Source organism: Staurois parvus, unplaced genomic scaffold, assembly GCF_062004578.1.
Source record: "Staurois parvus isolate SC_StPar_1 unplaced genomic scaffold, SC_StPar_1.0 ptg000294l, whole genome shotgun sequence".
NCBI lineage: Eukaryota > Metazoa > Chordata > Amphibia > Anura > Ranidae > Staurois > Staurois parvus.
The window spans coordinates 3312106-3384194 of record NW_028318090.1 but is presented as its reverse complement, the minus strand read 5'-3'; the positions used below and the strand labels follow the sequence as shown (position 1 = coordinate 3384194).

The window sequence follows — 72089 nt, the reverse complement described above, 5'->3', positions numbered from 1 at the left end:
AACTGTGTTTTTACTTTCTTGATAAATAAAAGTGCAGGGCAACCCTGCTTTGGACTGCTCCTTGGTGTCCCTGTCTTGTGAATGGTTTACCAATGCTGATCATTACTATATATACACTAAATTGACAAAAGTATAAGGACACTTGCCTTTACACGCACATGAACTTCAATGGCATCCCAGTCTTAGTCCGTAGGGTTCAATATTGAGTTGAACCGCCCTTTGCAGCTATAACAGCTTTAAATCGTTTGGGAAGGCTGTCCACAAGGTTTAGGAGTGTGTCTATGGGAATGTTTGACCATTCTTCCAGAAGCAAATTTGTGAGGTGAGGCACTGATGTCGGACGAGAAGGCCTGGCTTGCAGTCTCCACTCTTTCCAAAAGTGTTCAATCGGGCTGAGGTCAGGACTCTGTGAAGGCCAGTCAAGTTCCTCCACTCCAAACTCACTCATCCATGTCTTTATCAACCTTCCGTTGTGCACTGGTGTGGAGGCATGTTGGAACAGGAAGGGACCATCCCCAAACTGTTCCTACAAAGTTGGGAGCATGAAATTGTCCAAAATGTCTTGGTATGCTGACGCCTTAAGAGTTCCCTTCACTGGAACTAAGGGGCCAAGTCCAACCCCTGAAAATCAACCCCACACCATAATCCCCTCTCCCCAAAACTTTACACTTGGCACAATGCAATCAGGCAAGTACCGTTCTCCTGGCAACCCTGGCACGTCCATCGGATTGCCAGACAGAGAAGCGTGATTCATCACGCAAGAGAACACGTCTCCACTGCTCTAGAGTCCAGTGGTGGCATGCTTTACAGCACTGCATCCGACACTTTGCATTGCACTTGGTGCTGTAAGGCTTGGATGCAGCTGCTCGATCATGGAAACCCATTCCATGAATGTCTCTACGCTCTGTTGTTGTGCTAATCTGAAGGACACAAGAAGTTTGGAGGTCTCTAGCTATTGACTCTGCAGACAGCTGGCGACTCCTGTGCACTTTGCACTTCAGCATGCTCTGACCCCGCTCTGTCATTTTATGTGGCCTACCACTTCATTGCTGAGTTGCTGTTCCCAGTTGCTTCCAGTTTGTTATAATACCACTAACAGTTCACCATGGAATATTCAGTAGCAAGGAAATTTCATGGATGGACTTATTGCATAGGTGGCAACCTATCACGGTACCACGCTTGATTTCACTGAGCTCCTGAGACCGACCCATTCTTTCACAAATGTTTGTAGAAGCAGTCTGCTTGCCTAGGTGCTTGATTTTATATACCTGTGGCCATGGAGGTGATTGGAACACCTAAATCCAATTATTTGGAGGGGTGTCCCAATACTTTTGGCAACATAGTGTATATATTGAAAGGTGAACACCAAAACCACATCACTACAGGGGCGGACTGACCTTTTTGAAATTCAGGCACTGCCCGAGGTCTGGGGTCAGTAGGGGGCCCCATGAGATGCCCCTGGTACCTTTTTCATAGGCTTTTTTGAGTTTGGGCAAGGACACAGGGGCCCCATAATCCCCTATTGCCCGGGGGGCCCCATGAGTTCTCAGTCCACCCCTGTATCACTATTTACCTTTCAAGACTGCCTTATCTTTTGGATCAGATATATATATATATTTACTATATATAGTAGTATGGAAAGCCATCACTCTTTCTCTACACATAAACCAATAACCCTTTTACTGCCACCAATGTAGATTGTACGTTGGTGGCTTTGGGGGGTTTTAAATCTGACTGTTGGCTGTCAGACAGAAGTAATCCGGTGGCTGTGCAGACGTGGAATCTCCTACACACACCCAGGTAATACCCCACTTGTGCAATCAACTGTGATGTTTCCCAGGCTTTGCATGCCCATTGGTGGACCTGGGACCAGCATGGAAGGGATAGAAATTAGTGAACGCCTATTCGCTGATCTCCCTTTCCTGTTACTGACCCAGAAGCAACACATAAAACCTCACTTCCAGGTCCCAATGACATACTGGCTGGGGAAGTAGCTAATGGAATATGATCTGCATTCCATTAGCTTCATTAGACAGGTGAGCAGAAGTCTTTTGAACCCTTGATGTCTCAATAAAGGGAATCTGTCGTAAAAAATGCCTCCCATAGGGGAATTTTTTTTCCCTATGTGATGAAAAAAAAGAAAGTGTAAAAAATTTAAGTTCTTAAAATATCTTCCCCCCAAAAAATAATTTAAGCCTCCATCCCCCATATACATGAATGTTAAAATGTAAATGCATGCATCAATTGTGCCTACATGCGAAAATGTCAATTGTGATACACATATTACATGATTGTGATACACAAGCCGGAGTGAGAGCAATAATTCCAGGCTTATTATTCATGGTTAACTCTAAACTGAGGACCTGTAGAGACTTTTAAAGCATTACCTATTTTAAGGTACGACATGTTGAGTATTTATTTACTCAGTACAACCTCCTCTTTTATATTTTTTTTTAAATGGGTAATTTATTGAATTTATGTGCCCTAAAATTAACTTTAGTTTATTTTTTACTGAAATGTTGTATTTTACAAAATATTGCTGTAATATTGTGTGACATAAATAATTGGAACGACCACTATTCTATTCTCTAGGGTGTCTGCTTTCAGAAAATATATTGAATAAAATATAATGTTTGGGAGTTTTATTTAATCTTCAGGCCTAAAATGTTTTTTTTTTAAACGTGTGCAAAAAACGCCAAAACATCTCTGACAGTGAAGGAGATAATACATGATAAAGAGTTCCTAGAATCACTATGGGTTATCTAAACAGACAGCACACAGACACTACTTGCCTTTGTCTGAATGAAAGCACAAAATGAGCTGCCCCACAGGGGATGAGTCACTCTTTTCATTTATAGTGATATATTTCAGCTTGAGCTATTGAGCTCTGTAATTAACAAACCTTTTCCACAGGTGGTAAGGAGACAGATGAAAACATATGTAGCACTACACTCGTGAGGACTGTTGTGTTGTGGGTATCCCTAAGCTTCCCTTTGCACAGCCAAACAACAGGTATTTTTCACACAGACTTGCATCCAAAGACAGTGACCAGTCCATGAACTTAGTTTTGTTGTTTTATTAGGAGAATTCAACTTGGATAGGGAAATAGGGATTATGGGATGCCCAATTTGACTTGAAACAATGGAAAGGGCACACTTCTCTCCTATGTACAACTACAAAGCAGATCCTGGACTGTTTTTCTTCCTGAAAGCTGTCAGACATTGCAGATCAGTAGCAGCTGCCACTTACGGGCGAGGAACTAGCAGCTCCTCAAATATCACTTTACTCCTCGTAGCTACATGCAGAGACGTCTTCTCTCCCCCTTACAAAGCTGCTCCCAGCTCCACGGCTTACAAGCGCTACCAGCACTCCTGGGTTTTTGGAAGATCTCCAGAGACAAGGATAAAGGATTGAGCTCAATGCTGTCCTTGGAAAGCTTACTATGTTTGGCAGTGTTTCCCCTTGTGGATCCCAAAGTGTGCTGCTGTACTCACACTGTCCTCTTTGCTCCCTACTGCTTCAGGCCTTGATCCCATTCACGCCTCTCCACTGAATGTATCCTTCTGAGCCAGTCCAGCCTAGAGGCTTTCCCCCCTTCCCCCCCCCCCAACCTAGGGAGCTCCTCCTAGACACCAACATTTTCCTCAGCACTCCATCTTCCACCCGACTCCCCTGTCAGCCTGACTCTTCCATATTTATAGGCCAGTCCACCACTCTACCAGGGCCTCCAAACCTGGGACTGGCCAGACCCCCCCCCCCCATGAATATGCAGATTAGGCCTCCACCCCTTTCTTCTTACCAACTTCCGGAAGGTTCTATGGTCCTCCAGAGTCAGGAGGAGGCGATGATAGAGCCACAACCTCCTAAGTCATCCGGCTGACCTGCAATAAGCCAACCTTAATCACATGAATCAACTACCATGAGTCATAACAATGATTTTGCCTATAACATACTACACTATTCTAGTAGTGTACTAGAGGGTGCTACACATGCAAGAAGGAACTCACAGCTCTATCTGCTGGCTAGATAAAAGAAAACATACATTTCATATATTATACTTTATATTTATTCACAAAAAGGAAATAAGTGTACATGTTTATTTTTGTTGTCCTGACTATTAACCACTTGCCTTCCTGAGGATTTACCCCCCTTCCTTACCAGGCCTCTTTTTGCTACTCGGCGCTGCACTAATTCAACTGATAATTGCAATGCTGCACCCTAACTAAATTTACGTCCTTTTTTTCACACAAATAGAGCTTTCTTTCAGTGGTATTTGATCACCTGTGCACTTTTTATTTTTCACGCTATAAACAAAAAAAGACCGAAAATTTTGAATAAAAACAATATTTTTTACTTTCAGCTATAAAAAATATATAGTAAACTCAAAGTTAGTTATAAATTCAGGCCAAAATGTATTCTGCTACAAAAAATCCCAATAAGTGTATATTGATTGCTTTGTGTGAAAGTTATAGCGTCTACAAACTATGGTATAGATCAGGGGTGGGCAAACTTTTTGACTTGAGGGCCGCAATGGGTTCATATATTGGACCTGGGGGCCGGACAAGCTGCTGGCCGGCCCAGCCACTACCATGCCATCCATAGTAAGTATAGTAATATTCCCCCATAGTAAGCATAGTAATTAATCCCCCATATAGTAATTCATCCCCCATAGTAATTCATCCCCCATAGTAATTCATCCCCCATATAGTAATTCATCCCCCATAGTAATTCATCCCCCATATAGTAATTAATCCCCCATATAGTAATTCATCCCCCATAGTAATTCATCCCCCATAGTAATTCATCCCCCATATAGTAATTCATCCCCCATAGTAATTCATCCCCCATATAGTAATTCATCCCCCATAGTAATTCATCCCCCATATAGTAATTCATCCCCCATAGTAATTCATCCCCCATAGTAATTCATCCCCCATATAGTAATTCATCCCCCATAGTAATTCATCCCCCATATAGTAATTCATCCCCCCTATAGTAATTAATCCCCCATAGTAATTCATCCCCCATAGTAATTCATCCCCCATATAGTAATTCATCCCCCCTATAGTAATTCATCCCCCCTATAGTAATTCATTCCCCATATTGTGTCAATTCACTTACCTTTGCTCCGCGCGTTCCTCTCGCCGTGTTCCCGCGCCGTTCCGGTCTTCAGGGCGGACTGTGAGAGGAGTTCGTCACGCTGCCCCGCCTACATCCTGACAGCCAATGTTTGCCACGCTCCACGGGCCGGATTAAAAACACAATATATTGGCCAATTATTTGGTAAAATATAAAAGATAATGGTATGCCGAGTAAATAGATACCAAACATGACATGCTTTAAAAGTGAGCATACCCCGTGCAATGGCGACAAACTGCCTTTAAAAGCTACCATTTTAGATTTACAGAGGAGGTCTAGTGTTAGAATTACTGCCCTTGATCTGACGTTCACGGCGATACCTCACATGCATGGTGTAACCGCTGTTTAAATATCGGCACAGGGTCAACGCTTGTGCACACAGGTGTACGTACATGGGAGGAGCAAGTTTTTTATTTTTTTTTAAGTTATTTTGATTTTTTTAATTATTTTTACACTGTAACTTTCATTTTTTTGTTTGATCACTTTTCATGCTATCACAGGGAATGCAAATATCCCCTATAACTTCAATGGGCATTGTCATATATTCTTTTTTGAGAAATCTGGGGTCTATCAGGCTCTAGATATCTCCTCAGCCCTTACATTATCTAATCAAACCAAAATCGGTGTGATCAGATGCTTTCCCAATTTACAAATGGCGCTGTTTATATCCTGCGAAACTGAAGTGATGAAATGCTTGTAGTTTCCGAATTCTTAGACTATAGAGATGATTGGCACCACTCTGATCTCCAATCAGCTCTATGGTCAGCTGGCAGAAACACCGGCTGCATTCTCAGGTGCCCGAGAACGCCATGGAAGGCAGTGGGGGAGGGGGTCATCATCTCCCGCTGCTTGTAAAAGCAATCCTGCAGCTAATTAGCCACTAGGATTGCTTTTACATGAAAGCTAATCACCGGCTGAGAAAAACAATACCAGGATGATGCCTGCAGCTGTAGGCATCATCCTGGTATAACCATTCAAAGTCCAGTGATGTACCAGTATGTCGCTGGTCCTTGTTGGGGGTATATACTATGTTCTTTTTTTTTTGTATGCAGCCTGTGGGCTGAATGAAAAAAAGAGAAGAAATCTCTGCCAGAAAAAGTATGTGGTATGCCCACCATTAGAATATACCGCCCTGCATCCACCCACTTCAAATGGTGGGCACACATTATGTCACACTTTGCCACATGCGCCAGTTCCAAGATTGTACAAATGTCTAAATAGTGGCACGCTTGAATAAAAATTGTTCACATTTAAGTGGTACCCCATATGGAAAAAGGATGACACCAAGTCCCAAACTATCTTGCCACTGCTCCCCATGTAGTCTGGGCACCACGTGACTATCTTTTCCCTCATAAATCCGAAACTTATAAGTATCGCCTGTTGTCCTCTCACAGGTTTTCTACATCTTGACCCCATATCTGGCACGCTTGCTGGGGAGAAACTGTTTGAATGCAAGGCGGGACTCATCAACAAATTTTTGGTTAAGGGGATTTACGAGGGGCTGAATTTTTTGGAGCCAATCAAATTCAGGATGACAGAGTATATTGTCGTTGAAATGCATAAAACACATTATGCTCTCATATCTTGGTGGTTGCGGGACAATACTTGTGCTCACAACCGCATCGGCTTGTGCTGCACTTATGGGACTCACCACATCACCAAGTCATACTGCAGTGCTGGTATTATTATTATTATACAGGATTTATGGCGCCAACTGTTTGCTCAGCGCTACAATATAACAGGAGACAATACAGAACAATACAGTTCAATACAAGAGGGTTAGGAGGGCCTGATCCTGGGAGCTTACAATCTAAGAGATATGTGAAAGACCAAGAATTACTAGGCCACTAGTACTCGCCAGTTCACCAAAAGGTAGCGTGGCACTAGTACTGGCACTCTGCTGCATATGAGAGTTATCAAAATTTACTGACAAGTGCTAACAGAGATCAGGCCGATTCTGCCAACACTGCGGTTTTGTGTGCAATGTATTAAGTGACAGTGACTTACTGACACTGCACTTGCTGGGGGAGAAGGGGGGTAAGCATAGGGGCTAAACGCAGGTGCTGGCAGGTGCCGGGGCTGATCCCGCTAACGCTGCATTTTTGGGGATACTGTACTAATGTGAACGCTGGTATAGTGCTGATCTGATCAAAGATATTGATCCGTTCAGACACTATACTAGCAATAGAGGTTTATTGTGCATGAGCGTGCTCCTGGAGTGTTTTACCAAGGTTATAGCTGAAAAGATCAGCCTTAACCCCAGTACCATTTTGTACAGCAGATGGCAGGCTTTCACATGAAAGCAGTCCTAGTGGCTCTTGAGCCGCTGGATCACTTTTCATAGCAGCGGAAGCGGATGTCCCTCCCTCCAGCAGCTCGCCGGTGTTTCTCGGGCTTACAGATAACACCGGCCAGCCGGAGAAATGATCCGATTGCGAGGCCTCTTCAAGATGGCAGCAATGAAAGACTCTATGGTCTTTGATTACCTCTATCATGACGTCATGACATCACATCCGGTTGTTGGTGGAAGAAAACACATTGTTTTCTATTTTAAAGCAAAAATTAAAAATTACATTTTTTTTTATCTTTTGCTTTTAAAAGTAAATAGGAGGTTTGGGGATCTTTTTCACCCTAAATCGCTTCTTAAAGAGAATCTGTCATGTATATTACAATGATGTTTACATTCCTTGTCATAGGAATAAAAGTGATTTTCAAAAAATTAAAGGGACAGCGTAAAAGAAAAAAAAAAAATTGAAGCGCTCCTATCCCACTTTGCTCGCTCACACAAGCAAATGCATAAATAAATCGCACACACAAATGTATACGATGTTCGCAGCACACATGTGAGGTATTGCCATGAATGTTAAAGCAAGAGCAATAATTCTAGTGCTAGACCTCCTCTGTAACTCTAAAGAGGCAACCTGTAAAAAGTTTTAAAGAGTCACCTACAGAGATTTTTAAGTACCATAGTTTGTTGCCATTTCTCAAGCGTGCGCAAGTTTAAAGTATCTATTTACTTGCTGTAACATCCTCTTTCATATTTTTTTTTTATTAAATTGGCGTAACTCTTGTATTTTGTTTTTTAATTCACTAAAGTGTATTGTTTTCCAAAAAAAATTGTGTCTGAAAACCCGCTGCGCAAATACCATGTGACATAAAAAAATCCAACGATCGCCTTTGCTAAAAAAAATTTATAATGTTTGGGGGTTCTAAGTAATTTTCTAGCAAAATATCCCAATTTAAACATGTAAACAAAACATCCCAGAAAATACTTGGTCTTAAAGTGATTTGGTCTTCAGCGGTGGATGCGACCTCCTCACTTCTAGAGGATAACACAAGGAAAAAGAGAGAATAAGCTGAGCACACTAAATGCAAATCCCGTTTTATGTGCGTTCATTCAGAACTAGAGTGATACCATAAAACATAGTCATCCAAACAGCCTTTCTGCTGTCTAAATAGCTTTCTCATTGAAACTGGCAGCCTTTATTCCCTGCTAGCTGCTTCCACTTCATACACATGGCATCGCCTTCCCGGAGCAGCGCACACAGCATTGACATTCACAGGTTCAGTACACACAGCTCATGTGAACCCCTACTGTCCTGGCCAAGCCTGGCCAAGTACACAACTGTGAGTAGAGCCAAGCCTGTGCTACCTCCTCTCCAACTGCGTCATCTACAAACACAGCCAGCAGTGCCAAGAAAAAAAAAAGCTTGTCCTTACAAACTGGGATCTGGAAAGTTATTTTCAGCAGACAAAAAAAACGATGGAGGTTATTTACTAAAACTGCACATTGCAAAATATGGTGCAACTCTGCAGAGAAATCAATCAGCTTCCAGGTATTATTGTCAAAGCTGAACTGAACAAGCTGAAGTTAGAAGCTGATTGGCTACCCTGAACAGCTGCACCAGATGTGTGAACATCTGCCTCTATCGCATTTTGCCCCCCAGGATTGGCCAGGTTATTCTATCCAACTTGGCCAGTAGGTAACTATCATACACATACAGTGTAAGGCTGCGTTCACATATACATTGGAGAAGGGGTGGACTGACAACTCATGGGGCCCCCAGGCAATAGGGGATCATGGGGCCCCTGTGTCCTTGCCCAAACTCAAAAAAGCCTATGAAAAAGGTACCAGGGGCATCTCATGGGGCCCCCTACCGACCCCGGGCCCTCGGGCAGTGCCCGACTTTCAAAATGGTGAGCCCGCCCCTGCATTGGAGGGAATTTACTAAAACTGGAGCACACAGACTCTTGTGCAGCTGTGCATGGTAGCCAATCACCTTCCAACTTCAGCTTGCTCAATTAGGCTTTATCAATAAAACCTGGAAGCTGATTGGCTACTGTGCACAGCTGCACCAGATTCTGAGTGCTCCAGTTTTAGCAAATCTCCCCCTATGTATTTGAATGTCTCTCTGAAAAGGTAACAGCATGATATGTAAGTAAATAAGGAGGGTAGTATATACAGAGTTGAAGAACACAAACTAACAGGAGGAATGTTTAAAAGTAAAGTTAGAAACAGAGGTAGATACTTGGAACAGACTTCCATTAGAGGCGGTTATTCAACAATAAGGGGCAGTTTACATGTGAATGTAGTCTGTATTCTTTGTGATTCCTGTGCCATTCAATGCTGTGCGGTTTTCAGTGCACTCATTTGAATGGGCTGATATCACACAGGATCGCAACAAAAGTAGTGCATGCACTACTTTTCAAAATGCACTGCAACCGGATCACATGGCACTGCAGTATCATGCAACCTGGTGCAGGCAAATGCACTGTGTTTGCAATCTGCATTTAGGATGTTGTTAGGAATTCACTGACACTCGAAGCTGAGCGCACGCCAAGTGTGTTTTGAATGCAGTGCAGGACACGCACATGGAACACAGGTTTCCCGCACAGCGTTCTAGTGTGAATTTAAAGTGTACTTCCATTTTTGCAGCCGATTAGGATAACACCTACCCTAAAGCGGAAATTCACCCAATAGGGAAAGTTACGCTTTTTTTCCTCCTCTCCCCCTCCTCTGCCATATTTGGCAAATTATTTTTTGGGGGGGACAGGTACCTAGTTTTCAGAGGTACCCACACACACTTCCTTTGGAATTGCCTAGGCAATTTCTCTGGAAGTTCTTATCCACCCAGCCCCCCCACCTGCAACCTTCTCATGTGTTGCATGTTACAGGCCCCAGAAGGCTGCATGTCCATTCACAAGGTGCAGTGCGGGTCATGCATGAGCAGTGGGGAGCTGGCTGTGAAGCCACAAGGAGTCACAGTCGGCTTCCACAGTTAAAGTGATTTTAAAAGGTTTTGTTTGTAAAATAACAAACATGTCTATATTTGTCTGCTTTGTGTAGTGGCTTTTGCACAGAGCTGCCTGGATCCTCCTCTTCTTCGGTCCTCCGCAGGCTCTTCTGGCTCCTCCTGCCTGTCAGGTGCCCCCACAGCAAGCAAATTGCTATGGGGGCACCCACTGCTCTGTGTGTCCATTCACACATGGAGCAGTGGCTTGGACTCGCCCCCTCTCTCTCATTGGCTTACTGGCTGTGATTGACAGCAGCAGGAGCCAATGGCTCCTGCTTGCTGTCTCAGCCATTGTGGAGGCAGAGACCTGGGACAGCCGAGGCTGTCGTGCACATCGCTGGATTGCGATGGGGCTAAGATAAGTATTGAGGGGGCTGGGGGCACTACTGCACACAGGAGGTGTTTTACCTTCATGCAAAGAATGCATGAAACAAAAAAACCTTCAGCCTTTACAACCACTTTTAGGATGCTGACACCAGGGACCTGAACTCCGGTGAAGAACCGGTCCAGAAAAAGGAGTTGACATTGCTCACAGGGCACCCCAAAAAAAGATGTTCATGGCTGCTCTGTGCAACACCATCGAACAGTGCAAGTGAGTATAACATGTTTACTATTTTAATTTCTTAAAAATTGCCTTTACACAGCCTTAAAAATCAAGGGCTTCAGTAGTACAGTACATTGTATGTTTCATGTACCTTAAAAAATACCCCTTTAACCCTTAATTGGACATTTCCAGCTATTTAAAACTATAGAAGCTGCCTATAGAATCCTTTATACTGTATAGCTCTGATCCAAAGATACATCTAGAAAGGTGAGAAATATTTTACGTATGCTGTGTGAATGGGAACACATAGTAAGTATATAGGAAGGGTCTCAAATTTGACTGCAAAACTGAAAATACTATACAGTATAACCACTTGAACACCCACTATAGTACATACGCATTACGAGCTTCAAGTCGTTGTACCAGAATGATGTCTGCAGCTCCCACCCAATCCCCCTCTCCTAGCACAAATCCCCCCACCTAGCACAACCCCTCCCATCCATTCTCCTAGCACAAATACCCCTAATCCTCTCTCCTAGCAAAACCCCTCCCCACCAATCCCTTCTCCTAGCGCAAATTCCCCCCCCCCAATCCCCCCTCCCAGTACAAATTCCCCACCAATCCCCCCTCCAAACACAAATCCCCCCCTCTAATCCCCACTTCTAACACAAATCCCTCCAATCCCCTCTCCTAGCACAAATCCCTTGCACAACCCCCCCAATGCCTTCTTCTAGAACAAATTATCCAAATCCTCCCTCCTAGCAGAACCCCACCCCCCCCACCCCACCCACAATCCCTTGAGCTAGCACAAATTGCCCCCCAATCCCACCTCCTAGGAGAAATTCCCTAATAATCCCCTCTCCTAGCACAAATCCCCCCCTATTCCCCCTCCCAGCACAAATCCCGCTCCCAACACCTCTCTCCTCTTATCCCAGCCATGAGTGCAGGGATGAAGAAACACACTCAGTGGCCAGGCACAGTGTCCATGGAAAGACCGTCCTGGAGGGGGGTAACAACTGAAGTCTGTGTGGGTATAGTCCACCCCAGAACCCTCCCATCATATCTGGTCATGCCAGAGAGTAGGGAAAACAGCAGCCGTGGCTGTGCCCTAGGTGACAGTGCGTCCTAGGTGGCTGCCTAGTTTGCCTAGTGGTGGCACTGGCCCTGGCTGCATGTGTATCAGGCTTTATATAATCATAATTTTTTTTCTCTTTTGATTTGCTGCCACTTTGACCTGTTACTGATCTATAGAAACACTCGTTACAAGCATCCTTCACTCTCCGGTGTACAGAGAAAATCTTGAGTTCTTGTTGCTGGTGACAATTGCATCCCTCTTCTTTGCTCCAATCCTAACAAACTGGTGACAGGGATTCAAAGTCTCATCTAATGAGACTACTGTGCAGGTAATTGAAATACAAAAAAACATGAAACTCAATAAATGCATCTTTTAGCTAAAATAATATTTTTTACAGGTGTGATACGAAAGACTGAAGTGGCCTGATTATGCTTTCTTCTTGATATGTTTTATCACTAGCACAACACTCTTGAATAAAGCATAGAAATATCGAGGATAGGAAAAGTGATGGTAAACCGAGGGGTATAATGTGGAGGAATTCCTCCTTGTCTCTTATGAGAGGTCTAAATGGATTTCCAATGTCATCTAAGGGCACGTGAAGATGACATTTGCAGACTCTTGGAGTAAACACAGATTGAGAAGATCATTTGAGGTAGATCCTCATAGGGTTTGCTTTATAAAAAAATGGCTCTTCTGATCAAAATGGCAAAGGTTTGCTGTATTAAAAAATGGCTCTTCTGATTAAATGGCGAATGTCTCTTTGTCGGGGTTATAAAAACAGCGGGGTGGATTTACTAAAGGGAAATAGACTGTGCACTTTGCAACTGCAATTGCACTCTTTTTTTCTTAGTAAATGTCAATGTGGTAAAAATCCACTTTGTAAATAACAGCCAATCAGGTGCAAAGAAAATTAAAAAAAAAAGCATTTTTCCTTGCACATGATTGAATGATGAAAACCATTAAATGTACCACATTTACTAAGCACAGGGACAGCTATGACATCACTGCTGATATATGACCACTGCCCAGATTTGGGCAATGACTGACCAAAAATGACCATAGCCATATTTAGTCATTGAGGTCACCATTATTCAGCATTATCCCCACCCTTTCCCCTATATAGCTGACAACAGCTTAGGAAGCTGTCATTCGGTCATAGTCTTGTGCACCATTTTTTTGTCAAGTTGGCAGGTGGCAGACATCGCGATAAGTGATGAATTTACAATGAGAAACACTTCTTTTTTCATTTTTTAAATAGAGAACATGTCAAACATTTGGATGTCTTTATTTCAAGATTACACTTTTTTAGTGAATGAGTAGGGGTACAATGTACCCCATACTCCTTCATGTGGGAGGGCAGTATCTGGGGGCCCCTTTACTTCTAAAGTGGGCTTCCAGATTTCAGTAAGTCCCCTGCTTGAAGACTCCCACAATCACCATCAACATGGGGACAAGGTGCTTCGCCTGGGGAGGTCTCCCCTTTGCAAGACGCACTCCCATGTTGAGGGTATGTTGCCTGGTATGGTCCAGGAAGGGGTGTACGATTGTCAATCCCCCCTTTTTCTTGGCCAGCCAGGCTGAATGTTTGGATTAAGCATCTGGAATGGTTTTTAGGTTGAATTCACACTTTTTTTTTCATAAAGTCCATACCAGACCCTATGCATTTTGGGGGGGACTGTATGCTCATTTCTTTTTTATTTCAATCTTGCTGACGCTTCATTTTTTGCTCCTTAAAAAACATTTTTTAATAAAAATGGGTGCAATGGAATGCCATTTGCCAGCAATTTTAAAAATGTTTTTACTTTATAAATGTCAGTGCTACTGCAGTACTTTCTGACCATCGCATAGACGCGCCCCTTCACAGACTGGATTAGAGCATTCCCCCTAGGAATGTTACTTGAAAGAATTGGGCATTTTCTAATGTTTCACTTTCAGCATTTAAAAAAACAACTGTTCCTGGCCAAATGGAATTTAAATAAAAATATTCCCCAAGGCAATGTCCTAAGCTTTTTTTACCACCCCCTTGCCTATTTGCTGAGAAAATTGGAATTTTGAATTTGACAGATTCAGCTCCCATTGATTTCAGTAGAGTGTGGGTTCAGTATCTGAACTTCTTTGAAGTTCACTGAACACTTTCCAAACCTAATAGATGACAGAAAACCCTTCCTTTATGGTATGGAGATGATGAGAGAGGGAAGTGCTGTCTAGGTCCAGTGAGGAAGAGTTTATTTATTGCAGGTATTTTTATAGTGCCAGATAATTTACTCAACCCTTTACCTATATATTGTATGTACACAATATATCACATCAGTCCCTGCCCTCAAAGAGCTTACAATCGAAGGTGCTATCTACTGAGCCACTATGCAGGACAATCGATTTTAGTGTTCTAATCGTAAACAGGAATTATGGAGCCTACTGGACTGCTTGCAGGATCAACTGGTAATCTCTTCATGTACAGCTTTTTAACCCACTTACAACAGCAATATGCATATATATGGTGACAGGGTGCATGGGCTTTAACATTCAGCCATTAACAAGTTGCTGTATGTGGAGCGTGTCACTGACAGCTCACCGTCAACTACCCACAATAGGGAATCGATAGGACCAGCTCCCTTTGATGTCAGGTCCTGATGATCAGGAGCCACTCCTAACAGTCTTAGATGTCATAGTCCATTTAATGCACCATGTTAGGAAAATGAGCATGTATTGCAGAGATGTACTGCATGGTTGTTTATTTCTGTCATAGACTTTAGATATCTGTGCATTCTTCCTTATGTTTACAAAGTGTGAAAAACTACATAAACAATTCTTTCAGTTCTTTACCTTTATGTATTTGCCTTTGCACTACCAACTAACCACACACCAAAGAAGGATGTATAAAACTGACTGGCTGCTATAAACAATAACGCCACGTTAGTCACACAGGCTTCTGATGGAGGCTACAAGGAGCCATTTAAATGCACAATACACAGGCATGGTCCACTTTAGCCATCATCAGCAATCACTCCTTGAGAATTGCCTTGTACCCATTGCTGAAATACTGGTAGGTGGGAAGTGGCTGCAAAGAGGCTGTAGGAGATCAATATCACTGAGATTATTATTATTATTATTATACAGGATTTATATAGTACCAACAGTTTGCTCAGCACTTTACAATATAACAGGAGACAATACAGCAACAATACAGTTCAATACAAGAGGGTTAGGAGGGCACTGCTCCTTGGAGCTTCCAAACTAAGAATCTCTCTCTCTCTCTCTCTCTCTCTCTCTCTCTCTATCTATCTATCTGTCTATGTATCTATCTATCTATCTATCTATCTATCTATCTATCTATCTATCTATCTCTATCTGTCTGTCTGTCTGTCTGTCTGTCTATCTATCTATCTATCTATCTATCTACTATCTATCTATCTATCTATCTATCTATCTATCTATCTATCTATCTACTATCTATCTATCTATCTATCTATCTATCTATCTATCTATCTCTGTCTGTCTATCTATCTACTATCTATCTATCTATCTATCTATCTATCTATCTATCTATCTATCTATGTCTGTCTGTCTGTCTGTCTGTCTGTCTGTCTGTCTGTCTGTCTATCTATCTATCTATCTATCTATCTATCTATCTATCTATCTATCTCTGTCTGTCTGTCTATCTATCTATCTATCTATCTATCTATCTATCTATGTCTGTCTGTCTGTCTATCTATCTATCTGTCTATCTATCTATCTGTTTATCTGTCTATCATCAGAGTTACAGGAATAAACCATCAACACTTCTGTCCATCTGTCATCAGCCATTCTGTCTGTGTATTACTTTTTAGTCTACTCAGTCTATCAGTTATCTATCTATCTATCAACCAGTTATCTATCTATTTATCTATCTATCTATCGATCTGTGTCTCTGTCTAAGATGCAACAAACCATGAAAAAAGTGCAAAAAAGTTCTTCAGTCTAGGTCCATACCTATGCAGGTTGCGTTTGAGGAATTTATGCATTGCATTTTGCATTTTGTGCACTTGCACACGTTTTTGCTGCATTTTTGCTGCAAATTTTGATCCTTTTTGCGGTACTTTTTAACATTTTTCTTGTTGCTAGGCAGATTTTAATTCGCAAAACACATCAAAAATGCATCAAAAACACGGCACAAACGCATCAAAAACATAGCAAAAATGCAATACATGCTGTTCTGCACAGCTCCCATTGAAGTCTATAGAACAAAAAATGCAAAGTTTTGCATTAAAAAATGTCCCAGACCCTTTCCAAAAAACACACCCAGTGAAAACGCACAGGTGTGAACATGTCCCATAGGAAATAATATTAAATGGACTGTACTGCATTTCTGCAAAATGTAAAATGCTGCAGAAAACGCTTAGGTGTGAACCTAGGGTCATGGAGGATTTACTAAAACTGGTGCAAAAAAAATCTGGTGCAGCTGTGCATAATAGCCAATCAGCTTCTAACGTCAGCCTGTTCAATTAAGCTTTGGCAATAAAACCTGGAAGCTGATTGGTTTCTATGCAGAGCTGCACTCTCCAGTCATGATAAATAACCCCAATGTTTAAAAAAAAATTGCAGTTTTTTTGCGCTATGTGCTTTAGCAAACAGTATTCATTCATTTAGGATTTACATCAATTTTAAAGCTACATTTTGTAGAAGAGTAGAATGCTCCCTTGAAGTGGGGCTGTCCCTGCACTGCAAGAATAAAATGTTAATTTATGTCTAGGGTGTTGCCAAATGCACCCAATCCCAATTCTGACCGGTCACAACAGCCTCTTCTCCTCTATAGTTCACCGGTCACAGATCCTCTGATGTCATCACGCCCAATGCAAGACTGAGTGAAGGTCCACTGTCGGGAGCGTAGGGTTGTAGAGGACAGTGCCAGCTACTGGAGGAACGAGGAATTGGGGGAGTAAAACTGCTGTTCCTGGTCCCCTAGACCTAAATGAGCATTTAACCCTTGCAATGCCATTTTTACTTTCCCCAGGGTTTTAAGGTGTCATACAAATAATCCCTTCAATATGTTTTTTTTTTTTTGGGAACCACACCAAAGAAGCAGTAAGCATTATCTATGCATTTCTAATGAGCAGGACCCTCTGTTTCCTCTTGTACCAAATTGTATTGTAATTGTAATGTCAATCTTCATAAAGTGCTGCACAAACTGTTGGTGCTACATAGATCCTGTATAATAATAAGAAGAATATTTTCACTAAAAAAACAAACAAACAATGGGGAAGATTTACTAAAACTGGAGCACACAGAATCTGGTGTAGCTGTGCATATTACCCAATCAGCTTCTAGGTTTCATTTTCAAAGCTTAATTGAACAAACTGAAGTTAGAAGCTGATTGGTTACTATGCACAATTGCACCATTTTCTGTGTGCACCAGTTTTAGTAAATCTCCCCCCAATGTGAACACAGCCTGACACCTCGTGTGCCTGATATTTATCTACTGTCCAAGTTGGAAAAAAATAGCCTGGCCAAACCTGGGGGCAAAATGCAATAAAGGCAGATGTTCAGACATCTGCCCCTTTATGACTAGTTTAGGGATAGAATAATCTATACTCTTCCTATGGAACTACAAGTCACATGAGGCCATGCAACCACTTCCATATAAGCAGTGCACACAAACAAACCATAAAAACAGATCCAATTTACATAGATTTTTTTTTTTAATGAATGGAGGTTTTGACATGAACTCAGCTGCTTTGTTCGCAGTGAACCAACGATTCCAAAGACAGCACAGAGCCCAGCAGCCAGGGAGCGTGTCTGAATTAACATAATTGGCTCATTTCCAATGTGAACACAAGAGGTCGCTGTTGTGACCCAATCCTGAAAATATTGTCTAAATTGTTAATCGCTGCTTGATTTATTCCTCAACCACCACAATATCAAGAGGGGGAAAAGAATCAAATACACACATACTCAGGACAAGTCACACACATATGCAGGGAGTCACGGCACTATGGCCGGATACCATCAATCCTCCCTAGTAAGATATCATCGATATATGTTTATTAACAGACTTTCAATATAAATTGGAAATTATCATAGCTAATAAAAATATTTACAGTGATGGCAATGTGACATCATTGCAGGGTGACATATACATATCATCATAAAATCATTTATTGTAGCAATTCAACTATTATATATTAGTTAAAAGTATATTATATATTATTATGTATGTAGTAATGAAACAAAAAATTATATATATATATATATATATATATATATATATATATATATATATATATATATATATATATATGTAACTAAATATATATATGTGTGTGTGTGTGTTATTTTTAATAGCTCACCTATTTAATCACTAATGGTGTGGTGGTTTTATGATATTTGGCTCTAAAAATCTAATAATTAAATATCATATAATATTATATATATATATATATATATATATATATATATATATATAAATATATATATATATATATATATATATTTACACACACATAGTCAGTATTATATTTGACTGGCTCTAAAAATTCAGTAGCTATAATATATAAAGTGTTTGTGATGTATTATTATATTATTATCATAATGATCATATATTAGAGCCAAATATAGTACAAACAACCACATCATTCAGACACACATATATATATATATGATGAATCATATTATATAGAATTTTCAGAGCCAAATAATGCAGACCCTTAGTGACTATTTGCAGAACAAATAGGTAAACTATTCATAACATCCCATAACATTTAACATCTTACATTCTGGGTTTGTCTGTAGTATTAGGAGTTTCCAAATGCAGTGACTGATACACTGTTTCAATGTTCATTAGATACAATGTTGCAATACATTCCTCATACAATGTATCAATCACACTTTCCTGGAGCCCCCAGTTTAGAACAGAGTGTGGTCTCGCCTGGAACCTGTAGACACCTTGATGTATTTAGTTCTTTTTTTATGATTTGAATTCTTCTCTCTGAGCCATAATGGTCCGTGAAAGCCTTGAGCAAACAAACGTCAGAGGTCAACTCCATTGTCTATGGAGTCTATGGGACAAGAGACGGAAGCTATTCATGGCCTAAACTCACAATGACTGTCACTGAGGACAGGCACTAAAACTCAGGGGCTCAATTCCAAGAACTAGATTTTCCAGAGCAGCATACTCCATGTCTGACTTTGCTGACAAGGTTCAATGAATTCTGCCTTATAGTAGTATGTGTTCCTGGGGACAACTGCTCCACTTTTATTCTGGTATTGGTATATCAAAATGTAAAGACTCAAGGATTGATAGAACTCCAAGGAAGAGTACAGAGACAGAGCAGTAACAGTCAATGGTAGAAGCTTATTTACTAAAGGAGTTGACAATCTTCACACAATACATTCAGCTATCCAATCATGTGAAAAATGCATTGTCCACTTGTTTCCCCTGCACACAATTGGGCAATAGAAGAGAATATTCACACACTTTCTATTCACACATTTTCAACTCCATTGGAAAGTTATATATATATATATATATATATATATATATATATATATATATATATATATTCAAATATCAAATATTTGGAGCATACTGATACTGCTCTGTACATTTTAAGCAAAGTTTGCATCATATTTATCATCTTCTGCCTTGCAGTTCTATTTCTTTCTTTCTTTCTTTCTTTCTTTCTTTCTTTCTTTCTTTCTTTCTTTCTTTCTTTCTTTTATCTATCTATCTATCTATCTATCTATCTATCTATCTATTTCTATCAGCTATTGCATCTATCTATTTCTATCATCTATTGCCTTGCAGTTTTATATCTATCTTTCTATTTATCTATCTAATCTATCTATCTATCTATCTATCTATCTATCTATCTATCTGCCTTGTACTTATCTATCTATTTTTGCCATGCAATTGTATATACAGTATCTATATATTTATGTCTATACATCTACATAAATATATACATACAGATATAAGCAGTGCAGAGGTTTAGCAAACCACACACGTGCATTTTTCAATATACAATATATAAAGTATACTCTATAAGTCAATATGAATTTAATCATCTATAATTATTACATTTAATTCTCCTAAGTGTAAATATTAATTAACGTCCAAAACCTTCTTTTAGATCGCCCTTATCACCCTATATATGTAAAAATATATTTGTTATATGCTATCTATCTATCTATCTATCTATTTATCTATCTATCTATTTATTTATCTATCTAACTATATGTATATATAGCAGCAACAAAGGTAGCATGCAAGCTATATATAGAAATTGCATGGCTGCAAATGTAGATACAGGTGGGTGGACAGACATTTGTAGCTAAATAGTGTCTATCTATGAAGGGACAGACATTTATATCTATATAGTGTTTATCTATAGGTGGAAAGACATTTGTAGCTATAGAGTGTCTATGTATAGGTGGACAGATATGTGTAGCTATAGAGTGTATATGTATAGATGGACAGACATTTGTATCTATAGATTGTCTATGTATAGGTGGAAAGACATTTGTAGCTATAGAGTGTCTATGTGTAGATGGACAGACATTTGAATCTATAGATTGTTTATGTATAGGTGGACAGACATTTGTATCTATAGATTGTCTATGTATAGGTGGACAGACATTTGTATCTATATAGTGTTTATGTATAGGTGGACAGATATTCGTATCTATATATAGTGTCTATGTATAGGTGGAAAGACATTTGTATCTATAGAGTGTCTATGTATATGTGGACAGACATTTGTATCTATGTATAGGTGGACAGACATTTGTATCTATAGATTGTCTATGTATAGGTGGACATACATTTGTAACTATACATTGTCTATGTATAGGTGGACAGACATTTGTATCTATAGATTGCCTATGTATAGGTGGACAGACATTTGTATATATAGATTGTCTCTGTATAGGTGGACAGACATTTGTATATATAGATTGTTTATGTATCTATAGAGTGTCTATGTATAGGAGGACAGACATTTATACCTATAGAGTGTCTATGTATAGGTGGACAGTCATTTGTATCTATATAGTGTCTATGTATAGGTGGACAGATATTTGTAGCTATATAGTGTCTATGTATAGGTGGACAGTCATTTGTATCTATATAGTATCTATGTATAGGTGGACAGACATTTGTAGCTATATAGTGTCTATGTATAGGTGGACAGACATTTGTAGCTATACAGTGTCTATGTATAGGTGGACAGACATTTGCAGCTATACAGTGTCTATGTATAGGTGGACAGACATTTGTATCTATATAGTATCTATGTATAGGTGGACAGACATTTGTATCTATAGATTGTCTATGTATAGGTGGACAGACATTTGTATCTATATATAGTGTCTATGTATAGGTGGACAGACATTTGTACCAATAGAGTGTATATGTATAGGTGGAGAGACATTTGTACCTATAGGGGGTCTATATAGGTGGACAGACATTTGTACCTATAGAGGGTCTGTGTATAGGTGGAGAGACATTTGTATCTATAGATTGTGTATGTACAGGTGGACAGACATTTATATCTATAGTGTCTATGTATAGGTGGACAGACATTTGTATATATAGATTGTTTATGTATCTATAGAGTGTCTATGTATAGGAGGACAGACATTTATACCTATAGAGTGTCTATGTATAGGTGGACAGTCATTTGTATCTATATAGTGTCTATGTATAGGTGGACAGACATTTGTATCTATATAGTATCTATGTATAGGTGGACAGACATTTGTAGCTATATAGTGTCTATGTATAGGTGGACAGACATTTGTAGCTATACAGTGTCTATGTATAGGTGGACAGACATTTGCAGCTATACAGTGTCTATGTATAGGTGGACAGACATTTGTATCTATATAGTATCTATGTATAGGTGGACAGACATTTGTATCTATAGATTGTCTATGTATAGGTGGACAGACATTTGTATCTATATATAGTGTCTATGTATAGGTGGACAGACATTTGTACCAATAGAGTGTATATGTATAGGTGGAGAGACATTTGTACCTATAGGGGGTCTGTGTATAGGTGGAGAGACATTTGTATCTATAGATTGTGTATGTACAGGTGGACAGACATTTATATCTATAGTGTCTATGTATAGGTGGACAGACATTTGTATCGATGTATTGTCTATGTATCTATATAGTGTCTATGTATCTATATAGTGTATATGTAACTATATAGTGTCTATGTATAGGTGGACAGACATTTGTACCTATAGAGGATCTATGTTTAAGTGGACATACATTTGTATCTATAGATTGTGTATGTATCTATATAGTGTCTGTGTATCTATATAGTGTCTATGTATAGGTGGACAGACATTTGTATCTATATATTGTCTATGTATCTATATAGAGTCTATGCATCTATATATTGTCTATGTATCTATATAGTGTCTAGGTATCTATATAGTGTCTATGTATAGGTGAACATACATTTGTATCTATAGATTGTGTATGTATCTATATTGTGTCTATGTATCTATATAGTGTCTATGTATAGGTGGACAGACATTTGTATTTATATACTGTCTATGTATCTATATAGTGACTATGCGTATAGTGTCTATGTATAGGTGGACAGACATTTGTACCTATAGAGGGTCTATGTATAAGTGCATATACATTTGTATGTATAGATTGTGTATGTATCTATATAGTGTCTATGTATAAGTGGACAGACATTTGTAGTTATATAGTGTCTATGTATCTATAGATTGTCTATGTATAGGTGGACAGACATTTGTATCTGTAGATTGTCTATGTATAGGTGAACAGACATTTGTATCTATATAGTGTCTATGTATAGGTGGACAGACATTTGTATCTATATAGTGTCTATGTATAGGTGGACAGACATTTGTATCTATAGATTGTCTATGTATAGGTGGACAGACATTTGTATCTATAGATTGTCTATGTATAGGTGGACAGACATTTGTATCTATAGATTGTCTATGTATAGGTGGACAGACATTTGTAACTATAGATTGTCTATGTATAGGTGGACAGACATTTGTATCTATAGATTGTCTATGTATAGGTGGACAGACATTTGTAACTATAGATTGTCTATGTATCTATATAGTGTCTATGTATCTATATAGTGTCTATGTATAGGTGGACAGACATTTGTATCTATAGGTTGTCTATGTATAGGTGGACAGACATTTGTATCTATATAGTATCTATGTATAGGTGGACAGACATTTGTATCTATATAGTATCTATGTATCTATAGATTGTCTATGTATCTGTATAGTGTCTATGTATAGATGGACAGACATTTGTATCTATAGATTGTCTATGTATAGGTGGACAGACATTTGTATCTATAGAGTGTCTATGTATAGGTGGACAGACATTTGTATCTATAGAGTGTCTATGTATAGGTGGACAGACATTTGTATCTATAGATTGTCTATGTATAGGTGGACAGACATTTGTATCTATATAGTATCTATGTATCTATAGATTGTCTATGTATCTTTATAGCGTCTATGTATAGATGGACAGACATTTGTATCTATAGATTGTCTATGTATAGGTGGACAGACATTTGTATCTATAGAGTGTCTATGTATAGGTGGACAGACATTTGTATCTATAGAGTGTCTATGTATAGGTGGACAGACATTTGTATCTATAGATTGTCTATGTATAGGTGGACAGACATTTGTATCTATATAGTATCTATGTATCTATAGATTGTCTATGTATCTTTATAGCGTCTATGTATAGATGGACAGACATTTGTATCTATAGATTGTCTATGCATAGGTGGACAGACATTTGTATCTATAGAGTGTCTATGTATCTATAGATTGTCTATGTATCTATATAGTGTCTATGTATAGGTGGACAGACATTTGTATCTATAGATTGTGTATGTATAGGTGGAGAGACATTTGTATCTATAGATTGTGTATGTATAGGTGGAGAGACATTTGTATCTATAGATTGTGTATGTATAGGTGGAGAGACATTTGTATCTATAGATTGTGTATGTATAGGTGAAGAGACATTTGTATCTATAGATTGTGTATGTTTAGGTGGAGAGACATTTGTATCTATAGATTGTGTATATTTAGGTGGACAGACATTTGTATCTATAGATTGTCTATGTATCTATATAGTGTCTATGTATATATATAGTGTCTATGTATATATATAGTGTCTATGTATAGATGGACAGATATGTGTATCTATAGATTGTCTATGTATAGATGGACAGACATTTGTATCTATAGATTGTCTATGTATCTATATAGTGTCTATGTATCTATATAGTGTCTATGTATAGATGGACAGGTATGTGTATCTATAGATTGTCTATGTATAGATGGACAGACATTTGTATCTATAGATTGTCTATGTATCTATATAGTGTCTATGTATCTATATAGTGTCTATGTATCTATATAGTGTCTATGTATAGATGGACAGATATGTGTATCTATAGATTGTCTATGTATAGATGGACAGACATTTGTATCTATAGATTGTCTATGTATCTATAGATTGTCTATGTATCTATATAGTGTCTATGTATAGGTGGACAGATATGTGTATCTATAGATTGTCTATGTATAGATGGACAGACATTTGTATCTATAGATTGTCTATGTATCTATATAGTGTCTATGTATCTATATAGTGTCTATGTATAGATGGACAGATATGTGTATCTATAGATTGTCTATGTATAGGTGGACAGACATTTGTATCTGTAGATTGTGTATGTATAGGTGGACAGACATTTGTATCTGTAGATTGTGTATGTATAGGTGGACAGACATTTGTATCTATAGATTGTCTATGTATAGGTGGACAGACATTTGTATCTGTAGATTGTGTATGTATAGGTGGACAGACATTTGTATCTATAGATTGTCTATGTATAGGTGGACAGACATTTGTATCTGTAGATTGTGTATGTATAGGTGGACAGACATTTGTATCTATAGATTGTGTATGTATAGGTGGACAGACATTTGTATCTATAGATTGTCTATGTATCTATATAGTGTCTATGTATATATATATAGTGTCTATGTATATATATAGTGTCTATGTATAGATGGACAGACATTTGTATCTATAGATTGTCTATGTATCTATATAGTGTCTATGTATCTATATAGTGTCTATGTATAGATGGACAGATATGTGTATCTATAGATTGTCTATGTATAGGTGGACAGACATTTGTATCTATAGAGTGTCTATGTATAGGTGGACAGACATTTGTATCTGTAGATTGTGTATGTATAGGTGGACAGACATTTGTATCTGTAGATTGTGTATGTATAGGTAGACAGACATTTGTATCTATAGATTGTCTATGTATAGGTGGACAGACATTTGTATCTGTAGATTGTCTATGTATAGGTGGACAGACATTTGTATCTGTAGATTGTGTATGTGTAGGTGGAGAAACATTTGTATCTGTAGATTGTCTATGTATAGGTGGAGAGACATTTGTATCTGTAGATTGTCTATGTATAGGTGGATAGACAATTGTATCTATAGATTGTGTATGTATAGGTGGACAGACATTTGTATCTGTAGATTGTGTATGTATAGGTGGAGAGACATTTGTATCTGTAGATTGTCTATGTATAGGTGGATAGACAATTGTATCTATAGATTGTGTATGTATAGGTGGACAGACAATTGTATCTATAGATTGTGTATGTATAGGTGGACAGACATTTGTATCTGTAGATTGTCTATGTATAGGTGGATAGACAATTGTATCTATAGATTGTCTATGTATAGGTGGACAGACATTTGTATCTGTAGATTGTGTATGTATAGGTGGACAGACATTTGTATCTGTAGATTGTGTATGTATAGGTGGACAGACATTTGTATCTGTAGATTGTCTATGTATAGGTGGACAGACAATTGTATCTATAGATTGTGTATGTATAGGTGGACAGACATTTGTATCTGTAGATTGTGTATGTATAGGTGGACAGACAATTGTATCTATAGATTGTCTATGTATAGGTGGACAGACATTTGTATCTGTAGATTGTGTATGTATAGGTGGACAGACATTTGTATCTGTAGATTGTCTATGTATAGGTGGACAGACATTTGTATCTGTAGATTGTCTATGTATAGGTGGACAGACATTTGTATCTGTAGATTGTGTATGTATAGGTGGACAGACATTTGTATCTGTAGATTGTCTATGTATAGGTGGACAGACATTTGTATCTGTAGATTGTCTATGTATAGGTGGACAGACATTTGTATCTGTAGATTGTCTATGTATAGGTGGACAGACATTTTCAGTATCCATCCCCATGCTGTTGCACGCCTCCCTTGCATTGAAGGAGTCAGTCGGCAGTGGAGGTGAGAGGCAGTCCCATATGAATCAGAGTGGGGGGTGTTGGGGGTGTGGAGGGGTGCATGCGGCAGCGGCAGCGGGGCTAGTGGCTCACACAGGACTCCGGGACCATGAAATGTGATCATCAGCACAGCTGCTCGGTGCACGGCTCAGCCAATCAGCTGGGGGTAGCAGTGACGTGGCGGCGCAGGACGTCACACCAATGGAGATTGAGCTGAGTTGGAGCAGAGAAGTTTGAGTAAGAGATAAGGAAGAGAGTGGCCGATCAGCATTGACTCCGACACTGCAGCGTCTCCTCCGCTGAGGATAGTGGACGGATCGGAGCAGCCAGAGGCAGGGCAGGCACAGCAGCGCCAGGAACAGCCCTCTGCTGGGCTCCCACCATTGCCAGCCTCTGCACTAGCCCTCTTCATTCTTCTCTGTGGATACACCAAGCTGACACCATTTCACTGTGGACTTTACACCCTCTGTCAGACATGGGAGACATGGGAGACCCTCCAAAAAGTAAGCAGCCTTTTTCTACCCTAGCCAGGATCGCCTTTTCCCCCCATAAAATGCATGAGCATACATACCCCTGACACCTCGTCTCTGGGACTCTCAGGTTTGGAAATGTCGTGCCTGGAATTTTTTTATATTTTTTTTTTCTGCATGCAACATCCTGTTAATACATTTTTTAATATGCAAAAAAAAAAAAAAAACAGATCCTCCTTCAAGTGAATTTGCACAGACCAGTCCCTGGAAATGTCATTCTGGCAACTGGGGTCACGGTTGGACTTTAGAGGCACTCTGGCCCTGGTGTCACTGTGTTTGCAGCCTAATGATTGGGGGGCATAGAAGGGTGCCCAGCCTATGCCTCCATGATGAGTGTTTTCCATGCCACTTGCAAGCCTGTGATTGAACTGACACATGTAATGGTGTGTATGATCTGGGCTGCCAACTCTGACTCCTCTGCTCTGCCTTGACAGCAAGCAGTCAAAAGGTTTCAATAAAAATTTTTTAAAAAAATCCTAAATTCTACCTTTTTCCCCTTAAACCTTGTCACAAAAAAGGACCAGATCAACCTACCTGATTTTTAAAGGTACACTTGCAAATTCCCATTGACAATCCCCAGCTTACACCCAACACATGATCCGCCTCCTGTGTCAACGAGTCAAAGATCCTGATGGCATACATCAATTATCTCTCTCCCCCCCTAAAAAAAAAGTGAGATCTATTTTATTTATTTTATTTTGAAAGCCAGACCAGGCACATTCAGATTCCCAGAGCACACCTTAGGAGGAAAAATAAAATAAAACATTGGTTTAGCACTGTTTTTGGTTAAGCCTAATGCTAATTTTTTTTCCTATTTTTTTTTTCCAGAAAAGCGACTAATTTCACTGTGTGTCGGCTGCGGAAATCAAATTCACGACCAATATATACTGAGGGTATCTCCAGACCTGGAATGGCATGCAGCCTGTCTCAAGTGTGCTGAATGCAACCAATATTTAGACGAAACTTGCACGTGCTTTGTTAGGGATGGCAAAACGTACTGTAAAAGGGACTATATCAGGTATGCCCACTTCAAAAAAGCCCTTTTGTTTTACTTGAAAAAAAAACAACCTCTTTTTGGAATTTTTTTTTCCCTTTAAAATACATTTTTTTATGGAGCTGATTTTTTTATATAGATTATTTTATTTTTGTATATATATATCTATATATATATTTTTTTACTTTTTATTGTTTTTTTTTTTTTGCTTTTATGCTTTAGCTTTTTATTTATTTGTTTTTATGCTCTAGCGTTTTGTTTTATTTTATTTTAGTTATCTTTTATGCTCTAGCATTTATTTATTTCTTCTTTATCTTAATCCACTCTGCCTGGTGGCTATGTGCAGGTTTTTAGATTTGAATGTTGCTGTGGATCATTGCAATTAAAATGTAGATTTGCCTAGAGAAGATACTTTAAACCGTGCATTGATGCTGTATTTTGAAACCCACTAATCTCAATGGGATCACGTTTACGTTTAGATATATGAATGAATAATTATAGCCAGATTCAGCACATCGTAATAGAAGAGTAGAAATAATAATAAAACAAATACAAAAATAAATTAGCTGTGTTTTGGGGCAGGGCTGTCTGCCTTTCCCTTATCTTATCTGTCCTGATGAATTAGACTGAACAGATCAAATTGCCCATCATTTGGAGGCAAACAATTGGGATATTTAGATAAAGGCAACTGCTTCCTTCCTAACATTTAAATCTGGATGCTGATAAAGAAGTCTAAATAGCAGTTGTGACACAACAGACACCCAAGCAAAACTTCAGCCAATGTTTATCCTGTTTCCTCCAACGCCCCTCATCAAGGATGGGTTTTAAAAAAAAATACAAATTACTTAATTTTTTTAATTAAAATAAATACACTTTTTATAAACTTTGATGATTTGTTAGGTTATTATTTTCCCAAATACGTGTCTTTTATACCCAGCTGATGCAGAACTCTTTTATTATTTATTATCCATGATTGTAAATGATCTGTTGCTCTAACTAGGCTAGCTTTAAAACAATCAGGAATTTTTCATTTTTTTTTTTAATTCGAAACAAATTGAAGGACGACACATGTTATCTATTTGTATTATTATTTGTCGAATATTCACATAATTAGAAATGACCAGGCAGAAGTTGGTAGTATCGTTTTAGGTTTTTTATTTTGCTGTTGGTTTTATTTTCATTTTGATTTTCCTGAAATTGCTATCATTTTTAGGAAAAGCAGGACCACACTTTTATTTTTTTACAATTCTTAATTGTAGAATTGTGTTTTTTTTAGGTGATCAGGCAAAACCTTTGTAGTATCTGTTTTTTTTTATTTGATTTTAAATTGCTAACATTTGAGGAAACGTTTAATTAGAACTATTACTGTTAAAATGAAATATTAAAATAAAGTGAGCTGGTTTTTTTATTGGCTACTATGCCTCTCCAGTCTCTTTATATTTTTTATAACTTTTTTTTTTTGTTTCATATTTTGGGTATGTGTCATGCTTGTCCCCTGTACTCTGAAGGGTGATCAGCATTGCCTGATGTCATTCTATGTTCATTTTTTTTTTTTTCCTTGAAGGAGTAGATTTCGCAGTTGTTGAGTCAGACTGCACAATAAACAGAGATGTGGGCAGAGTTGTGATAAGAGCAAGGACTTTCAAGGAGCCACTTGTATAGTAGTGACATTGCTGGGCAGCCTGTGAGACCTGATACTGAGTGTGTATGTGTCTGCTCTCTCCCGGGCCCTGCAGGTTGTATGGGATCAAGTGTGCCAAGTGCAATATCGGCTTCAGTAAGAATGACTTTGTGATGAGGGCCCGCTCCAAGGTCTATCACATCGAGTGTTTCCGCTGCGTGGCCTGCAGCCGCCAGCTCATCCCCGGGGACGAATTCGCTCTGCGGGAGGACGGCCTCTTCTGTCGGGCCGACCACGATGTGGTGGAAAGGGCCAGCCTGGGGGCCGGGGACCCCCTCAGTCCGCTGCATCCGGCCAGACCCCTGCAGATGGCAGGTACTTCTTCATCCTTTCTTCTCATGACACTGGGAGACTGCTGCTGACCACCAGCCGCTCTGATTGTGGGGGGCTGCATGGGTACCCCTCCAAAAAAAAAAAAATGGATGTGGTTGTATATGCTGCACACTCTTCTATTCAATTCCTAAAACATCTGTACACACACACACATATATGTATGCAAAATTAAAAATTGCCCTTAGTACAGTTCTGTGCACACACACACATATGCAGAGTTATCAGAGGGTATGGTAAAAGTAAAAAAAAAAGCCCTATTAAATTTATAAAATATCCATGCTTGTATGCAGAACATACAAAAAGAGAAGGTATTTAAACCAAAATGTTCTAATAGATTTTTAATGGATCTGTGTATGTGAACACATACATGTGGCACAATTACAAGAGGGTATGCACACATACATACAAAAAATGCCCTTAGTACAGTTCTGTGCACACACACACACATATGCAGAGTTATAAGAGGGTATAGCAAAAGTGGAAAAAACGCCCTATTAAATTTATAAAATATCCATGCATGTATGCAGAACATTGAAAAAGAGTTAGAAGGTATTCACAAGTTAAAAAAAATGTTCTAATAGATTCTTAATGGATCTGTGTATGTGAACACATACATGTGGCACAATTACAAGAGGGTATGCACACATACATACATACAAAAAATGCCCTTAGTACAGTTCTGTGCACACACACACATATGCAGAGTTATAAGAGGGTATAGCAAAAGTGGAAAAAAAAAGCCCTGTAAATTTATAAAATATCAATGCATGTATGCAGAACGTACAAAAAGAGTCACAAGTTTTTTAAAAAAAATGTTCTAATAGATTCAGAATGGATCTGTGTACGTGAACACATACATGTGGCACAATTACAAGAGGGTATGCACACATTAAAAAATGCCCTTAGTACAGTTCTGTGCACACACACACATATGCAGAGTTATAAGAGGGTATAGCAAAAGTGGAAAAAAAGCCCTGTTAAATTTATAAAACATCAATGCATGTATGCAGAACGTACGAAAAGGGTCACAAGTTAAAAAAAAATGTTCTAATAGATTCAGAATGGATCTGTGTATGTGTGCACATACATTGTGGCACAATTACAAGAGGGTATGCACACATTAAAAAATGTCCTTAGTACAGTTTTTTTACACATATGCAGAGTTATAAGAGGGTATATCAAAAGTAAAAAAGAATGACTTATTAAATTAATAGAATATCCATGCATGTATGCAGAACATACAAAAAAAGTTAGAAGGTATTCACAAGTTTTAAAAAATGTTCTAATAGATTCATAATGGATCTGTGTATGTGTACACATACATGCTGCACAATTGCAAGAGGGTTTTCACACAGTAAAAAATACTATTAAATTAATTATATGTCTATTCATGTGTACATACAGATGTGTGCATCATTATAAAAGGGTATGTACAAGTTTATTTAAAAAAAAAAGTCCTAAATTCATAATAGATCTGTGTACCTGTACACATGTATGTGACAGAATTACACGAGGATATGCACATGTAAAAAACACTATTAAATTCATTGTGTACATACAAATGTATGCATCATTATAAGGGGTTATGTACAAGTTTATTTTTAAAAAATGCCCTATACTCCTAATAGATCTGTGTATGTGTACACATGCATGTGACAGAATTACAAGAAGGTATGCACACCTAAAAAACACTATTAAATTAATTATAGACCTATGTATGTGTACATACAAATATATGCATCATTATAAGGGGTTATGTACAAGTTTATTAAAAAATGTCATATTTTCCTAATAGATCTGTGTATGTGTACACATGCATGTGGCAGAATTACAAGTGGGTATGCATTCAAATAAAAAATACATTTAATTAATTAAAGATCTATGAATGTGTACATACAAATGTATGCATTGTTATAAGAGATTATGTACACGTTTATAAAAAAAAATGCCCCATATTCCTAATAGATCTGTGTATGTGTGCGCATGCATGTGACAGAATTTCAAGAGGGTATGCACACCTTAAAACACTATTAAATTCATTATAGATCTATGCATGTGTACAAACAAATGCCATCATCATCATAAAAGGTTATGTACAAAAATGCCCTATATTCATAATAGATCTATGTATGTGTACACATGAATGTGGCAGAACTAAAAGAGGGTATACACACTTACAAATAGTGTAAAATGCATTATAGATCTATGCATGTGTACAGAAAAATGTATGCAGGATTATAAATTATGTACAAGTTTTTAAAAAATGCCCCATTAAATTCATTAAAGATCTGTGAATATGTACAGATAAATGTATGCAGGATTACAAGAGGTTACATATACATGTACATATACAGGTTTATAAAAAAAATGTCCTATTAAATTCATTAAAAAAAAATCTTTGTGTGCATACAAATGCATGCTTAATTTTAAGAGGTTATACACAAGTAATAAATGCCCAAATTTATAATAGTTCTGTGCATGTGAAAAGTTGAATTATAAGAGGGTATAGAAAATACCTTATTACATTCATAATATATATGTGCAGAATTTTAGGGAGGGCAAGTTAGAACATAATTTTAAAACGTTATATAAAAAACATATAACCAAACATTTCCTTACTGCATTGTATAAAGGCATATATATATATATATATATAAAATTTGTGGACATCATTTGTGTGTGTGCATGTATCATATACTTGTGTGTGTGTGTGTGTGTATATATATATATCTAAAATATGTGCATGTATTTTATGTATATATATATATATATATATATATAATGTGTGCATGTATTTTATGTACATATATTTGTGTGTATGTATATATATATATATATATATATATATATATATATATATATAAAATGTGTGCATGTATTTTATGTACATATATTCTTGTATTTTGTGTACATATGTATGTTTCCTTACATTTTGGTTATGGATATGCATTCCACATGCACAGACACATTTATTGTATATTGCCTCTCAATCCTAGGATTGTATGGTGCCTGTGTTGTGTATAATCCCCTGTAATGTACACGTGTTGTGGGTGTGTATAGAAGTGCATGTTTCTATCCAGGCACATGGACCATCGTGTTCTATATGTATTTCTCATGACCCCATTCTACAGGGATGCAGTCAGTGGGTTATTATTTCTGCATTACATACATGTAGTAATCATAGAGGTAATCCTGCATGTACACTGTAGGAATACATCAGCACACTGTCCCCTGCACACTGTAGAAGTGTTTAGGGGAGGGGGGGGGGTATTTGTAGGGGTGGGATTTCTCGACCCACCCAACACCCAGGCAGTGCCCTCCTCAGCAGTGTGCAGGGGGTAGAAGCAGAGGAATGGAGGCACCTTCTCCAGGCTGTAATTTTAAACTGTCAACAAGCTAATCTGCAGTAATTGTCAGCTCGAGTGATTGGTGCAGTTTTCAGGCCTTGCTGGTGATATGAGGGGGGCCCAGATCTTCCATTCGGGTCCTGTAACTCCATCCTACATCTAAGAGGGACCGACATCCTCCCCATCCAGGAGCAGGGACTGCACTCTCCTCCCAGTCCTCAGATCCCAGCACACAAACCACAAGGATCAGATAGCACCGTTTGGATAAACTAGTTGTTATAATCCAAAAAGAGAAATTTTCCAGTCCATTTCTGACTAATTGAAGGGAGATTGGATACATTTAACCAAGTCAACAAAATACCTTGGAAAGGGGGGGGGGGATAGGAGAACCAGAAAGACTGTTCGGTCCCTATGTGAGCCCCGCACAGTCCTGTGTTGTTCCAAGTCCATGGAGTTGAAAGGCTCAGCCTGTGTTTTGGTATCTACCTGTATCTTTTACAAACAGCTCTGCTAACCACATACTTAGGAAACCAAAGCGTTCACCCTCCATGCGACTTTTTATTGTCGGCCCTTATCAGCTTAACACAATATTTAAGAAGAAACAATGTTTACCCTCTTTTATTGGATTTTATATCTCGCTTTAGAAAGTTTGAATAGCCGGCCTGATTGCAGGCTTTTGCTGGGCTGGTTAGCAGTGGCAGTCTCATTGGTGTCTTATTTATTCAGCAAATGTTCTTAGTGAAACTACAAAGGGGTTTTTTTTTCTTTTTTTTTTTTTGTGAAAGTATTTTCAGGGATCATAAATAACTGCAGAGGTTTATCTGAAGAGAACTGACGTTTGGGTTGAATTCGGCTGATTAAACGCGGCCGAAACGTCGCTGTTGGGCTTTCCTTAGTGTTCTATGGATACAGGACGCCAGCAGGACTCAGCTGTCTTCCGATTGGCTGACCTGGTTCCTCGGAGACCACAACTGGGAGGGGGGGTATCTTCAATTGTCACACACCAGAGTACAGTGAAGGGATGGCATTTATTTTACGGTAGCCCAGTAAATGCAGTATGTATTTAAAACGAATAAAATAAATATTTATTATAAACTAGAAAGGGTGGTCAGTATATTCATATTAGATGTTTTATGCTCTCCCATAGTGGCTCGGCCTCTGAACATAGAGATAGTGAACTAGGTGCAATATATGGAACAAATGAGCGAATGTACAATAGCAGTAGATCATGTGTCTGATCTGATGCTCCTATAGTTTGTGTGAGTTGAGGAAGTGTGGGGGGGGGGGGGGGGGTTCCCAAAAATTAGAGTTTTGCAGATTTTTTTAGTGGATAAGTACAGAAGGCTAAAAACCTTGATATCCTTTACTATGGGTAATATATATATATATATATATATATATATATATATATAAAATGTGTATATATAAATATAAATGAAAATTATATATATATATATATATATATATAATTTTCATTTATATTTATATATACACATTTTATATATATATATATATATATATATATATATATATATATATATATATATATATATATAAAAATAAATAAAATGTGTATATATATATATATATATATATAAATATATATGAAAATTATATATAAATATATATATATATATATATATATATATATATACATATACACATATACACACATATATATTATAGGTGTGTATATATATATATATATATATATATATATATATATATTTATGAAAAATACACTTTAGTATAGTATGTGCTCTTAACAGAAATTTCCTCTATATATACACTCTATATATATATATTTATTTATCGAAGTATGTACAAACATAAATAGCCTCTATATATGTGTACTGGAGTATGTACACACAGGAATACCCTCTATATATGTTTATGGGGGCATGTGCATACAGACATGCCATGTATATATATATATATATATATATATATATATATATACACACACACGAGTATGTACACACAGAAATATGTAATGTATAAATATATATATATATGTGTGTGTGTTTGCTCTGAAAGGAATAAAAATGCATTCGAATTAGAACTGCAGAAACATAGCAGGTGCAGTTATATATATATATATATATATATATATATATATATATGAGATTTACTAAAGAAGTAGAAGCTATTGATTTAGCAAAGTGAATGTAAGTAAATAAGGAGGACTTGTGTGGACCTTGAATACCCAATCCCGTACCAACAATGAGGATTTTTGCCTAGCAGATGACTGGTTGCTTGAAGTGACCCCCAACTCCCCCCTAATTCTGAACACTTTTAGTGAATCCCCTGTAGCCCCCCCCCCCCTTTAGTAAACCCCATGAACATGGCTAGGACCCTAATGGCAGGCCGTGGTGGGGGTGATCTGGGCAGGCTACCGCGAGGCTTTTGTCTTATGAATCGTTCATTGATTTTACAGCAGAACCCATTTCTGCCCGGCAGCCGGCCCTCAGGCCTCATGTCCACAAGCAGCCCGAGAAGACCACCCGGGTCCGGACGGTGCTCAATGAGAAGCAGCTTCACACCTTGCGGACCTGCTACGCCGCCAACCCCCGACCGGACGCACTGATGAAGGAGCAGCTGGTGGAGATGACCGGTCTGAGTCCTCGGGTCATCAGGGTCTGGTTCCAGAATAAGAGGTGTAAAGACAAGAAGAGGAGCATCATGATGAAACAATTACAGCAACAGCAGCCCAACGACAAAACGGTGAGGAGAGGCGACAATACCATCCTGGCCGGGGTATAGGGGGCCATGGAAAGGGGGGGGGGGAGTGAAGGAGCAGACACTCAGCAATGAGGAAAATCCTCTGCAACCTCACAGACAGAAGGATTCCTATAGTCTGATTGATACATTGGAATCTGGAAGCTAAAACATTGTGTGTATATGGATGTGGCATAGCTTATGGCCATGTATGATAACTGTAGGAGCATTGCAGTATAGGTGTGTATGTGTGTGTTTATACATAGTGCAGAAACCTGCATATAATATAATACCATAGAGCATGCAACATTATTTTTGGTATTGCTACAAACATACCCTTTAATAAGTATGAAAAAATAAGTAAAATAAAAATGTATATATATATATATATATATATAATATGAGTTTTTGAGTGTTTGTGTGTAAAATAGAAAAAAAAAATATAAAGAGGGTGATTTACTAAAACTGGAGCAGACAGAATCTGAAGCAGCTGTAGATAATAACCAATTAACCAATCAGCTTCTAATTTTAGCCTGTGCATTTAAGCTTGCAGAATGAATGTTAGAAGCTGATTGGCTGTTATACACCTATACACAGCTGTTTGACTCTGGCTGCTCCAGTCTTAGTAAATCTCCCTCACTGTGTTTGTATGTGAGAGAGATATTATATATATATATATATATCATATGTCTTTACTAGAAATGGAGAGTGCAAAATCTGGTGAAGCGCTACATAAAAACCAATCAGCTTCCAGGTATTTTTTTCAAAGCTTAACTGAACAAGTTGAAGTTAGAAGCTGATTGGCTACCATGCACAGCTGCACCAGATTTTGCGCTGTCCAGTTTTGTACATCAAGCCCAAAGTGTGTGTATGTAAATAAATATATATATATATATATATATATTCTAGAGAGAACTATAGTGCAGTAGGATTGTGCCCTCATGATAATCACCTTAATTACAAAGTTAACACAGCAGGTTAAAGACACTTATTAAAAAAAAAAGACAGTTATTTAAGAAAGTGGCAGTTATTTAAGGCTGAGTCCAATGAGGTTTAAATTGTATAGTCAACTGGCTGAAATAGTTTTTTATTCTGCCAAAACATCTTTGTGAATCGAGCCTCTTTGCATCTTTGAACTTTGATATCTGATAAATGCAGCACAAAATGCACAGGACAACCATAGGCACACCTATAAGCTGAATGTTTGTTTAGAAATACCTGTACCTTGTTGAACTTCGACTCTGAGGTTTTTTTTTTGTTTTTTTTTAAAGCCAAACGACTCTGGATTTTCCACATTTTGCTGATCAATCCTCATAAGCCAGTGTGCTTGTCTTCATTCCCCAGTGTACTTTTACAATAGCTGCAAGCTATATGTCATAGGCATAGGGACATATGAGTGATGGGGCAGGACTGAGGCCAGGTAGATGATCCTACAGTACAGCTGTGTCTTTGGAATGTTCTGCTGCCTGATGGATCTGATCACCCAGGCTCACACATTAATTCTGCACAATTAGCTGTGGCCCTGAGCTGTAGACTTGTTATAGGGACTTGTTCATTGTCTACAGAATTGCCTCCTATTTTGCAGTGTAAATCACCCGCCTGTCACTATTACACCTGTAAATGATGTGTAGTGCACATCCTGCTCACAAAATGAGACTCCAACAGCTGCATAAGGATATTTACACTGCTGGCTTACTATAGTATCATTATTGCACAGCTATAGTAACGTATGATGTGATGTCACCATAACTACACTTCAGATTGTACTTTATATTACCTACTCTGGCTTTACTGCTATTATAATATTACATTTGTTTCACTTTATAGTGTTCTATTGCATCATGATAGCACAGTGCCATGTTATGGTTTATGCTATTGCATTACTGTGAAAATAGTGCAATGAATGTAGCACTTTATAGTGTTTTATGACAATGTAATTTCACATGGTATATGTTATACAGCTATGTTAAATTATTTGTGTATGATAGGTTGCATTGAATTATAACTGTTCATAGAGCAATAAGCGCAAACTATAATTAGTGTGTTACAGTATGTGGGCATATGATATTATATGTCAGGTTGAAAGTGAATGTTATAGTAGAGTAATTATGTCATATTAAGGGCCATATAGTAGACATATTTTGTCCATAACAAATGCTGATTGCCTTCTAATGGGTTTCTGGACTGATCTTTGCCATGTTTCTAGAAGAGGCTCAGTCTCTATTACAGTATTTACTAGAACAAAGAAGTTGTCTTGGCCCCATGAAGCTGCTTTCTGGCATGCACTGTGTATATGATGATTACTGTATCCAGCTCAAGAGTTTGTACTGAGCAAGATAATTACAATGCATTGACCTGTCATGTTTCCCCTTTCAGAATATTCAAGGGATGACAGGGACCCCTATGGTGGCTTCCAGTCCCGAAAGACATGACGGTGGTTTGCAGGCTAACCCAGTAGAGGTGCAGAGCTACCAACCCCCATGGAAGGTCCTCAGTGACTTTGCCTTGCAGAGTGACATTGATCAGCCGGCATTCCAACAACTGGTAAGTTGTCACTGCTCAGGAGATCAGACCAAGTGGAGGAGCTGGCTCAAGGGGGAGTCCATTGTTAAGGGGGGGGGGGGGTATGGAGCAAGTATCAAACAAGGAAAACAAGGAGTTACTTTACAATGTGGTATGTATGTGCTTATATGTTTGAACAGTATATATGATTATCCATTAAATTAGGAACTTATGACCAACAGATAAAGTGAATAACATTAATATCTCATTACAATGGCATCTGAAAGTGGGTGGGATATATTAGGCAGCAAGTGAACATAATGTCCCTGAAGTTGATGTGTTGAAAGTAGAAAAAATTGGCAAGCTTAAGATCTAAGTAACTTTGACAAGGGCCAAATTGTAATGGCTAAATGAATGGGTCAGTGCATCTGCAAAACTGCAGCTCTGGTGGGATGTTCCCAGTTTTCAGTGGTCAGGACCTACCAAAATTGGGCCAAGCAAGGAAAACCAGCGAACCGGAGACAGGGTCATGGATGGCCTGGGCTCATTGAAGCATGTGAAGAGCTAGGGCTGGCCTGTGTAGTCTGATCCAATAGAAGAGCTACTGTAGCTCAAATTGGTGAATAAGTTAATGCTGGTTCCAGTAGAAAGGTGTCAGAACACAATGCATCTGATTGCATATGGGGCTACATAGCCACAGATTGGTTATGGTGCCCATGCTGACCCATGTCTAGAGCCAAAAGCACCTACAATAGAAATGTGAGCAGCGGAACTTGACCGGAGGGCAATGGAAGAATGTGGCCTGGTCTGATGAATCATGTTTTCTTTTACATCATATGGATGGCTGTGTGTGTGTATCCCTTTCTTGGGGAAGAGATGGCACCAGGGTGCACTATGGGAAAAAGGCAAGCTGACAGAAGCATTGTGATGCTTTGTCTAGTGGAGTTCATGCCTTGATGGGTCAAGGCTGGTTTGGTGGCAAAAGGGGGACCTACTCAACAATAGGTGGGTGGTGATGGTGGTCATAATTGTATGGGTGATTGGTGTGTATGTATATGTATATATATATATATATATATATATATATATATATATATAGTGTGTGTGTGTACAACATTATAGTATACCCATTTTCTATGCCCATTTACAACTATGTAGCTTTGTATGTGTGCACAAAAGTATAGTTCAGTATATATAAAAATATAAACATTTAAATAAATAAATATATTGGAAAAAAATGAAAAAAGATATATATATATTTTTTTTTTTTTAATGTGTGTGTATATATATATATATATATATATATATATACACACCTTGTTACCAACAGTTGAACCACATCCTTTCTGGGAGTGCTGGATTATACATCTGTACCCATCAACGTTTTTGTATTGTAGTGTTCAGGTAGTTTATGAACAAAGAGATAACTTTTTTTCTCAATTATGGTCTGTGGTTGTCTAGCAATTCCTTACACACTCTTCTTTCTTTTGTCCTGCTTCTAATTGAAGGCCTGTTTCTCACAGGTTAATTTTTCAGAAGGGGGACCAGGCTCCAACTCCACCGGAAGTGAGGTGGCCTCCATGTCTTCTCAACTCCCAGATACTCCAAACAGCATGGTAGCCAGCCCCATCGAAGCATGAGGAGAGTGAACTCTATGGTCTCCCAAACCCTCCCCTTTTTTCTATTGGAAAAGCGGGATTAAGTATTGGCTTGAACTTCAACAAAGTTATCTGACGACCCAGTTGATGCACCAGAGCACCCAGGATAGTCCATCTGATGCATGGAAGGCCATCTAGAGCAGATGGCATGGTAGCAACACTGTGAAGACAATCATGGGATCTTACTAGGATTGAACAATGTCCATGGTCGTGAGGGCCTTACCAGTCCAGGACAAGGGCAAGACAAGGGTCATAGAGGATTTAAATTTTGTGGATCTTGGTTCTCTCTATCCTTTAGCACACTTCAAGACAACACCACCAACTGACCACGATGGAGAGTAAGCAGTGAGATGATCTTAATCCGAATGGTGCTGTTTATCACAACATTTAACCATTGCCTTGCCAAACAGGAGCTCCACAGAGTCTGAGACTGTAGACCAGCCTAGTGGACAAGGACTGCAGGAATCTTAAAGGATTACAGGTGGAGCTGGTTTACATGTGGTTAGCAATGTTTTCAACTGACTCAAAGAAAGGGGGGGACTGTTTAAAAATAAAAAAACAAACCCAGGCTCCCACCTAGCATGTAACTATTTCTGAGACTCCCCCCCTCTTCAATCATCTAGTCCAAAAAAAACCTAAAACATTGCTTTATTTTATTTGATCGCCTTTTTTTAAGTTTTCATTTTTCCCCAACAATATCCAACTCTGAGAAGCATTGCAACAACAAGGTATACCTCTATTTTGCCATAGGCGTTTCTGGATTGTGTTGATCCTTGACAGACATTAAGAACTTGTATCCCCCCAAAGATGTGTATAGTTATTATTATTAATATTATTATTATTGGTCTCAATGACTGGTCTCTCTCTTTCTCTCTCTCTGCAATTCATGAGAAAGGGAAACTTTTTTTTTGTTTGCTATTGCATTGCAAAAATTATAAAGTAATTTATTATTTATTGTCGAAAGACTTGCCACTTTTCATGTTATTTGAATCTATTTTTTGTTTGCTGAAGTAAAGATGAAAAAAACAAGATAAAAAAAAAAGAAAAACGTGACGTCTGTATTGTGGTCTCTGAATTTAATGTCGTGTCTTGGTGTGTTTGATGTCTCCTATTTAATGTATGTGTCAAATAAATTAGCCCTATGGATCATCAGAAGGTGTGTTAATGGCAAGAAATATCCCCAGTCCCCACAATCAGTGGGGCAAACTGACAGAGATCCCATGTAGACCAACTGAGGCTGTATATCAAGGAGGTACCAAGTGCAGGGCTGTGTGGAAAGTATAGGCACCTAGGAATGACAGAGGCACCTTGTAGGCAGATCAATAAAATGTGAAACCCTATTAGCTGCTATAGATTACTGCAGCATGCTCAAATGTATGAATAAGTGTGCTTATGCCTTGAACACATAGGGGGATATTTACTAAAATCTGGTGTGGCTCTGCATGGTAGCCAATCAGCTTCCAGGTTTTATTGCTAATGCTTAATTGAACAAACTGCAGTTAGAAGCTGATTGGCTACCATGCACAGCTACACCAGATTTTGCACTATGTAGTTTTATTAAATCTCCCCCATACTGTATATGTGTGTATGTACAGTATGCGCATGTGTGTATCTGTGTAATATGTGTATATGTGTGTGCATGTGTATATATATGTCTATTTTATGTATATGTATATATATATATATATATATATATATATATAATACTTATATAATATATAGAGGGATAGATAGAGTATCTATCTACAATATACACAAGTGTGTGAACAGAGAGATGCAGATATACAATCCTCTGGATCAACTGTGGGTATAGGATTATAATTTTTTTTTTTTTCTATGGTTGAACTGGATGGACTTTAGTCGTTTTTCAACCAGACTATGTAACTATGTAACAACAAAGATGTGTGTGCATATATTTATATATAAATGTGTGTGTGTATATATATATATATATATATATATATATGTGTGTAAATGTGTGTGTGTGTGTGTATATATATATATATATATATATATAAATGTGTGTGTGTGTGTTTGTGTATATATATAAATTTTACACATTAACACAGTAACAAATGGGTTTAGCCATTCAAATATATCTTTATACCTAATGAAGTATTCAGTAATTAGTAAGATGTCACTTAACTTACAGCTGGCGCTATAGTCACTGTCCTTCACTATTTCTTCTTGCATCCTTATTTTTTTAGCATAATCAGGATATTTGTTAGCATAGAATTAATAATCTTTTAACATGGAGAAAGCCATGTCTGCCAGTGTAGCATATATAACATATGTGTATGTACAGCATTACAGTATACGTGTGTGTAACTTTGTATGTATGTGTACAAGTGGAGAAAGCCATGTCTGCCAGTGTAGTATATATAATATATATTATGTGTATGTACAGCATTACATTATAAGTGTGTGTAACTTTGTATGTATGTGTACAAATGGAGAAAGACATGTCTGCCAGTGTAGTATATATAATATATATTATGTGTATGCAGAGCATTACAGTGTATGTGTGCATAACTTTGTATGTATGTGTACAAGTGGAGAAAGACATGTCTGCTAGTGTACCATATATAACATATTATGTGTATGTACAGTATTACAGTATATATGTGTGTAACTTTGTATGCTTCTTATAGATGAAGAATGACATGTCTGCTAGTGTACCATATATAACATATTATGTGTATGTACAGTATTACAGTATATATGTGTGTAACTTTGTATGCATGTGTACAGATGAAGAATGACATGTCTGCTAGTGTACCATATATAACATATTATGTGTATGTACAGTATTACAGTATATATGTGTGTATACATTTGTATGCATGTGTACAGATGGAGAAAGCCATGTTTGCTAGTGTTTCATATATAATATATATTATGTGTATGTACATCATTACAAATATGTATGTGTACAAATGCCAGTGTAGAATATAATATAATATAATATAATATAATACAATACATAGTTGTTTAAATACAGCTTAGTTTACCAACAAGAGATAGATAGATAGATAAATAGATAGATAGATAGATAGATAGATAGATAGATAGATAGATAGATAGATAGATTTCTATATATAACCTAGGCATGATTTTAAAAATTGTATGAAAAATTAAATACACATATATCTATATCTCCCCATATAGTGTCAGTGATGGGTAATCCACAGGGCAGGGTGCAGTGTGTACATGGGGGGGGGGGGGGGGGTCGGTGTGCACAGCCTGCAGTTGCGTGTGTACCTGCATCCTATAGAACAATACACACACAGTTGTTAATATTCGGGACTTCATTGAGTCACACAGCCTGCGTTTATTTATTTTTTATAATAAAGAGAGAAAAAGGCCTTTGAAATGTTATTTGTTTTAGCGATCCCTATTGAACTCTGTGGTTACTGACAAAAGTCAGTTGTAGTGAATGTTTGTCTTTGGGTCTTGTTATGGTCATTGGCAAATCCACAATTATTTACCCTGAACTGCTTGTGATGGGAAATATTTTTGCACCATGGCGCTGTTTTTGTTTCCTGTGTGTTTACTGTCTAGGTCACGTTTGGCTGGGTCATTGCAGGTTATTGCAAGGGGGATTGTGGATTAGCAGGTGCTGGAGCACTACAAGCGTCAGCATAGACTACCTAGCTTGACTAATGAAATGCATGTTTTCGGTGCTCCAGTTAGATATATTTACTATTCTATCTCTCTTTATAGAATACATTCATATAAGTGGTTGTTACCCCCAACAAAATATCCTTTTAGGGACCTTGCGCAGGGGTGTGCCCACAGTTCTCAACTTCATGCAGCTGTCTTCAATAGTGTCGGAGATACATCCAGATGGTGGCAACACTGACGCCTTTCCACTGCCGATTGCTCAGCAAGTTCAGCAAACCTTTCCTTTATTGTTTCATTCTGATTTTTAACTTTGTTCTTGCAAAGATTACAGATTGGTTTAGTAACCGATATAATGAAGTGGATAAGAGAGAAGATATACGTTTTTTTTTCCTTTTGCCTACCAAAGATGCTGAAATACACGATTGTATAGGTTTTGTGGAACGTTTGTCTGTAGTTGTAACAGGACCCTAATATATCAATCCAGTAATACAGGCTCAGTTCACAAAGATAACTCACCAGGAAGGATGCCTGGTTTCAAATGAAGTGACTTTTTAAAGCTGATTGGAAAATTACAGACACATGGCAAAAACAAAAACTCCTCCTTGTGTGAAAGCTTTGTGAATCAAGCCTTATCGTTGGCATTGCTACTCCTTGTTAGTGATCAGATAAGGGGACATCATTCACATTTAGAATGAAATGAATTACTATATCTCTGGCCCATTTAACCAAAACGTACAACACTGATATCATGTTTTCCTTACTGACAAATGATTAGAAGTAGACTTTAATTGCCGGAGGTTGGTCGGAATTTCTATTATGTACACCTGCCGGCGGACCTCATACATTCTATACAAAGCTCTATATATTACAGGAAGCAGCTAAAGGGTTAAAAGAAGGGTGGGATATTCTATCCCGTTATTGCAAGGCTCCAGAAAGTGTTTGCCGCATTGAAACAAAAAATGCATTTTTCAGCTTTTTTTTATTTGTTTTTTTTTTTCATTAACAATAGCGAAAAGCATCGAATGTATCGCTTGTTTGTTGAAAGTTCGCATTTCTCTCTAAAAAAAACCAAAAAAACTTTGTTCTTGTTCTGTCGGATGATCGTGGTTTGTCTCCTTTCTTTCCATGAAGATGAATGGATAATCGGCTTGTTGAACTTGTAGGTATAGGAAACGATGCGATAGAGAATTATCGGGTGAGGGCTATTCACCAATCGATGTGCGATGTTTAACTTGTTGGGGAGGTATAGATATATGTGTATTTCATTTTTCATATAATTTTTAAAATCATGCCTAGGTTATATATAGAACTCGATCTATCTATCTATCTATCTATCTATCTATCTATCTATCTATCTATCTATCTATCTATCTATCTCTGTTTTTAATAATGCATTTATTTATATATAAAACGATGAAAAAAAAATATATATACAATTACAATGCTTTATATATAGAACTATGATATGATAGAGTACCGGGGATATAAAGGCTTTCAGAAATGTTTAACTACCTAATATTATTGTAATACTAATAACAATGATAATAATAATAATTATTATTACTACTACTACTAACACTAGAAGTACTAGCAGTATTTTGTTTTTAATTATATTTATTTATAATTATTACTATGATTTTTATTATTATTATTATTATTATTATTGCTACTACTACCACTACTACTACCGTTTAGCAGTACTATCAGCAATTAATTATTATTAGTATTATTTGTTATTATTTTTGTTCTTCTTAGTTGTTGTAGTAGTAGTAATAGTAGTAGTAGTAGTAGTAGTAGTAGTAGAAGTAGTAGTAGTATTACTACTACTACCGTTTAGCATTCTAGCAGTATTTTAATTCTATATTTTGCTTTGCTTGTAAATATAGTTTTCATTTAAATACGATCCGTTTATTTCCTTTTCTTTTACATTTTGATTCTACAGTGTGAGTCTTTCAGTACTGAATGCACCCTGTACAGTTGTGAACATGGCAGCACAAGCACAGCTGCTATGTAGACATCTCACTGGCGATGTATTGGATTGGAATCTGCTACTATGCCTTTACCGCCCCCCGGGCTGTGTGTGTGGGTGGGTGGGGGTGCTGTGGAGGGTAAGGGGTTAATCGGTGGGGGAGCTGGAAGTAAATCCTGTTTACTGATTGTGGCAGATTGTTGTTCTCTAGATAACAGGGCAAGCCACTGAATGACAGTGTTTGAGCAGAGGCGCCACCAACACAAACGTAGCTGCTAACATTGTCCCAGAGCCTAATGGGGATCTCTCTGCACCTCCCGGGGACTTCATAGTGCAGACAGAGGAGGACCAGGGACGAGGAAGGGACTGATATGTGATCAGTACTGGCCTGGGAGGCTGCTTTTCCTGTCTCAAAGGCTGCACAGCTTTTTTTTTTTTAATTCTAGTCAAGTCATTGCCTTATTGTTTTATAGTCCCTTTATGGCAATTGGAGATAATGCAATCCAGAACAGGAAATGTTATATTCTTATAAAGCCATAACCCTATACTTTGTAGAATGGGGCTCATTTATACTGCATACAGTGTATAGTTATAATGTACAGACATCATTTGATTTATAATTAATGGAGAATTTGTGGACATTAATTCTGCATAGTCTATGCTGGGATGGAGGGGCAGCATTGAAGAAAGAGAAAAAATGGTTAAAATGCAGTTATATATACATACGTACACTTTTCTTTTCTTAGAATACATTTTTAATGAAATACCCTTCTACCAATCAATATGTTTATTTGAGGCTGATTTACTAAATAAGCTGGGAATCTTCACACACAACACTGTGTGAATATTCACTTCAATTATCCATTCACGTGCAGATGAAATGAGTAAACATGAATTTGCTTTTCACCTGATTTGATAAATTAATTGGAGGATCACACATTTTATTGTGTGAAAATTCTCAATTCCTTTAATAAATCAATCTCACGGTAGAATGCCCTCTTTCTTTCTTTCTTTCTTTCTTTCTTTCTTTCTTTCTTTCTTTCTTTCTTTCTTTCCCTCCGCTCTCTCTCTCTCCACTATTTTACCCCCCCCTCCTCTCTTCTCTTCTCTCCACTATTTTACCCTCTCTCTTTCTGTCTCTCTTCCCCTCTCTCTAGCTCCCTCTATGTCCCCTCTCCTCTCTTTTACTTTATCTCCCCTTTCTTTCACTTTTCCTCTCCCCCTCTTTATTTTTTTCACTCTCTCTCTCTCCCTCTATTTGTCTCTTTTTTTTCTTTCCTCCCTCTCTTTCTACCTTCTCCTTCTCGCTTTCATTTTTCTCTATCTCCCTCCCCCCCTCTGACTTTCTCTCTTTCTTTCCATTTTGTTTCTTTTTCTTTCCCTTCTCTTTCTCTCTCTCCCCTCTCTTTCTTTCACTCTCTCCCTCTCTTTAATTTTTTCTATCACCCCCTCTCTGTCTCTTTTTTTCTTCCTCTAATTCTCCGTTCTCTTTATCACCTTCCTGTTTTTGTTCTCTCTCTCTCTCTCTCTCTCTCTCTCTCCTCTCGCTTTCTCTCTCTCCTCTCGTTTTCTTTCTTTCTTTCTTTCTTTCTTTCTTTCTTTCTTTCTTTCTTTCTTTCTTTCTTTCTTTCTTTCTTTCTGTCTTTCTTTCTTTCTTTCTTTCTTTCTTTCTTTCTTTCTTTCTTTCTCTTTCCCTTCTCTCTCTCCCCCTCTTTCTCTCAGTAATAATTCAGCCTGCCCCATATATATAATTCACAGGGATAGTTCGGATCCTGCTCTGGACAGCCTACAATCTGAGCTCTAGAAGTGATTTTTCTGTAATCCCAGCTCCTTTCAGTTCAGTTGATAGTATCAGCAGTGTGTGATTCCCACCCATGAACCGTCCTGTAATCCAGTCCTGGGGGAGAGGAACATAGGGTGTCAGGCAGTGTCCTCTGCCTTCCTCTGCCTGGCTGATCAGTTGGGAGATCTTGAAGGCTAATCCAAACAAGTTTGACTTGTGAGGTCCGCAGTCTAGACAGCGCTGGGGACTAGGCGGCTTCTTATCTGTCTTTGGGATCAGCCTAAAAAGAGACTCTTAAATGCCCACAGCTATACGATGTGCCATGCCTGTAAGAGGAGGCCTGGAGACACCACTCCTAAGCCTCACACTACACTAAATAAGCCCCTCTTATTTTTACAGAAGACGTAAACTGATAAGATTTTATAGCAAAAAGCTAAAGCTGCAGAGGTGAGATGGTTAAGGAAAAATCCTACTGCTAAATAGTTCTGTTGGGACAATGTCATCATAAACATGCATGCTCCTATCACCCAGCATATATGTTTATTCTCTTATCTCAGAGGATCAATAGTGATTGGCTGGGAAATCCATCCTGTCTAATCAGAGTGCAGGGTACTTGAACAGCTATTGACATAACTGTTTATTGATGTGACCACAGTCTACTGGAAAGAGTAACATTTTATGGGGGAACCTTAAAGATGAACTCCTGGCAGACACACATTTGTCCAGCTCTATATTTAATCAAATGTAAATTCATTTGTTTAAATGCAGGCAGTGCTAGTAGCTGAATGGTAACATATTTGCAGTCCCTGTATGGCAGAGCTCAGACTGGGAGAGGGAGAAGCAGCACAAGGAACCATTAGGTTGTGCTGTACTAGAGGAGGATGCTTATTAATAGGAGAGAGCAGAGTGACAGACAGATGAGATTATCAGTGTTCTACTTCTCTATTTTTCAGTTCAGTTATAGGCTGAGGGAAGGAAGAGTAAATGTTTCTTAAAGCGGTTGTTAACAATATATATATTTTTAAATAATAAACATGTTATACTTACCTGCTCTGTGCAATGGTATTACATAGAGCGTCCCCAAACCACCTCTTTTGGTGTCCCCTGCTGCAGTTCTTGGCTCCTCCTGTACTTTGTGTGCCCCCATAGCAAGCTGCTTGCTGTGGGGGCACATCTGCAGGCTTGCTCATAAGCTAGACGGTGTGCGTCCATTGCCACACACAATGCAACTCAGTCCTGCTCCCTCCTCACAGGATTTGATTGACAGAAGCAGGAGCTAATGGCTGCCACTGCTACCTTCATGTCTGCGCTGTGCACAGAACAGGTAAGTATAACATGTTTATTATTTTGGAAAAGGAAATAAGCCTTTACAATTACTTTAATATATATGATCTATGATTTTCTTCTTGTGGTAAACGTTAAACCTTCACGTGTGTTGTAAAAAATGATGGTCAGCCCCACTGCAAGGGTTAATTTGTAAGTTTCCTGGAGTTGGGCTTTAAAGTAGACTTAAAGAGGGTTATTTACTAAAACTGGAGAGTGCAAAATCTGGTGCAGTTCTGCATAGAAACCAATCAGCTTTCAGGTTTGTTGTCAAAGCTTAATTGAACAAGCCAAAGTTTGAAGCTAATTGGCTACCGTGCACAGCTGCACCAGATCCTGAGTGCACCAGCTTTAGTAAATCTATCCCAAAGTGTACCGCTGCAGGGAGGTAGGGCTGTGCAAATATCACATATATATACATGATTTGCATTCCCAGGTAGGGGCACATGCGCGCTGCCCTACCTACGCCGCTATTGGCAGCTAGGGATGTCAATCACTGAGTCCCAGCAGCGATTCCTGGCCGGCACTCAGCGATCTCTGAGTAAAGCCAACAGGGGAGAGACCTGTGTGTAAACAACACAGGTCTCTCCCCTGTCAGCATGGACATGCTGTTTTGTATCTCTCTGCACATCATATATACCGCCGTTTATAGACGCTATATCTTTCACGTAAACCAATTAATTTACACGTATTGACATTTTTTTTTTAGTAAAGACATGTAGCAGAATACATTTTGGCCTAAATTTTATGATGAATTTAGATTTTTTTTCCAATTTTTTTTACTGGATATATTTTATAGCAAAAAGTCCAAAATGTTTTTTTTTTCAAAATTGTCAGTTATTTTTGTTTATAGCGCAAAAAATAAAAACCTCAGAGTGGTAAAACAATTAAATAAATTACATTTATAAACAGTGTTGCATGACCACACAATTGTCAATTAAAGTAACGCAGTGCTGTAAAATGGCCTGGCCAGGAAGGGGGGTAAATCCTCTGGAGGACAAGTGTTTAACTTTACAGAAAACCTTCCCCCCCAAAAAAAGTGAACTAACACTGTGCACCCTCCCCACTACCTGCTGTACTTACCTCTGGGGATGCTGAGCTGTCAGTGCCCATGCCACTGGTCCAGTAGTCTGGGGATTTGAAATCCCTGCTCCATATTCTCTGTGCAGCACTTCCAGAAAGGACCAGGGTGATTTACTGTGCAGGCACTGACCAATCAAAATCTCTCTGGTCCATCCAGGAAGTGCTGCAGTAAGTAGGATGCTTCTGTTTTGCAGGATTGAGAAGAAACCTGTCTTTGTTGGGATGATGTGGTGGCTTACATGTACTTTTAGGGCCCAGTTACACTGCTGTGTATGTATGTTGCCATTTCAAAGCTGCAATGCAGTGCATTTTGAAAAATATGACTTTTCCACATTTTAATGCATTGGGAGGCCCATAGAAGTCAAAGCAGCACATCACAATGCCTATCATATATTTTATAGTTTTGCAACATGTATTGATAACTCTTGGTTGCAACAAGATGCATTATAAATTATTGCCATGGATGGTAGTGCAATGTAATTAAAAAAAAAAAATTATGCCCACCCTTTTTTGTGCAATTGCTGTGCATAGAGCAGCCCACTGAAATGAATGTGCTGACTTTAATGTGATGCTCATAATCAAATCTGTTTAAGTGGGAATGGAGCCTGAATGGGCCCTTAAAGGATAAGCTCACCTTTTGGTAAAAAATGTGAAATTATTATTTTTTTGCTGCAGGAGCCTCTAAGGCATTACACCAGAGATCAACTGACTTGTAGTTTTTCATTCACAGAGGAGTGACATGGTGGGGTGGGTGGTATGTAACATGTTATGAAAGCTGAACTTATCCATTAAGGTTTGTTTGCTGGACTTGCTGGATAGGCTGTCCTATCCTGTGTATAAGGTGAAAATTGTTGGATGAACATGGGCTGCATCCAATCAGATGAAACTGCTGTCTGGGTATTCTCACAGTCCTGAGTGTAGACGGGGATTTACTCCATCTGTGCTGTTTAGCATGGAAGGGTTTAAGGCCACTTTAACAATCACATTTCCACACAGGCCCAACTGAGACTGGTTCTCTTTTAGCGGCTTGTGATCTTCAGATTGGGATGGATATGTATGCACCAAACAACCAGTAAAAATGCTTGAATTCTGTGATTAGGAATGCTTGGATTGACTCAGTTTAAACCTGTGGTAGTAAACCCAGACACTGTCTCATCCAACCGAAAATAATGGCAATGAGAAAATAGGGGAGATTTACTAAAACCAGAGCACTCAGAATCTGGTGCAGCTGTGCATGGTAGCCAATCAGCTTCAAACTTCAGTTTGTTCAATTAGGCATTCACAATAAAACCTGGAAGCTGATTGGTTTCTATGCAGAGCTATACCAGATTGTGCACCATGCAGCTCTAGTAAATAATGCCCAATGTTTCCAAACCTGTCCAACTAAATTCTCTCTAGACATCCCAAAAAAATCAGCCAACAACCACTGCATGCCAATGGGCATCCTAGCTGAAAATAGCTTAGATATAACCAATTACAGGACCATCTACCCATAAACAGCTTTATTTATAATCTCAGCAAACTGATAGACTAGAGCTAGGGATGGCAGGACCACCAAAATCTATGGGTGTAATTATCTACTTTTATGTACTAGGATCAGTGGGTGATCTACTAACAGGAAAGTAGGCAAAAGGGATCAGGGAGATAAATAGATCTTCTCAATATGTTCCCCATAGAGTGGCTGGGGCCTTTTGGTCCACCATGGGACAGACAATACTACTTGATCACACCATGAATGGAAAACAGTAGCTGGCCTGGTTTCCTTCACATTCCATGACACCCTAAATGAGGTGTCTGTGGACTGTAGATCCCTATTAGGTTACTATTGAGCAATGACAGCAAAGTAGCCCTTAATCTTTACCAATTAACAACCCTTCCTTGTGTCAACCCTAGAGCAATAGGCGAGTATCACTTTAATAATTGTAAATCAGCCTAACAGTACAGTGCAGTATCAGTAACCAATTAGTGCATAGTCTACAGCCTGTGCCTTAACATTTGATCTCTGCTTCCAGCCCAAACTCATAAATCAAATTCACTTATAGAACCATCAGCTCCAGATAGGCTGCCTAATGTGTTTCTTCAATAAAGCCCTCCTATTACACCCCCCTCTTCTACCTGCATAGTAATAGCTCAATCTACCCCTCCCCCTGTCCTCCCATCACTCTCTATCCCCTGTGATAAATTCATATCATAAACATTTTTATAGTCGCGGCATTTGTATACATTTGTGCTTCACCACTTTGAAATGCTTTTAACTGACTTATATATAATTAATAAGCATACTGATATAATTGATGCACAGTTAGGAGCAGTGTACACACATGATTTAAATAGCAAGGATTCTTGATTGATAATCTTCAACATTTAAGTTTTTTTTTTTTTGTCCCCACCAAAAGGTTTAGAGAAATCTCCAGGATACCTTTAGAGTGTCTCAGTCGTGATTAAAAGATATTGTTTATTTTGCCCTGTCACAGTTACATGGTGTTGTTTGAAAAGCCAGGAGCCCAATGGGTACAGTCAATGAAACTGATAGAGACTGGGAACTGAGAAGCATATACTGTATATATATCTACATATATCTATATATCTATATATATAGATATGTATATATATATATATTTGTAAGGATCTTTCTTTAACAAAACACTTTTATCCTGTGCACTTCCTTCATATACTTGATTGGTGAAATAAGTTCATTGCTGTGCTTAGTTGTGTTTCATATGTTGTAGCAGAAGACTGACACATTTTAGGATCACCAAACATAAATTTTGATATGCTGCAGATCTGCATTAGATATTCTTAAAAAAAAGTATATATATATATATATATATATATATATATATATATATAATGGTATATATACATATTTATTTTTTTTTTAAAGAATATCGAATGCAGATCTGCAGCATATCAAAATGTATGTTTAATGATCCTAAAATATCTGATCCTAAAATATATGATTTGGTGATCATGTATATATATATATATACAGTATAGGTGTGTGTAGGTGTGTATTCTTCCTTCCTATAGAACACTCAATTTTGTTTTGTTTTCATTGTATGCTATGGGGTTGATTTACTAAAATTTGATCACTCAGAATCTGGTGCAGCAGTGGATGGTAGCCAATCAGCTTCTAATTTCAACTTGTTCAATTAAGCATTAACAAGAAAATCTGGAAGTTGATTGGTTTCTATGTAGAATTGCACCAGATTTTGCACTCTCCAGTTTTAGTAAATCAACCCCATATGTACAATTTAATTCCTATGCTTTGTTTTGTAATGATGTGGTGCCCAGGTTATGAAATTCAGCTGGTTCATCAGGGACCGGGTGAATTTTGATCCATAAATCGGCAGGCTGGTTGTACATAGGTTGATTTATTGACTTGTGCACAACCAGCCTTATCAGTGCAGCTGGCTCTAACTGGCAGAAATGATCATTGTGTTCTGATGCCGGGGAAGTCTCTCTGCTGTCAGAATACAATAGCACAGTGGGAAGGATTCCCCCATCCATATTGAATGTGTGGATGGGGGAATTGGATTATTGTATGGCCAACTTTAGGTGTAAGTTTATTAACACATTGTGGCCCTTCACCACATAAAAAGCCCTCACTTTATTAACATTTGCACTCCTTTTCTCTGACTAGGAAGAAAAGTGAATGGAATATGCAGTGAATTTCCACAATGTGTAGTTTAATGCCAGGTACACACAGCCGAATATTGCCCCAAATCATCTGGTACAGTAGCAACCGGCTGACTTTCAGCCTGTGTGTACAGGTCCCTGTCTGACAGAAGCTGGTCTCATAACTGGCTTCTGTCAAACAGGCATGCTGGAAAACCAGCATCCGATCCGGCATCTGATCAGCGCTGGCAGCCAATGGCTGTGAGCGCCGCCAACCAGTGTGTTCTTTCGGGGGTGGGGCTGGAGGGGGGAGGTTTGGTCTCTCTGGTGTCCGTTTATGAACCAGTGGTAAATGATCGCTGCCCAGTTCTCCTTTGAATGCCTTTTATGAAGCGGTGTAGATCAGTTCTCCAAACTGAGGTGTCCGTTTATGAACCAGCGGTAAATGATCGCTGCTCAGTTCTCCGGAATTCTCGGAGAACACAGTTCTCCTGCGAATGCCTTTTATGAAGCGGTGTAGATCAGTTCTCCAAACTAAGGGAGAACGATCTACAAACGCTGGAAAATGGCTGCTTTTACTATAATCTTGCGAGATTACAGTAAAAGATCAGTTTACTAAGCAGATGTAAATTATCGCTGCTTTGTTTGCGGTTCCTCCAATTCTCCAACTCTGGGCTGGAGAATCTGGAGGGAGAATACAGATCTCCAGTGAAGGGCTGAACATGTTCTCCGCTGATCTTCTGAGTTTCATAAACTGTGAATGACCAAAGAGTAGCTGCGATCCTCTGAATTGCAGCTATTCTCTGGTGTCCGTTTATGAACCAGCGATAAATGATTGCTGCTCAGTTCTCTGGCATTCTCGGAGAACATAGTTCTCCTGTGAATGCCTTTTATGAAGCAGTTCTCCGAACGAAGGGAGAACGGTCTACAAACGCTGGAAAATGGCTGATTTTACTATAATCTCGCGAGATTACAGTAAAAGATCAGTTTACTAAGCAGAGGTAAATTATCGCTGCTTAGTTTGCGGTTCCTCCGATTCTCCAGCTTTGGGCTGGAGAATCTGGAGGGAGAACACAGATCTCCAGTGAAGGGCTGAACATGTTCTCCGCTGATCTCCTGAGTGTCATAAACAGACACCTCTGTGTCATAAACGTACACCTCTGTCAGAAAACAATAGCACAGCGGGAGATCGCTGCACTGACATCATTTAAGTTAGTTCAGAGACCTCCTTAGTTTTGTTTTTGTTCAGCCCGCTGGCTTCTAGGGGCCTAGTATGTACCAAGCTTAAGTGAGATTTATGCCCATGATCTCTCAAGATCATGGACAGAAACACGACTCAATGAAAAGTTAAATGCAAAAGTTAAAAAATAAAATTAATGTTAAAAAAAGACCTATTCTAGAGGGATCATTTGCAAATAATTGGGTTTTTACATATATTAAGACATTCCTATGACACTTGTCATAGGAATGGTTTTGGTTGTTGTAGGGTGGGTTACCCCCCCCCCTCCCCCTCCATCCTTTATGGTAACTCTTCCTCTCCTAATTTTGGGAGGACCGTTGGATGTCTCCTTGCAAATATCCACACATTAAGAAGTACCATTAACAACATAAGGATAAACTTATGGCTGCAGAAAGATGAAAAAGGAAAATATGCTCAGAGTGATGTACAGGCTTGCATAAAGAGCTGGTCCATTGAGTGTGCTGTTGAGGGTTAGGGCACAGGATGAACAAGGAGAAAGTGGTCCTTAGTAGGATGAAAGGAAATGGATGTCCCTCTACATATCTGAGATGTAGGACGCTCCTGTTCTGCAAGATGGAGGAGAAACTTGCCTTTGTTGGAATGATGTAGTGGAATGTCACAACTAAGGAACAGAAATGTATTTATATGGCTTAAACAAGAAGGGTCACCCATAGAAAAATGTGTATTATGTGCTTTACTGCATTTGCTTTAGAAATATCAAGGCTACATTAGATTGGACTGATTGATGTGTGAATATACACAGGTTAAAAGTGAAAACTCTTTCCTTTCCATTATAACATACCTCTGAATTATTGGTGAACTAAAAGATTCGGCATGTCAAGCCATATATCGGGTATACCATCTATGCTGAGGGACTACAGTTCCTCAGCAGGTGGAAGGCAAGATTTGCATATTTGCATTAAAGTGTGACTCTTTATGTTTTAGATAGAGTAGTGAGCTCTAAGAACACTAGAGGGTAAATCTTCCAGTGGTGATACTTGATAGCTGCTCACCATTCAGGAGACGGGGTTGAATGAGAGTAATCAGTTGATTCCCCCATGGCAAAAAAAAACCTCATATGGTTTTAACCATTCCTTACTTAATCCATGAAAATGAAAAAAAAAAAAATGAAAAAAAAATAAAAATATATATATAATATATATATATAAAGTATGTGAACCTTTGGACTTAATAACTGGTTGACCCTCCTTTGGCAGCAATAACCTCAACCAAACGTTTCCTGTAGTTGCAGATCAGACCTGCACAACGATCTGAAGTAATTTTGGACCACTCCTCTTCACAAAACTGTTTCAGTGTAGCAATATTCTTGGGATGTCTGGTGTGAATCGCTCTCTTAAGGTCATGCCACAGCATTTCAATCGGGTTGAGGTCAGGACTCTGACTGGGCCACTCCAGAAGGCGTATTCTGTGCTGTTGCAGCCATTGTTTTGTTGAATTACTTGTATGCTTTGGGTCAATGTCCTGTTGCATCACCCATCCTCTGCGGAGCTTCAGTTGGCAGACAGATGGTCGTACGTTTTCCTGCAAAATGTCTTGATAAACTCTGGAATTCATTTTCCCATCAATGACAACAATCTGTCCAGGCCCTGAGGCAGCAAAGCAGCCCCAAACCATGATGCTCCCTCCACCATGTTTTACAGTGGGGATGAGGTTTTGATGTTGGTGTGCTGTGCCTTTTTTCTCCACACATAGTGTTGTGTGTTCTTCCCAAACAACTCAATCTTGGTTTCATCTGTCCACAGTATATTTTGCCAGTAGTGCTGTGGAACATCCAGGTGCTCTTTTGCAAACTTCAAACGTGCTGCAATATTCTTTTTGGACAGCAATGGCTTCCTCCATGGTGTCCTCCCATGTACTCCATTCTTGTTTAATGTTTTCCTTATTGTAGATGTGTCCACAAAAATGTTAGCATGTGCCAGAGATTTCTGTAGGTCTTTAGCTGACACTCTGGGATTCTTCTTTACCTCATGCAGCATTCTGCGCTGTGGTCTTGCAGTCATTTTTACAGGACGACCGCGCCTAGGGAGAGTAGCAACAGTGCTAAACTTTCTCCATTTGTAGACAGTCTGTCTTACCGTGGACACGTGAGCACCAAGGTTTTTGGAGATACTTTTGTAACCCTTTCCAGCTTCATGCAAGTCAACAATTCTTGATCGTAGGTCTTCTGAGAGCTCTTTTCTGCGAGGCATGGTTCACATCAGACAGTGCTTCTTGAAACCAGTAAACCCAAAACAGGTGTGTGTTTTTTAAGGGCAGGACAGCTGTCAGCAACACATCCAATATCATCACACTGATTGGAGTCAAGGTTGGCTCACTCCTGGCTCCAATTAGCTCTGGGAGAAGTCATTAAGCTAGGGCCTCACATACTTTTTCCTCCCTGCACTGTGAATGTTTACATGTTATGTGCAATTAAACCATAGCGACATCTAATGTTTGTGTAGTATTATGTTCAGCAGACTGTGTTCTTCTATTGTTGTGACTTAGATGACGTTCAGAGCACATTTTATGCCCAATTCATGCAAAACTCCACGTAATCCCAAGGGGTTCACATACTTTTTCTTGCAACTGTATATATATATATATATATATATATATATATATATATATATATAAAAACATGTTTTGGCCTTAGGTACACATTAAAGCCCAAATTTAGTTAAACTGTTTTGTTCTAAAAATCAGCATGAGGGACTGTACTTACTACCAATGCGAAGTGTCCCTTGTGCTAATGGCTTCTGCTTTATTTGCAATACAAACTTCTCTGGAGCAGTGGAAATCTTCTGTTCCATTTCTGCCCCCCTCCTCCATTCATAGAAGTTGTACTACAGCTTCTATGAATGAAAATCTAAAAATGGAGGATGGGCAGATGAATGAAAAATCCCTCTTCTCCATTCATAGATATTTGAATTGGGGGGGGGGTATGGCTGCTTGGCTTGGGGATTCAGAGAACATCAGAGTTTAACTAAAGCAGCAGCCATCAGCACAACAGACACTTTATGTTGATTGTAATTACTGTCTCATGTGACGTCACGACCAGACATTGTGGAGGAATGTGGCATCGCGTTTTCGGAGTGTGCGCTCCTTCTTCAGGCCATCCTGAAGAAAAACGGCCTGAAGAAGGAGCGCATGCTCCGCAAACACATTATCATGATCCTCTATTTATTGCATTCCACAGCAATTAGGAGACCCTGGAAACCTCTGGTGATCAACTGGACCACAACGAACCAGAACCGGAACCTTTGATGGCAAGGATGCACAATAGTGCTACATGCTTCTATTCTTACACCCTTTGTGAGTGCATTTTCTTTTACCATATGAAAGTCATTTTAACTGCTACATTTAGCTGGTGCTAGTCTCTTCCCCCACACCCCCCGTGTTTCTGCTTTAGAGTCGAGTCTTGCTTTTAAGATGAAGCTGCCGCAGAAGTGAGCATATTCTACTTCTGGACGTGGATTGGACTGATATTTTGGCATAATAGTGGAATGCTGATTCCATCTTTGATTCCCCCTTTTGCACCTATAGCCATGCTTTTTACTGTTATTTTATTGCTGTCTGTACACAACACCCCCCCCCCCCTTAGAGAGATTCTCTCCTAATGGGGGGGAGGGGGGGGACAGACAGCAAAAAAAAACCTACTTGATGTTGTGATCCATCCCCACTCTATCCAAAACTAAAAAAAAAGTTTTGCCTTTAGTTATACTCTAAGGTAGTGGCTGGTCATATTCTGGGGGACCCGCTGCCAGGTGAGACACAGGTATTTAAGGGAGTCATGCTAACATTTTTTTAAATGGTGAAGGTGGACTAGTCCTGTTTACCATTATCATCAAAAGTGAAAGCAAAAGAAAACCCAAAGGTTCCTCAATCTGTTCATCTATCCCCTACTCCGACAGCCTTTAGGCGATCCCAGAAAACTTATCTCTTCAGGGGAACCATTCACACCTCCAATTAAACATTTATCACTTTCGTCAGCTCCTCCCCCACAGTTAAAACCTTTTGTTCCACTTGCCCCACCCTATAAAATTGTAAGCTTATGAGTAGGGCCATCCTAATCTTCTTGTTTTTTTATTGTATCATAATTTTCCTATCTCCCTTTATATTGTACAGTGCTGTGTAAACTGTTGGCACTATATTATTATTATTTATTATTATTATGCAGGATTTATATAGTGCCAACAGTTTGCTCAGCGCTGTACATTATAATGGGAGACAGTACATGAGACAGTACAGTAACAATACGATTCAATACACGAGGGGTTTGAGGGCCCTGCTCCTTGGAGCTTACAATCTAGGAGGGAGGGGATAGTGGTACAGGAGGAAAGAGCTGTGGGGGATGGAGTGGTAGGAAGAGTGGAGGAGTTCAGTAATTAGCAGAGGGTGAGGTAGGCTTCCCTGAAGAGATAGGTTTTCAGAGTGCGCCTAAAGGTGAGCAGAGTAGGTGATAGTCTGATGAATTGGGGTAGGGAGTTCCAGAGGATGGGGGAAGCCCTGGAGAAGTCCTGGAGACGAGCATAGGAGAAGGAGACCAGGGAACTAGAGAGTAGGAGGTCTTGTGAGGAGCGGAGAGTACATTTTGGGTGGTATTTGGATACGAGATCGGTGATGTAGTTTGGGGCAGTATTATGAACAGCTTTGTACATCAATGTTAGCATTTTGAATTTTATCCATTGGGCAATCGGAAGGCAGTGGAGGGATTGGCAGAGAGGGGTGGCAGATACAGAGCGGTTAGTAAGGTGGATGAGTCTGGCCATAGCATTCAAGATAGACTGAAGCAGGGATAGCCTGTGGTGAGGTAAGCCGATGAGGAGGGAGTTACAGTAGTTAAGTCGTGATATAATAAGGGAGTGAATGAGTTGCTTAGTGGTTTTCAGGGTTAGGAACAGACGTATTTTGGAGATGTTCCGGAGGTGAAGTCTATATGAGTTTGTCAGCAATTGGACCTGGGGCTGGAAGGACAGATTGGAGTCTAGGATGACACCTAGTACTCTGGCTTGAGGGGTGGGACTGATGGTGGTGTTGTTGGTCTTGATGCAGAAGTCGGAGGGGGGGGGCGTGGGTTGGGGGGGAAAACTAGGAGTTCAGTTTTGGAAAGATTTAGTTTGAGGAAGTGGAGTGACAGGCAATCCGATATGTCGCTCAGTAGACTTGTGATATGGGCGGAGACTGAAGGGGTGAGGTGAGGGGTAGTTGAAGCTGTGAGAATGTATCAATTGGCCAAGGGAGGTGGTGTAGATGGAGAAGAGAAGGGGCCCAAGGACAGAACCTTGAGGGACCCCGACAGAGAGGGGGAGTGAAGAGGAGGCAGCAGCGTTATAGGTAACACTGAAGGAGCGCTGCAATAGATAGGAAGAGAGCCAGGAGAGAGCAGAGTCTCTGAGGCCAAGAGAGTGTAGTTTTTGAGGAGGAGGGGGTGGTCCACCGTGTCGAAAGCCGCAGAGAGGTCGAGGAGTAGGAGCACTGAATAGTGGCCATTAGTTTTGTCGGTTAGCAGGTCGTTGGTGAGTTTGAGTAGGGCAGTTTCGGTGGAGTGTAGGGGGAGGCAGCCAGACTGTAGGGGATTAAGGAGGTTGTTGTCAGTGAGGTGGGAACTCAGGCGATTATTGACTAAGCGCTCTAGGAGTTTGGATGTAAATGGCAGCAGGGAGATGGGTCTAAGGTTGTTCAGGTCGGTATATATAACTATATAACTCCTGTATAATAATAATAAAGTTCTAGTTCCCCATAGTTCTACTTTGAGCTGGCCATACATAAATCAAAATTCTGCCAGTTCAGCAGGGATCAAGCATAGATTGTACGGATGGGGGAGTCAAGTAATTTTTTTTTATTGCTCAACCTACTGGTTGAACAAAAACTAAAATGAGGCATGTATGGGCTGCCTTACTACAACTTCTGTTTTTCAGTCATAGCTGAGTGTGGGTTATGGAGAAATTAATTTAGGGGTTAGGCTGCTATACTTAAGCAATAGTAAGTTTTAATGCCAGTGCATGAAACATTTTACAGAGAGCTTAATACCCAAACCACTCTGATAAAATAGACTGATGGCAATCTAAAAAAAATCTGGTGGGTGGCAGAGAAACAAATACATACTCAGATACATCTGTGACATCCATGACTCCTGTCCCTAGTCCAAAAGTTTAATGTTCTAATGGAAAATAGGGATCCCCACAAAGCAGAAAAAAATTTCAGAATTACACAACGTACAGCTGTCCTTTCAGCTTAGTCCTTCAAGTAAAGATATTTTTTTTTACCCTTAGTTGACTTCATTTCCAAGTACCTTCCTTAATACAAAAAGACATGCTTGGACACAGTAACATAACATCTGTAGAACCAGCCCCATCTTTGCTAGCACACCATGAGAGTTAATCATTCAAAAATGTAAATATAAAAAATAAATACATTGTCAAAGCAGTGTGTCTCTTTTTTAGCAAACAAAATATTTAAATAAACATTATAAACAAAGTAACATAAAATAACACAAGACCAAATAGTAACATTTGTATAACAAATAATGTTTAAATAGTCTAGTAGTCTGTGTTTGTTTTTCAAAGCAGGATTGTAATCACAGGAAGTCATACTGTCCTGAAAAAGGAAAAGCATCATGAAAGAATATAAATCATTACTAAATACTACTACTACTACTACTACTATTTTTCTCTCTCCCTAAATATATATAGTGCATACATATTTCCAAAGAGTCACTGCACTCCAAAAGTTCTTTGCTTGCAGTGTGTGTTTGTGTATACAGTATATATATATATATATATATATATATATACAGTATATATACTGTATGTATATAAAGTACTCCAGGATTGCTGCACTTTAAAAATGTATTTAAATCAATGAAAAAATTTAAATACAAAAGATACAACAAAAGATACAACTGCTAGAAGATTTTTTGGGGATACAATGAAAAAAACGAAAAGTAATCTCAGGAGAAACGCAGGCTTCTCTAGAAAAAGGTGTGGTTGCTGTAGCACTTACCTGTACCCTGAGTCTCCAGTGTGCACTTAATGACTCCAGTGCTCCCCCTATTCCTTGAGATTCCTACGTTCTCTGTACACCCAGTGACTTCAGTGTTCCCAGTGTACCCTGAGACTCCAGTGTGCTCAGTAAACCGTAAGAATCGAGTTCACTCAATGTTCCCAGTGTATCAAACGTCTCCAGTGCACCCCATAGCATCCTGTGTCATCTAATGACACCAGTGCACCACTGAGTGACCTGTAGCTTCAGTTCACCCCAAAGCCTCTACCCTAATCTCTCCTCAGTAGATGGAACTGTTCTTTCCTTTAGACCCATCAGCTCTCCATTTACGCCTGCTAACATGTCTGTTGACCTGCTCCACCACAAGGCCAATCTCCTACCTTGTTCTGCCACATGCTACTTTGACACTCAACCTGGGCCTTCCCTGGCTACAACTGCACTCTACAGTGTTGAATTGGTCCTGCTCTCAGTTACTTACCTGGGGGAGGGGGTCTTTCTTCATTTCATGTGCCATACCAAGGACATGCTGGACAAGTGTCTTGAGGTTATCCCTTCTCTTCAGTGAGTGGATTACCAAGATGTCTTCTATAAGCCCAATGCAGATCAGTTAACACTGCATAATCCCTGTGATTGTGCTATTGACCAAATTCCAGGCTCTGGTCCTTCTAGAGGATGGGTATATCCTCCCAGAGACCCAGTCAGAATACATTTTTGAGGAGTCCCAAAGGGGCTTTATCCACATATCTTCTCCTGCTGAGGCAGAAATCTTCTTTGTAGAAAAGAAAGATGGTACTCTCTGCTCCATAGCGATTACTGCAGACTAAATGCCATCACTGTCAAGAACCACTGCCTGCTGCATCTTATTATAGAGCTTTTCGATCACCTGCATGGAGCTCAAGTAATCATTAAACTAGACCTAAAAGGTGCATTAAACCTGATTTACATCAATGAAGGAGACATATTGAAGATTGCATTTAATACCATCTTCCAAGATTTTTTTTTTTTTAAATCTGGATGCCTCCATGAAAATGGACTTTATTATAAAGCCGAGAAATGCCTCTTTGAACTTCTTCAGGTATATTCTCTGGGCTATAGAATCTCTAAAGAGGGTCTTTCTATGGACCAGGGGCGGACCGACCAGTTAGAAACTCGGGCACTGCCTGAGGGCTGGGGGTCAGTAGGGGGCCTCATGAGATGCCCCTGGTACCTTTTTCATAGGCTTCTTTGAGTTTGGGCAAGGACACAGGGGCCCCATGATCCCCTATTGCCCAGGGGCCCCATGAGTTGTCAGTCCGCCCCTGCTATGAACCCTGAAAAAGTTGATGCTATCCTCAACTCTTCCAAAGCCTTAACCCCCAAGAAGCCCACTGATTCTTGACCTCCTCTTGGTTTTACTTTGTGATCACCTTCAAACCAAGGTCTGCCAGGTCTCCCACTCATTTGATTCCTAAGAATCTAAGGCCCCTGCTGGGCCAAAATTCATTATTCCAGGCATTCGCATCCTGACCCTGATCCCTATCCAGGAATATGTTTATTTGCCCAGGCAAGACCCAACACAACTCTCCAAACATTCCAGGGCCCACGGAACCCTCACATTTCTTACTGGTATTGATAAGAACTTACTGTTTACTAGTAAGGTAAGGAGTGGTGGCCACATCTCTGGAAGGACTACTTATGAGCTTGCATGATTTGTGCCCACACTAAGTCTCCTACCCATCAGTTGTGTGGCCTGCTACACTCCACTGTCAGCACCTGCTGCTCTCTCTACCCTCAGATATGCTCCTGAAATACCCTGGACTGCCCTCTTCTCAGTGGATATGGACCACTGCCCATAACACATTCAGGGATTTAGATTTAATAGGTTAGAAGCTTAGTACAGGACCCTACTTTAGCCAAAATACTACTGTAGTAAATGATTAAAGAGACCATGTCCCTTGGATTAAAATAAAAAAGAGCATTCTGTGAGAACATATTTCCTTTATAGCAGGCAGCAAATTAATCCTTCACTCTCTCAATCAGCTACTATTGTTGCTGCTATTTGACACTTCCAGGTGTGTTGGATAGAGTGCCTCCCTCAGGGCACTGTGCTTCCTGTAGCCAGCCACTACATCACTAAAGAATACAATGGTGATGTAGAAGTCCGTTAGAGGATCTGCAGTGCTCATCCAAAGGCATACTATCTTAAAATGTTACTAAACCCAAAACAGTAAAATCTGTATGTGCATTAAAGCATGCTTGTTATACTCACTGTGGAACCTAAGGGGTTAATCCTCTGCATTGTGTAAACATCTGTTTGATCCTTTCTTCTCTGCCTCTCCTCTTGTTGAAATGACCACCTGATACAGACTGAAGCCATAATCATATGCACACACTCAGTTTGGTGTGTACTGCTAGAGAGGTTTTTTTTCTTGGGAAAGTGCATGTGATCAGCACAGGGCCAATCAGCACTGTCCAGACAGAGAGTCAGGGGTTTCACATCCTCTTAGAGCTGAAAGAAAACTCCTCTTACAAGCTTTAACCAATGCTCTGCTGAAGTCACAAGACTGCTCTAACTTCAGATGAGGAAAGGTATTTAGCAGTTTATATTTACTAAAATAACAGCATTTACATATTCTGTGTACTGTGGGAGACCAGATAAGCTGCCCATAGATGGATCGAAATGTGGCCAGTTCAACATTGGCCAAACAAATTTTGATCCATCTATGGGTACTGTGGTTGTACAGAACCAGAAGCTGATGGAACAATCGACTCTATATAACCACCCTGCTGGAAAATGTTGTCTCAATCAAGCTATAGCCTGTAGCACTGCACTGTGTATTCTGATGGTGGGGAAGTTTAATTATTTATTAATTATTTCAGGTACTTATATAGCGCCATCAATTTACGCAGCACCAGGGGCGGACTGACCATTTGGAAACTCGGGCACTGCCTGAGGGCCCGGGGTCAGTAGGGGGCCCCATTAGATGCCCCTGGTACCTTTTTCATAGGCTTTTTTGAGTTTGGGCAAGGACACAGGGGCCCCATGATCCCCTATTGCCCGGGGGCCCCATGAGTTGTCAGTCCGCCCCTGCGCAGCACTTTACATATATATTGTACATTCACATCAGTCCCTAACCCTCAAGGGGCGTACAATCTAAGGTCCCTAATTCACATTCATATACAAGAGCCAATTTAGACAGGATCCAATTAACCTACCAGCATGTCTTTGGAGCGTGGGAGAAAACCGGAGTACCTGGAGGAAACCCACGCAGGCACAGGGAGAACATGCAAACTCCAGGCAGGAGCTGCCGTGGCTGGGTTTCGAACCAACGACCCTAGTACTGCCAGGCGGAAGTGCTAACCAAGTTTCCCTGCTGTCAGAATACAATGATACGGGAAGGATTCCCCATCCACATTAAATGTGTGGATAGGGATTTCAGGTCTTTTTTTTTTTCAAACCCCTTATTGGATGAAAAAAACTTACCCATCTATGGCCAGCGTTATTCACATGGAAGTATCTGATAGCAGCAGCACACTTAGCTCTGCAAGCCAGATGATATTTCTTTTTTCTGCATACTGGAAATGTAGGTAGGAAACCTTTACTTGCAGGGTGCTTTCTTTTTTTTCACCTTGTTTATTTGTTTATTTTCCTGAGTGACAGGCTCAGTGCCTATTTAAGAGCTGCATATCTTTCCATAGTGACGCATACCTCAGCTCCTCAGCAGCAATGTCCACTGGCACACTTATGAAGAGAAAATGTCTCTTAGGAAGTAGCAATTAAGTTTATAGGATTCTACCAGTCACAAATCTTAGTTTCATGAACTGAAAGGTTTAAGAGTAGCTGAGTCAGACCTGGATGTATTTACGTTTTGGCCAAGCCAAAGCATTTTACTCATTCTAATGATGCTACTTCAGGCTGGATATTATTTTACAAACGCACAGAGGAAAGGCTGCCAGCGAATGAGGTAGATCACGTTGTTTAAACCTTTAACCAATATTTCAGTTGCACTGATATTTTCCTGGCTGTAGTATCTCAATAGGCAAGCTGCATATATTTCAAAGGCGTTCAGCCTACTATTCCTTGTGAGATACAGTGCTCTATGTGTGAACGCTGACATGTGTGCTTTGGCATGTTGCCTAGATGGAGGAGTTTTTTTTATGTGACTTTTTTACTTTATATATTCATTGGGGTTTTGGTTTTATATTTATTAAATGAAACATTTGACACCACAGGATTCAGCTGTGAAGAAGGGCTCCAGGGATGGAATTACTGGGTGCAGCGGCAGGCACAGGCATCTGACACTCCTGGAAGTGTCGGATGCTGAAGAGTCTGATGGAGGATGCAGCAGTGTAATGGAATGGGGATAGGAGTCACAGGTTACAGGAGAGTTGGGTACAGGGGCGGACTGACCATTTGGAAACTCGGGCACTGCCCGAGGGCCCGGGGTCAGTAGGGGGCCCCATGAGATGCCCCTGGTACCTTTTTCATAGGCTTTTTTGAGTTTGGGCAAGGACAGAGGGGCCCCATGATCCCCTATTGCCCGGGGGCCCCATGAGTTGTCAGTCCGCCCCTGGTTGGGTATGCTACCTCGTCTACTGATGGGAACTTTCTGAAATTTTTTAGGAGACTGACAGAGTTGCTTAACCACTTAACAAAGTATATGTGAACCCTCACCTTGTAAAATATCTCATTCAGTTTAAAATAGAAATGAAAGACAAAACATTTGTGTTTACATATAAAAACCTTATAAGTACATTTTCCCCCTTTATATAAGAGATCACATACCCTCTGTTCTCAGCTGCATAGGGAACTCAGGCAGGAGAAACAGCAGTACACTGATCTTCCAATTAAATAGCAGTGAGGGGGGGGGGAAGGGGGTGTTTAAGCAAATGTCTGATCATTGGAGGAAAGCACATTGAGTTCCCAGAACAGCTAAAGAACTGACCACGCTGTGCTCTCCTGTCTAGTGTAGTCAATTTTTAATAGGAAAGCAGGACTGGTAGGAACACCAGGTATTTTAAAAAAGGAAGCATTACAAGTACTGCATACAAGTACATGGTACAGCAGGCACATAACAGGAAGATGAAATGTTGGGTTTACTAATTTTTTAACTACAACCATTTATTTATGAATTGTGAAGTACTGGACACTTATTTACTCAGCGCCATTTATAAACAACACTGGAAAAAAAAACAGTGTGGTCAGTCACTGCACCCATTAATTATTGTGAACCAAGCCATCGCTGTATGGCTCAGATCACAGATACATTGTACAGAGCAGGGGCGGACTGACAACTCATGGGGCCCCCAGGCAATAGGGGATCATGGGGCCCCTGTGTCCTTGCCCAAACTCAAAAAAGCCTATGAAAAAGGTACCAGGGGCATCTCATGGGGCCCCCTACTGACCCCGGGCCCTCGGGCAGTGCCCATGTTTCCAAATGGTCAGTCCGCCCCTGGTACAGAGCCAACTTGAGTGGCTCTGTACCTCTGTATCATGTGATCACTGTGATGACCAATCAAAGCAAGCATAAATGTAAACAATGTTGTGTTTACATTGCAGAACCCACCCCCTCTTTCCACAACAGAAGAAAGGGAGAGAGGAGGAGGTAATTAATTAATAAATCATCCACCCCTTAGTTCTAGGTCAGCAGATATGTTTGTGGGATCTTTTTAACCTTTTCACTCCTTCCTCCAATATATTTCAGCCCTATCCTGTCTATGCAGTGACCTGTATATGAAATCCTTCACCTCCCCTGCATATCTGTACATTAACCCCCACACCTCCATCCTCCTTCTGTATGTGACCTGTGCATTAATCCCTGTCAAACTTGTACATTTAATATATGCACTATTACCATGCACCATGGTTTAACCCTCTCTATATTAGCAAGTGTCTAATTTCACAAAAATTGTGGCAAAAATTAGATCACCTTAGATTTTCTGCTTTACTAAAAGTTTTTTTTTGGGGGTATTCATACCGTTCTGGCATTTTTTTTTTCATATGCTTCAAAACGGAAAGGAAGGAAAACCATTTTTTCCCCCAAATTTTATTTTTTTTCTTTATATAGTGAAAATTAAACAACTCAGTGGTTATTTAAGTGGTAATAAACCCACTTTTTAAAAACGTGCTGACAGGTAGAGTTTTTATGACAGAAGAGACCCTATCAATTTCATAAATGTCATAAACGCTTTCTCCTGCCTTTTAGCTGCCCTATACACTAAGCCGTACATGTGCAGCTCAGCATATTTTTATGGCATCCACTGCCTGCTGGTGTGATGTGACTCATGTGTGCATGCATGGGAGTGACATCATTGTGGGCCTGTAATATAAGCAGGTGAACAGATGGAACCCAAAAGGTAGGCCAAGAAAAGATGGAAGCACCCGGGACCTGGATCCATAACAGCTCATTGTTGGAGAGCACATTACGACAAGTAAGTCTGTCATAATATGGTAATATGCAGTACATGCTAAGACATTAATGCGTAATCCACCTGGGGCCCATGTAGTTAGAAGAAAAGACGAATACTGCTGTAAATACTATTAATGAAAAGATCTTTTTGTCTGAAAAAATGACATAAAATTAATTTGGGTATTGTGTTGCATCATTGAGTAACTGTTAGTGAAACTATCATAGCTTTGAAAAAAAAGCCGGTACTAAAGTGGTTAATTATTCTTCTGAAATATATGCCCATGTTCAGTCTATGCATGGCGGTCTCTGTTTGTAGTGTTCATTAAATCTGTTTTGTATTGGAATTTATAATAACTTTGCAAGCAGCAGCATATATGATTGTGTACATGTGCTTGTTATCGTCAAATCATTCACTTCTGCACATGCATACTGTGCTTTCACGCATGTGCATTTACTACCCTTGGCAAAGCATAGACTATGGGTTTTTTTACATTGTGTTTGTTTAGTTATATCAGTATACACTCCCACATGGAAGAAAAATATATTTGAAATATATTTTAAAAATATTCTTCCCAAATATATTGCCATATATTTGAAATGCTACAATTTTGGCCATATTCAATATATTTCAAAATATATTTCAATAAATATATATATATATATATATATACTGCATGTTGAAATGCGTTTCAATTACAAGATATATGAAAAATATTTTTAAAAATACATTTCAAATATACTGTATGTCTTTAAAAATACAAATCTACATTTTTGGAATGCATTTACAAATATATATAAAATATATGTTAAATTACTTTTTTATATATTAAAAAAAATCTGAAGAATATATTTAAAAAAAAAGATTTTTTATCCACTTCAATACCGGGCAATTTTACACCTTCCTGCCCAGGCCAGTTTTCACATTTCAGCGCTCTCACACTTTGAATGACAATTGCGCGGTCATACAACATTGTACCCAAACTAAAATTTTATCATTTTCTTCACACACCTGGAGCTTTCTTTTGGTGGGTTTTTATTTTTTGCTAAATTAACAAAAAAAACCCCAAAATTTTGAAAAAAAACCACGTTTTTCTTTGTTTCCGTTATAAAAGTTTACAAATAAATAATTGTTCTTCATAAATTTAGGCCAAGATGTATTCTGCTACATGTCTTTGGTGAAAATAACCCAAATTAGGATGTATTATTTAGTTTGTAGGAAAGTTATAGAGTTCACAAACTATGGTATAGATCTGAAAATTGATCAATCCTGAAGTACTGACAGCCAATCTAATTTCTTGAGGTCCAATATAGGTTCAGAATAGTACAGATATCCCCAAATGACCCCTTTTTGCAGAGTAGAGAGTCCGACGTACTTCATAAGAGGAATGGCAAGTTTTTTTTAAGTTAGATTTTTTTTGTCATAATTTTTCGGAAAATTGAAAAATGAAAAAAATTATTTTCACTATTTTTTTTTTTACATACTGTCACCAGTGCAGTACAGCGTCATCATATAACTGGCATGGCGGTTAACAGGGACACTGACTGGTGACACTATGAAAATATATATATATATATATATATATATATATATATATATATATATATATATATATTTGTTTTTATTTTTTTTAATTTTTTATTAAATTTTTTTATTTTTTTAAGATTTTTTTTCATATTTTGCTATGACCAAAGTAGTACATATATATATATATATATATATATATATATATATATATATATATATATATATACATATATATATATATATATATATTTACTGAAATATATTTTGAAATATATTGAATATGGCCACAATTGTAGCATTTCAAATATATGGTTGCAATATATTTGGAAAGAATATTTTTAAAATATATTTTAAATATATTTTTCTTCCATATGGGCTGCATGTGGTGTTCCTGCATGAAATGCCTTGCAAAGAGCTAACAGTGGTCAAATAGTCCCAAAACAAAATCCCAGGTTCTCCACTGCGTAGCTGACTTTGGCATGTAAACTCCATAACAAACCACAATTGTTAGTAAATTCAGCGTGTATACATTATTGTACAGCAGCACATGGGATACAAGTTAGTTCTCAGTGCACGGTGTGATGATGGTGTACACACATAAGCTTTAATAAATAAAGGCCATTATGATTTAAAAGGCATTCTCTCCATGTGGTGCTCATATTGGGCAGGATATTATTGCTAGCCACTTTGTCTTGCTCTAAGAGGTGGATGGAAATCTACTGGGTGGAATTCCATTATATGGGAATGTTGCAGATCAGCTTGTGAAAGCAACAGGTTGTTCTGTCTTTGAAAGTGTAGGAGAGACATTAAATTAACTGCTTCAGAAATACTGCTTCAGGGTGGCAGGGGTGCACAAAATCACGTATATATATATATATGTGATTTTACAGTTCCGGGCAGGGGGCACGCGCACCCTACCCGTGTGGCCATTTGCGATCTCGGCTGTCAGTCACTGGGTCCCAGCTGGTGATTACTTGCTGGCACTCAGTGGTCTCCGAGTATTACCAATGAGGGGAGAAAACTGTATGTAAACAATACAAATTAATTTACACGTATTGGGATTTTTTTTAGCAAAGACATGGAGCAGAATACATTTTGGCCTAAACTGATGATGAACTCTGATTTTTAAAAATTTTTTATTGAACATGTTTAATAGCCAAAAGTCAAAAATATTGTTTTTTCCCCCAAATTGTTGGTCTTTTTATGTTTATAGTGCAAAAAATGGAAACCGCACAGGCGATCAAGTACCACAGAAAGAAAGCTTTATTTGTGAGAAAAAAGGGACATAAATTGCATGACTGTGCAATTGTCAGTTAAAGTAACCTAGTTACATAGTTAGTCTGGCTGAAAAAAGACAAGAGTCCATCCAGTTCAACCATTAAAAAAAAAAAAAAAGTTATATTCCTACACCCACAGTTAATCCAGAGGAAGAGTTGTCAGCTGCGCATCCATGATGCAAATTTCCCATTCCACCTGCCAAAGGTGCTCTATTGGATTGAGATCTGGTGACAGTTAGTCTGGCTGAAAAAAGACAAAAGTCCATCCAGTTCAACCATAAAAAAAAAAAAGTTTTAATCCTACACCCACAGTTGATCCAGAGGAAGGCAAAAAAACTCAGCAAAGCATGATCCAATTTGCTCCTGCAGGGAAAACAATTCCTTCCTGATCCCCCAAGAGGCAATTGGATATTCCCTGGATCAACTTTACCTATAAATGTTAGTATCCAGTTATATTCTGTGTATCTAAGAAAGAATTCAGGACTTTTTAAAGCAATCCACTGAGCTGGCCAGAACCAACTCTTGAGGGAGTCTAATCCACATTTTCACAGCTCTCACTGTGAAGAAACCTTTCCGTGTTTGGAGATTAAATTTATTTTCCTCCAGACGTAAAGAGTGCCCCCTTGTCCTCTGTGATGACCTCAGGGTGAATAGCTCTACACTAAGTTCACTATATGAACCACTGATGTATTTATACATGGAGATCATATCCCCCCTTAATCTCCTTTTCTCAAGAGAGAATACATTCAGTTCCTCTAATCTTTCCTCATAGCTGAGCTCCTCCATGCCTCTTATCAGTTTGGTTGCTCTTCTCTGTACTTTCTGCATTTCCCCAATGTTCTTTTTGTGAATTTTTAACGCAGCACCGTAACGCAAAAAATGGCCTGGTCAGGAAGGGGGGTAAATCCTCAGGAGGGCAAGTGGTTAAAAGAAACTTTTTTTTTTTTTAGATCCCCGGCCAGGAGAGCTTTGCTAGTTGTCTGAATCCTCTCAGTCCTTATTTTGTTTTACAAGGCAAGGAAATCTTTACACTTTTCACGCATAGGCACATATTCCCCTTGCAATTATA

The 72089-nt window shown here is 38.9% G+C and overlaps 1 protein-coding gene across 4 annotated transcripts; it reads left to right on the top strand.

Moving 5' to 3' along the window:
* The first annotated feature begins 26579 nt into the window (after positions 1–26579).
* On the top strand, positions 26580–41240 carry ISL1 (ISL LIM homeobox 1). Of its 4 annotated transcripts, none has more exons than XM_089682696.1 (6): positions 26580–26927; positions 27783–27972; positions 29685–29944; positions 35750–36033; positions 38404–38571; positions 40053–41240. In XM_089682696.1, exons 1-6 carry the CDS (start codon positions 26900–26902, stop codon positions 40167–40169), a joined length of 1047 nt encoding a protein of 348 aa, XP_089538822.1. In that variant the 5' UTR covers positions 26580–26899; the 3' UTR covers positions 40170–41240. The 4 variants fall into 4 exon arrangements, with proteins under 4 accessions (XP_089538822.1, XP_089538820.1, XP_089538821.1 ...); XM_089682694.1 differs by having other exon boundaries at positions 26587–26927; positions 40038–41240; XM_089682695.1 differs by having other exon boundaries at positions 26588–26927; positions 35747–36033.
* The last annotated feature ends 30849 nt before the right edge of the window (positions 41241–72089 follow it).

Coding starts and splice junctions, on each gene's coding strand:
- ISL1 (XM_089682693.1), top strand. CDS start 26,900: ATGGGAGACATGGGAGACCCTCCAAAAA. Junction 36,034..38,403: donor AGCAGCCCAACGACAAAACG/GTGAGGAGAGGC, acceptor TTCCCCTTTCAG/AATATTCAAGGGATGACAGG. Junction 38,572..40,037: donor AGCCGGCATTCCAACAACTG/GTAAGTTGTCAC, acceptor TTCTAATTGAAG/GCCTGTTTCTCACAGGTTAA.